The sequence below is a fragment of the Camelus ferus genome, chromosome 16, assembly GCF_009834535.1.
Source record: "Camelus ferus isolate YT-003-E chromosome 16, BCGSAC_Cfer_1.0, whole genome shotgun sequence".
Taxonomy (NCBI): Eukaryota; Metazoa; Chordata; class Mammalia; order Artiodactyla; family Camelidae; genus Camelus; species Camelus ferus.
This window is the reverse complement of record NC_045711.1, coordinates 47,425,213-47,486,160: the sequence shown is the minus strand read 5'-3', so window position 1 is coordinate 47,486,160 and position 60,948 is coordinate 47,425,213. Positions and strand designations below refer to the sequence as shown.

The 60,948-nt window shown below is 48.6% G+C and overlaps 2 protein-coding genes and 1 non-coding gene across 3 annotated transcripts; 2 read left to right on the top strand and 1 right to left on the bottom strand.

The window, feature by feature from the left end:
• The first annotated feature begins 2,746 nt into the window (after positions 1–2,746).
• KPNB1 (karyopherin subunit beta 1) lies at positions 2,747–26,469 on the top strand. The gene is made up of 22 exons (XM_032457864.1): positions 2,747–3,091; positions 3,196–3,254; positions 5,418–5,600; positions 7,965–8,165; positions 9,075–9,227; positions 10,687–10,746; positions 11,331–11,420; positions 11,763–11,873; positions 12,646–12,747; positions 13,979–14,203; positions 15,202–15,393; positions 16,181–16,311; positions 17,252–17,399; positions 17,807–17,878; positions 19,099–19,243; positions 20,423–20,505; positions 20,998–21,105; positions 21,532–21,675; positions 21,789–21,894; positions 22,552–22,666; positions 23,332–23,493; positions 24,214–26,469. Coding segments are annotated over exons 1-22 (2,631 nt in total). The 5' UTR covers positions 2,747–3,051; the 3' UTR covers positions 24,215–26,469.
• Positions 26,470–29,473: 3,004 nt separating this feature from the next.
• Positions 29,474–29,545, bottom strand: TRNAV-GAC. Its single transcript has one exon. It is a non-coding gene; the product is annotated as a tRNA-Val (tRNA).
• A 4,581-nt stretch (positions 29,546–34,126) lies between these two features.
• On the top strand, positions 34,127–51,180 carry TBKBP1 (TBK1 binding protein 1). Its single transcript, XM_032457860.1, is given in 10 exon segments — positions 34,127–36,179; positions 36,600–36,722; positions 36,976–37,080; positions 38,091–38,271; positions 38,870–39,045; positions 39,239–39,300; positions 47,586–47,704; positions 47,935–48,539; positions 48,541–48,663; positions 49,629–51,180. Coding segments are annotated over 10 exon segments (1,998 nt in total). The 5' UTR covers positions 34,127–35,804; the 3' UTR covers positions 49,758–51,180.
• Positions 51,181–60,948: the final 9,768 nt, after the last annotated feature.

Here is a 60,948-nt window from a genome sequence, read left to right as displayed (position 1 = left end):
CTATTACTCCTATCCTTCTTCCTACAAGTATCATCTTGTGTCTGGATTACTGCAATGGCCTCCAAACTGGTCTCTTCGCATTGACTCTTCATTCTTTCCTGTGTAATCTCCATGTTACAACCAGCCTTTTTAAAACTTCTGAATATCTGCTCTTTGGTCTTAGGATATAGACAAAAGCATTTGCATGGCATGCAAGGGTTTTCCCTTATTCAACACTCTAGCTGTTTCTCAATCCCTTGTTCTGTGTTTTGGGGGTACTGGCTTTCTTGCAGTTCCTTATAATCCCCAAGCTCCCTCTCTCATCACTAAGCCTTTGCATATGCTGTTCTTCCTTTCTCCAGCTGAGTAACTCTCTTCCCTTTCTCAGGTAAGCTTTCCCTGAGCCCCGTGGCTGGGCCATTCTTTCCCATCTGTCAACTTTACATCTTTACATCTGTTTGTGAGATTAACTGATTAAAGGCTTTCTTCCCTAAATAGGCCAAGGACCAAGAACGACTTGCTTAGTACAAAATACATGCTAAATGGATAACAGCCAATATATACGCAACATATACAGTATGCCAGGCAGTGTTCCTAGCACTTAACGTTTATCAACTCACTAAAATCACCCAAAAGCCCTATGAGGCAGGTATAATTATTAGCCCCATTTTCCATATAAGCAACATAAATTACACAAGGTAAGAGGTGGGAGAGCTGGGAAATGAAATCAGGTAGTCAGTTTCTGGAGTCTGAGTGCTAAACACTCACATTATAGTGCCTCAGTAGCATCTGCTGAAGGCAGGATGGTATCCAGTGCTAAGGACTAGGCAGCACCATCAATAACCTTAGCTCAACTAAAACAATATTTCAGTTGGATCGTGGTAAGGATCTTATATTTATGATTGGAACTTCGCTGCAAAACATTTATCTTCCCAGCATTTTATTCCAGCTACTTTAAAAATCCATTTGCCCTCTGGTAGTATCAGGATGGATGTCGAGCAGGAGGTGGCGCAGCAAACTGATAAGACAGGAGAAAGTTGGCCTGGAGTGAGACAGAACTGTGGATCATCCGTGTTATGGATAATTCTCATAAAGACAATTCAAAGATTTTCATGGATGTCATCTCATTTAACTTTCATTGATTCCTTATAAAGTTACACACAGAGGGCAATTCTTTCTCAGCTCGTAGATGAAGCAAAAGGCTAAGGTTAGGAGGACTGCTAAGCCACAGGAAATCAACATAGTCACAGAATGGGTAAGGAATGGTGTCCCCACACTTCCAGCTTCAGAACTGCAGCTATTTCTGGCAGGAAAAGACCTCTTCTTCCTTTTTTGAGGCTTAAAGGTAGCTGGTCAACCTTTCCTAATTCTTGGTTGGAATTTCTCAGCGGAGGACTGAGTTGCCGTTAGGTTTTCCCAGTATGCCTAAAGCAGGGCAATTATTCCAGAAGCTCAAGCTATTTCGTAAAGAGCTCTATAAGTTAGCTACCCCAATTAGCCCTAGGTCAGTACGGTGGAAAATGTAATAAATCAGGAAATTCTTCACCTGGAGCCCACGTACCAATGTTAGGAGAAATCAAGAAATTGTACACACATTTTCTTTATGTGTATTTTGCTAAAGAAAGGCTTTCATTACTTTCTTTCAGGGCTTATAACTAAAAAGGGCTAAGAATCACAGTCCTTTAAGCCTGTACACACATTCTTTCCAGTTTACAGTTGTGCCTTTATAAAAGGGGCACCTTCGCAGGATGAAACATTTACTCCAAACACCTGATAGTTGCGGGTGGGGGTCTAAGAGGAATCCAAATGCCCACCCTACATGAGCTAGACCTTCTAACAGCACAGGCCTTAAACTATAGATAGGTCTAAAGGGACTGTATTAGCATTCACCTCGTTGGAGGAGTTGCCTGTAAGGCCAAGCGCAGTCAGGAGAGCTTGAGTCCAGTCCCAACCAGGCCACTAAACGGCTGAGTAACCTTGGACAAGTTGCATACCCTCTCTGGGCTTCAGTTTCCACATCTGCAAATTGGAAGTTGAACCGCAGTGTCTTCAAGGTCCTTCCCAGCCGAGAGCTTGGTACCAAGTAGGCCTAGTCACTAAAGCAGCTTCCTGTGGGGGCGGTGCACGGCTTTAACGGTTCCCCCTCCCCCGCTCGAGCCCGCGAAACCCTCTTCAACACGCCCCTCAGAGTGACAGCGCCTTCCCAACCGCAGCCTCGACACAGCTCCGCCCCCCTCCCGGGGGCGTCCCATCGTGCCCCGCGCCGGACTCCTAAAGCGGCGGGGCGCCTCCCGCCTTTCTACGGCCGGGACCCCGAACTCCTCTCCCCAGTACTCTCGGGCGCCCTATCCTATCAACGTCTAGTATCCCAGCCAATCACGCGGGCCCGGAGTCTTACCTTCCGTCCACCCTCCTCCCAGCGCGCAGCCGGTCTGAGCTCAAGGCCTTTACTAGGCCAATCCAATCAGAGTCCGGCTCTCGCCTGCCCCACCCCAGCCTCCCTCCCCTCGGCCAATCCACGCGCCCCATTTCACTGCCCGCCCAGCCAACCCGGGCCTTGAAACCAGCGGGCGAATGGGCGTAGGGCGGCCCTTCAACGCTAACCATCTGGCCAATTGCGGATTCCGCGTGGCCACGGAGGCAGCCAATCGACATGGAGCGCGGTGCCGCCGCGGAGAGGTCCGGCCCGAATATCCCTCCGCCTTCCTCCCTCCCTCTCTCTCCCTCCCTGCGAGCCGCCGTTCACTTACCGCCTCCCTTCCTTCTTGCTCCCTCCGCCACCCGAGCACCAGCCGCGCTCTGAGCTGCCCCTGGGGTCCCTCCCCCGCCGTCAGAGAAGCAGCTGCCGCCGCCCGCCAGCAGCAAATTAGGAGGCAGGAAGGAAGGAAAGGAGGAAGGAGGCGAGCTGGAGCGACTACTAAGAGGGAGCCGGTGAATGGGCTTGTGGTGACCCCCGCCCCCCACCCCACCCTCCCTTCCCACCCGACCCCCCAACCCCCATCCCCAGTTAGAACCGCCGCCCGAGAGGCCGGACCGTCGTCTTAAGGAGGAGTCTCCGCCACCACCTCCGCCATGGAGCTGATCACCATCCTCGAGAAGACCGTGTCTCCCGGTAGGGCGCGGGGGCCGGGGGGTCGGGCTGAGGTGATTGGGTAGGGGGAGGGGAAGCCCTGGCCCCTCTGACCCTGTCCCCTTTCCCACTTTCCTTCCCCCCAGATCGGCTGGAACTGGAAGCGGCGCAGAAGTTCCTGGAGCGTGCAGCCGTGGAGAACCTGGTGCGTGCCACCCCGCCGTCCCCCATCCTGCCGTCTCCCATCCTCTGCGTGCGGGCCTTCCCGCCCTCCCGGAGGCCCAGGCCTCGGGAACCCACCCCGCCCCATCCCGTCCCCCTCCCCCCCGGTCCAACCTAACCCCGCCGTCGGGAAGCCGGTGGGTGTGTCCCGCCCCAGGCCCCGGCAGCTGGCCAATGGCGCGGCGCGCCGGGGTGACTGCCGCCCAATCGCTGAGCGGCCTGAGGGCGGCGGTGCAGCAGGAGGGAGAAAGAGGGAGGGAAGGGAAGTTAGGTTGCGCGGCGCTGCGTGTTCAGCAAGGGTGGGGGTGGGGGAGCCGGGCCTAGGGGCCATGTGGAAGCTCCGAGCCCCGCTGCACGCCCTGTTCGGACCGGGGCCGGCTTCTCCTTCCTGTCCCTTGGCTCTTGTGATTCTCTGCACCTACTTCCCAGAGCTCTACCCTTTCCAATCTCCGTTGATCTGTGCTCATGGCCAGGCCTGCACCCGAATACCTCTTAACCCATTCCGGCAGTATTTCTTCTTTTCTTGATTGGTTATTCCTCTCCCGGCCCCCCCCCCCCCCCCGGATGAGTGAGACTTAATCTGCACCCAGATAACTGGCTGAGGCTCATCCTTGAGATCAGGCCTGTTTCCGTAGGAAATCAGAGGAAAGTTCCTCGTTTTACATATTTTCAAATTAAGGGGTACAGAGAAAATGAATACTCAGTCCACTAGAGACTGGACCTCTGTATAAAATTGTGAGATTAATTGGTTGAAACAACCTATGTGCCAGTAATGTTTCCCCTTGGATTCCCTCCAGTTGGGGGGTGGGGAGCAGAGAGAAGAGTGGATGATACTAGACATCTTTTTTAAAGGTAATCGCTCTAAATAACACTGTAACCAAATGTATTCCTTAGTTTATCTAGGCAAAATAATGTAAACCAAAAAAAGTGACAGGACATATTTTCATTTCATACAAATTGCCTTTTGAATGGTTTTGGTTGAGGAGTTGTTTGGTTTTTGTCCTTACATGTGCTAGTTTTTACTACTAACTTTTTATCCTTGACTTCCTGTAGAAAAGATTTTTATCCACTAGTGTAGACTGATAATTTTTACATTTGATGTATATTCCTATTTCTGCTTTTTTGCTATTTGCAAGAAGCCTTTTATCTTACTTCTAACATTTGATCTTATTCCTAACATTCCAAACATTCTTTAGTGGTACATAATTAATAAAATTTTTAAGAATTATCTTCTGCTGTGATTGCGGAATTCGTTAGTGGTAAGAAACTATTTGCTTTTGGTTTTTCCCGTTAACTTTTCCATTGGAGAGAGCTTTTTGTGGGGAAGAGGAATGTGTGTTAAAATTTTTAAACAAAAGGAGTAGTTTTGGGGGTCTATACAGTACAAAAGATTGAGTATGCTTTTCAAGAATTCACTGTTTAGTGAACAACTCAAGACCAAAATGAGTAAGAACTTTTAATATGTTAACTGTTAAACATAAAGTCAGTTTCCTTGACATTTTTATCTTTTTAACTTCCCCCAATTTCTAAATATTTGTTACCACTTTTTCCTTATAAACCTGCTTTTTTTCATTGTTCCCCTCTTGCTGGACACATAAAAGTATAATAGAGGACTAGGCTCCTAGGTTTGTGTTTTAGGTTTAGAAGTATTTCCCTCTCTTAAACAAGATTACTTGCTTCCATGAGATCATGAGCAACCCTGAGTATCATTCTTTTTGGACTAAAATTTTTTTTTTCATTTAGAAAAACAATTTTACTTTCTACCTTCTCATAACATATTCATTTAACAAAATTTTCCGAGTACCTGGTACTATTCTAGGTATGGCAGAAGAATCTGACTACCAGATTGTCAAACTTGCTGTAATCCTGGGGGATCTACTATGAAAATTTAAACACTAAGAATGATGTTGATAGGAAAACCTGTAACTCCTTGTTAAATGCTTAGGCTGTGTGAGAAGATGGATGACTTCCTTATGTACCAAGTAACATTTTTATAGGAGTCTTGAAGTAGATGTTTTGGTGTTTTTCTGAGACGTAATGATATGTCCTGAAAATGTTAGGCTTTCGCCAGTGTTTTGATGCTGTCCTCTATTGGTAAAATTCCTAAGAGGTATTTGCATTCACAAATGTTATCTTCTCTTAACAGCCCACTTTCCTTGTGGAACTGTCCAGAGTGCTGGCAAATCCAGGAAACAGTCAGGTTGCCAGAGTTGCAGCTGGCCTACAAATCAAGAACTCTTTAACATCTAAAGATCCAGATATCAAGGCTCAGTATCAACAGAGGTGGCTTGCTATTGATGCTAATGCTCGACGGGAAGTCAAGAATTATGTAAGTCACTTGCATCTCCTTTTGGTCATACTAGCCTAGGAAATGTCAGTTCTTTTGTCATTTACGTGGGATAGGGCTGACAGTGTAAGTTTAGATTTCTGGAATCTAAACTTTACTTGAAGATAAAAATTGTATTTGATTTAAATCTTCTTTCTCAAACTGTCTTTTCTCAAGTGATTCTTTCATAGTTAACTAGCACCTAGCTCTTGTTGAACTTCTTTTGTAGGTAATTCTCGTTGTTTGGTGATTTAGGCATGGCATCATGTGGAGTCAGAAGGGGAATTAAATGATCTTGTGGGCCTTTCAAGCCCAAAGAGTTTGTGAAATAAGATTATGACATTAATCATGCTTTTATCTACTTAGCAAATTAAAAGAAACTTTTTAAGAAACATTTGGCTTTTTATCAAAGTGTTTAAATGATGAGCTGGAGGGTGGGAATAGCTCAGTGGTAGAGTGCATGCTTAGCATGCACAAGGTCCTGGGTTCAATCCCCAGTGCCTCCAGTGAAAAAAAAATAAACAGACACAATTGTCTTTGTTTAAAAAAAAGAAGAGTAAGCTGATGGGTGGAGTTTTTGTTTGTTTGGGGGGTTTTCGTTTGTTTATTTGTTTTGAGGAAAATTGAATGTCCCTGTTGCTCTGCATTATGGAGTTCTTGTAACTTTCTTGTTGAATTAGAAATCCATTAATTCTCACTCCAGCAAAGGAATCAGAATATATGGACAGATACACTTTTAAAAAAAAAGGTTTTTTTAGTGCCCTGTCTTACGTAGATAAGGCATAAAGGGTAGTAAGTCAAATATCTGTGCAGTCATCAGTTGGTCCTTGATATTTGAGGGGAAACCAATGAGGGGATTTCCACGTGTGTATTTGTGTTGGTCATGGTTGTGCATATCATACTTGCTATTTCCTGGTTCTGGGTGTCAGCATTAGGTAAATTAGTGCCCCTTATGACAGTACCTTCTCTTTCTAATTATGAACCTCTTTCCCTCTCCAGTCTTGCATGAAGGGACTCATGACAGAAAACTAGGTTATAAAAGCCAACTTATTTTGAATCTTCTTTGGAATATGTAGAGCTATTTCCATCCGCGTTGGGTCTGCTTATGTAATAACATTTTAATCCTCACCCCAGTAATTTGATATAATTGAAGTTTATTCCGTCAATCACTGGAAATCTTGATACTTATGGAACCCATTCAATTTCTCATTTTCTTTAAAGTACACAATAGTAAATGAGAGAAGACATGATTGGAACTATCATTGACTTTCTTTTAGGCCACACCAAAATTTTTTTTTTCAATTTGAGTAAGGATTTATATAGGCATTATTGAACTTTTGTGCATGAAAAAAAAATTAGTCATTATCTTGGATTTTTTCCCCCTTCGTAGCACATCTGGTAATACTTTCTCAGTGCTGGTGGTTATTTCTTTTTAGTACTCAGGAGTTTATAGTCTCTAAATCACCTCAAGTAATATTAATTAAGGGTCTTCTAGAAGCAATTTAAAGGAGAAAAGAATGGGATTCAGTATGCTCCACATATGTACTAGGAGATGGTTCAGTATAGTATGAAGATACTCTGGACTGGAACTCTTAGTTGGACTTGAATTAATACCTGTTCATCCCCTGCCCTTTTGGACAGTTCATCTCATCTCTGCTCCCCGCCACCCTCCCCAAACGTTTTTGACATACAGTTGTTGTTAAAGGCCAGTCTAGCTCTGATGGCCCTAAGGAGCAAGACCTCCATTTAGGATCAGTCAGAACTGTTACTGGGTAGAGCTGTTGGGAGTGTGGTGGGCAGGGATGATTGATATACTGTATAAGGGGGAAAGATGGGGAGTTCATTATTATTAGCTACAAAGCAGGATACTGAGTGACCTGACTCAGTCAGCAGAGCTGGCCTGAATATCTGGCAGCTACTCTTTGTCCTGTGTTCATGCCAGGAACAGTTAACTGACTTTTGAGTGGACTGGTGATTCTTAGTGAGTTCACTGACTGAATTAGCTGATGATGGTAATGATTAACCTTGGGTCATTTGTGGTTTCATCCTTTATTTGTACATGTGCCTTTACTACCTATTTGTGTTGAACGTTGAGGTGAGGCATCTGACTTTAGAGAATTCCATTTGGAAGTAGGGGGTGGTTGGTTTTGTTTCTCAGCTCTGAGGCAGTGTTGATTGTGCTCATGTTGGTACTGAGGCTGGCTTTTTTTCTGAAAGTTGGCCTACACTGTATATACCTTTTTCTACTTTTCTGTATTAACAGAAAATTCAGAAACTGATATAAGAGGTGTGCTGGTAGGTAAAATGTGTTCAAATTATATTAGAAATTGATTTATTTTGTCTTTTTGTGTATGTACCTGCATACAGGTTTTGCAGACTTTGGGCACAGAAACTTACCGGCCTAGTTCTGCCTCACAGTGTGTGGCTGGTATTGCTTGTGCAGAGATCCCAGTGAACCAGTGGCCGGAACTCATTCCTCAGCTGGTGGCCAATGTCACAAACCCCAACAGCACAGAGCACATGAAAGAGTCAACATTGGAGGCTATTGGTTACATTTGCCAAGATATAGTAAGTGCTGTATCTAACTTCTATACTTCTGATTCCCTCTAGTTGTAATATGCATGTTATTAGGGTTATTCTTTATCACCATGAAGAAAACCAAGCTACTACAAAGTGTTTTGAAATATGACTGCTTTGTTAATTTAGACTTCAATACTTGGATAGTTAATTTATCCTCATATTGCTAATCGTACCTTAAAGGAAAGAGATTTGAGGGTCACAACTCAAGATGGAAATCCCTGTTGGAAGAGGCATAGATACTCTCTCCTCTCCTAGAGCATCCTCTACCTGGTCCCTTTCTGAAGATCCTCAGTGTACCATGGATGCTGTATTGTTTTCTCAATGACTATTTTCCTGAAACAGTTTGCCAGCTTTTGCTGTAGTTGGTTTAGCCACTGGAGCCACAACACAGTATGTTGAATGCAGCCCTTCTAAGACTGTTGCTGCTGCTGAGGTTTCCACTCTTGGTGTCTCTTTTGATACACAGATTTGATGAAGCAAAAGAAGTCCACAGCATTTGACCTGAACTTAGACTCCATAGATGTGCCCAGGTGTTGATCCTTGGTCCTCAGAGGGTTCTGAAACTTTACCTCACTTGGTACAGATGGCCTTGAAAAAACAACAGACTGCCATCTCCATTTGCACAGAAAGGGCAGCGGGGTGTGGGGGAAGCCAGCGTTAACTCATGCCCAAATTCATGCTAAGAAGTCAGAGATGAAGTTGATGAGTTTAACTTGTTTCAGTTGAATTTTGAACTACCAGACCCTGGGCTATTTTGCAGGTGGTTTGTCCCTAAATGGAAATGTGTGGGAAAGGACTGAAGTCATAATACTCTCGAGTGGATTTTACAGTTAAAAGGATTGCTGATTAGTCATGAGTTCAATTATTATATTCACTGCACTTCTCTGCTTATTTCAGGACCCAGAGCAGCTACAGGATAAATCCAATGAGATTCTGACTGCCATAATCCAGGGGATGAGGAAAGAAGAGCCTAGTAACAATGTGAAGCTGGCGGCTACTAATGCACTCCTGAACTCACTGGAGTTCACCAAAGCAAACTTTGACAAAGAGGTGAGTGTCTTTTGATTAAAAGGTGTAGGTTCAGAGAGTGAGGTGTGAGAGTTAAATGAAAGTGTTGTTAAGTTGATGATTTAGAAAGTACCATCTTGTTTCCATTCTAGGTAAGATTTGTATTATGTGAAACATGGCCATGGAGTAGGTGTTTGCCATTTCTCATCAGGCTTTTGGGAGTAATGTGGTCTAAAATGTCTCTAGACTTAGGTTTTCCCTTTTGCAGTCCAAAGTGTGAGTATGCTTTGGGTTTTTTTTTTTTTTTTTTTTAATTAAGGAAATTGGGCTGTTTCATACTTTCTTAGGAAGGTGCTTTTGAAAATGTATAAACTAAGTTTATTTTGCCTGAAAGTACTTCCTCCATTACTTATTTTTAGTTGTGTTAAAATGTACAATAACATAAAGTTTACCATCTTACCATTTTGAAACATAAACTTAAGTATATGCACATTATTGTGCAACCAGTCTCGAACTTTTTTCATCTTGCAAAACTGAAACCATATCGTTGACTCCACATTTCCCCTTCCCAGACCCTGCCAGCCACTTTTCTACTTTCTGTTTCTGAATTTGTTTACTGTAGATACTTTATATAAATAAAATCATACAGTAACAAATTTGTCTTTTTGTGACTGACGTATTTTACTTAGCATAATGTCTTGGGTTCATGAATGTCACAGCGTGTATCAGAATTTCCTTTTTAAGGTTGAATAATATTCCACAGTAAGTGTATACCACATTTTGTTACCTATCTGTTTGTCAGTGGGCATTTGGGTTGCTTCCTTCTATCTTCTGACTATATATCTTTGAGAACTTGTTTTTAGTTCTTTTGGATATATATCCAGAAGTGGAACTGCTGGATGTTGTGATCTGAAAGCATTTTTGTGTATGTTTGTTGACACTTTAGTTGGGGTTTTTTCCATTTCTTGGCATTAGAGTGAACAAAGTAGAGAGATCTAAGAAACCAAAGAAAACTGCAATTCTAATTGGTTAGAAAATTTCCTTTTAGATTTCAGAAGACTTAGGATGGTAGCAAATAAAGTTCATTACTCTCCTGTATCTTACCACATCTGATGTGGGTTTGTTTGAATTCTCTCAAATTTTAAATACAAGGAAATGGACTTTCCTAATGCAGGGATTTTTGTTGTTGTTGTTTTCACCACCTTTATTTAAACTCTGTGACCTACATTTTCCTATATACTTCCTCCCTGAAGTCTTTTCAGTGAAGGTCGCTTTGGGGATTAAAAGATTAGGGACCTCCTTACAGGGCTGGCTGTATGGTAGACACTGGGGGCACATTCTCCATAGCCTCATAGTGCCATCACTGTGTCAAGGAAAACCCACTTGATTAGTCCCGGGTTGTGTAGGTCCCTGAGGGAGTGGGAAGTTTTCATTGAAAGGATAGTCTAGTATTCTTCATGTATTGTTTATATTCTTATAATTCTCTTTATTCTTCCTGCAGTCCGAAAGGCACTTTATTATGCAGGTGGTCTGTGAAGCCACACAGTGTCCAGATACAAGGGTAAGTGTGAGGTCATGTGAAAACTCAGTCTCCTATCTTTTGTAGGAAATGCTAACTCTAGCATATTGTGTGACTTCAGAAGTAAGGTTTGACTAATACTGTTGCTAATAAGAATTTTTCTTCAATGTATTGGAGAAGAAGGAAGACTAATACTTGGAACGTTAATACAGTGGAAGTTGCCATGTTCTTTAAAACAAAGTTTAAGGGAGAAATAGTTTTTGATCAGCCTTGCTGTTTAATTGCTGTAGATTTTTCAAGTGATTTTTTTCCATTGTAGCCATTGACATAGCTTTACTATTCAGTAACCTAAACTTTGACCCATGAAGCAGGTGGGAGTAACATCCAGTCTGAGGGGCATTAGTGAGTTTAGTCCTGCTAGGCATTCCACAGACACCTTTAAAGTAAAAAAGGAAAGGAAAAACAAATAGGAAGGGGCAGTGAAAAAACTGAGGAAAGAGAGAAGAGATTGATTTGGGGGGAATAATTTTATCCAAATGACCCATGTGAGTGAAGTAGTTACTTACCTTTGTCAGATTACATTGTTATTAAACTAAATGGTAAACTATTTAATCTGTTTGCAAAAGGTACGAGTGGCTGCCTTACAGAATCTGGTGAAGATAATGTCCTTGTATTATCAGTACATGGAGACATATATGGGTCCTGCTCTTTTTGCAGTAAGTTTTTCTATTTTATGTGTTTGAACATGTAGCTAATTGGCCAAGCCCATTATTCTCAGTTGCTGTTCTGTCAGTTCTGTACTTTACTTAATATTGTGAAATCAAGGAAATTCCTTGAGTCTGAGTATTAGATTTAAGTTCATCAGCAGTGCGCCAAGAAAACTTGTGCTACCTTTGTGCTGATAAAAAGACTGTATTTTAAAAATCTGTTTCCTGTTCCTACCTTTCATTTCAGACCTAGCTTTCATAAAACTATGTTTTTGAAACTTGAGTATCGGAGGGGTGGAACTTGAACCAACACTTACTTGGGGCCTGGGGTGTCATGTTTTCTTTCTTAAGATCACAATTGAAGCAATGAAAAGTGACATTGATGAGGTGGCCCTGCAGGGGATAGAATTCTGGTCCAATGTCTGTGATGAGGAAATGGATTTGGCCATTGAGGCTTCAGAGGTGAGCCTGGGAGAGCTGTTCTTCTAACGGGGCTTTGGGACTTATCTCTTTTGTGTTTATTATTATCCTCCTTTGGGGAATCTTTATTCTAACTGGCCTTACAGGATATCTCCATTTGTAGAGATTTTGATTTTTCTGCTAGCCAAAGCCCCTCACGAGGGAGACAGATCAGTAATGAGACATCTCCTGTTTTTACCAGTCAGGGAGGATTTGTTGTAAATATTAGTACTGTGAACACAAGGGGGCAGCAGGCAGTTAGTTTAACGAGGTGACATCTGATGCTGATTTATTTCCTTTTGAAAGTCCTAATGCAGGCATGGAATGTATAACTGATAGCTTACTAACGCTAGTGAAGGAATTAGGTATGGAGAAATGAGTTAGTTCTGCACTTGCAAATTCTAATTCAAGTTTTGTTTCCCAGCTTGATTGCCTTATGTTTTTCAAAAAAACACAGTTTTATTTTTGGCATCCTTATGTAAACTTAGTACATCTCTTCATCCAAAGGTCACTTAGATGACATGTGCTTGTGAATTCAGCTTGTGAAAAAAGAGTGTAATTCTTTAGGTTGCCTTGGTCCTTTAAGGAAGATTATAGGTACAGCCTAAAAGAATCTCATTGAAGTAGCCGAAATAAGAGCACCTTCAAAGCTCACTCACAGTGCATGTTACCCTTTACTGCATATATTTCTGTACAGACCATGGGCAGCGCTGAATGTATGCCTTTGGTATCCACGTTTGCTGCCGTGCAGAATTTGCTTTATGTTTCTCTTCAGGCAGCAGAACAAGGACGGCCCCCTGAGCACACCAGCAAGTTTTATGCCAAGGGAGCACTGCAATACCTGGTTCCAATCCTCACACAGACACTAACTAAACAGGTAAGTTATCTTCCAGATCATGTCAGGTAAGCTATGAAATCTTGTTCAGGGTTGGTTTGCTGTGAACAGTTGCCATGAAGGAACTCAGCAGCTATTTAGCTAGTTAATATTCTGAATTTTCATCTATAAATGAATCAGGAAGAGCTGAGATGGATCTGTAAGATCCTCTAGGCTCTGAATAGTTTGTGACAAAATTAACAAGACTTCATGAAGATGTGGGTTTAATGAGTAAATATAGAAATTGTTTTATAAGAAGTGTATCTTGGCTGCCATTGTTCCCTTTTGACTTTATGTATCACAGTTTTTCTTGGTGTGATGTCTGGAAAGATTCTTTCTGTCACCTCATCTCTGGTGCATGTGAAATATTACCAAAGAGCTGGCAGTGCTCTGAGGAAACAATGCTGTAACTTAGAGCACTGCAGAATTTCTTTGTACGCAGGAATGTAATTTGTTTTTAGGGGAGTACATGACTCTTTCAATATAGTAATCAAAAGATAAGTAGAGGTGTATTTACTTTGAAATGGACTAGGTGTTCTCTTAAGTTTTCATCTCATCTTTCAGTTTCACAGTTGCTGTTTTTTGCCTTTTGACCCTTAGTATTTTCTCTTTTGTATATTTTTGTTATGCTTTCCTCATTTGAAAACAAATCATTCTTTAGGTATGTAATTTTCTAAATCTGCGTAGGCAACCTGCCTTAAATTACTCTGGTGTGAATGGCCACAATAATGAGAATATACTTTGAATTCTAGTTTCATGTGAGATCTCAATGGAATCTTTCTTTTTGTTTGACTTTTTATTAAAATACAGTCATTACTAGCACACCAGGAAACACCCTCCCTCTCATGTCTTGTTACTGGTCATTAACTCCTCCCTCACTTTTGACTCCATAGATTAATTTTGACTGACGTTGAACTTTATATAAACTGGAATCATATAGCGTATAGTCTCTGTGCTGCTTTTATTCTGTGTTCGAGATTCATCCTTACTGTGTGTAGTTGAATTTGTTCATCTCATTGTATAGTACTAATAAGGATCGTCCTTCCATCTGCATCTTTTTTAACAAAGGCTGTGCTGGGATGTATCTTTGTGGAAGAGATTAAGATATAAAGGTTTTATATTTTATTTACTTCCCCAAAGCTTAAGTTGTAATGATACTTGGGAGTAGTCAAAAGGACCTTTTGAGTTACAGTGATTCTTTGAAAACTTAACTATTGCCACATTCTTTTACCAGGATGAAAATGATGATGATGATGACTGGAACCCCTGCAAAGCAGCAGGGGTATGCCTCATGCTTCTGGCCACCTGCTGTGAAGATGACATTGTCCCACACGTCCTCCCCTTCATTAAAGAACACATCAAGAACCCTGATTGGCGGTACCGGGATGCGGCTGTGCTGGCTTTCGGCTCTATCTTGGAAGGACCAGAGCCCAATCAGCTCAAACCACTAGTTATACAGGTGAAGCTGAGGGAATTTGGGGGTGGAAAGTGGGATATTTATTGTTTATGTAAACTTCGCTTGAAAGTATGCCTTTATTTTAAAAACAAAGTTGAAAATAGTCATCCACAAAGGTTACTTTAGCTGTTTGCTGTCAATGAAGTATAAAATAGATCTTTATAAACTTTTTTAAAAATTACAAAAATCATATGACTTGATTTTATTTTATTTTTCTTTTAAATTTTTTAGGGGGAAGGTAATTAGGTTTGCTTATTTATTTAATTTTTAGAGGAGGTACTGGGGATTGAACCCAGGGCCTCATGCACACTAAGCATGCACTCTACCATTTGAGCTACACCCTCCCCCCCTAAAAATCATATGACTTGAAAAATTCAGAAAAGGCCAAAAAGAAAAAGGCACCTTTATCCCACTGACCAGGGATAACATTCATAACTTTTGGTATTTATCCTTGAAGATTTTTTTCTGTGTGCGTGTATGTGCAACAGGATGGTGATCTTACTGTGCAAATAGTCTTATGACTTGTTTTTTCACTAAATACTATATCATAAACATTTCCCTTGAGTTTTTAATGATGTGATTATTCTGTCCTTAGAACAAATTGACATTTATGTAATGAAAAGTCTTATGGAAGTGTTGTATTAATTTTGCTATTATAAGTAATACAAGAGTGCATTATAATTGAGTTTAGTGCATATAGAACTCAGCCTTTCAAGAATAGCCAAATGTTGTCACAGCTGCATCGTGGGATCTCTGCCTGAGTAATTCAGTAAAGATTGCTGGAAGTATTCATATCGAACTCTTAATAAAACTCTGTACTGAGGTTGGTGAAGAGAGGAGGACTTTTTCACTTTTCACTTCACTTAATTTTATTATATTGTTGGATATTTGATAAGCATGTCTTATAAAATGACAAACCATCAGTATTTCCTCTTTTGAGGTATCAGTCAATGGGAACTTTAATCTTTGCTTTACTTTGCTAATAACTGTTGTATTTTCAGGCTATGCCCACCTTAGTAGAATTAATGAAAGACCCCAGTGTAGTTGTTCGAGATACAACTGCGTGGACTGTGGGCAGAATCTGTGAACTGCTCCCTGAAGCTGCCATCAATGATGTCTACTTGACTCCCCTGCTGCAGTGTCTGATTGAGGGCCTCAGTGCTGAACCCAGAGTGGCTTCAAATGTGTGCTGGGTGAGGCATTTTCTTCCTAGTGAGATGAGGAGCTTGGCCAAGCCATTGGCAAGGAAGTAGGAGGTGTGGGAGAGAAATGGGTCTACCTCACTTGAAGGCTTTTTCTGAATAGCATCTCCTTTGTAATTTCTTCAATTAAAATGTGGGAGAGATGTGAGCTGCATGACCCAGTGGGAGCTGTTGACTCATGGTGACTGGTTCCTGAACCATTTAGAACAGTCATGCTAACCCAGTGGGAAAACTATCTGGACTTGTTTTTTCTTTTTTTCTGAAGTTGCTTGGGGACAAGAAATTTTGATTAAGGTAGAGAGTTGCTGGCTACAAAAAGTATTATTGCTGAGAAGGGGGCAAGAGGGAAGGAAGGTAGGCGGCCCAAGTGCTGCGTCAGTATAGGCTGAATGTAGTTCATTAGGTACCTTTGGGGGTGTGAGGGAGGAAGTTCAAATAAGGAAGAAGGAGTGGGGTGAATGGAAAGAGAAGAAATGAAGTGACAGGCATTTGTGGTAGGTGAAAATACTCTGCTGCTTAGAGTTGTGAGCAGATTATTAGGCAGGAGAAACAGTATATATAAAAATACATACATGCCTACATTTATTTAATTTTAAGGATACCTGTAGATGTTTTGAGACGACCCTGATAGGAAAAACTGAGGATTCACTACCATTGGTTTATTCTTAGATCAGTTGGAAAGGAGCACTGCCTGAGGTAACTTAAAGAAACATGAAGTAATCATGGACTAGGGTTCTTTTCAGAACTAATTAATATTAACTCTGTCTGGGTTTTTAAGGCTTTCTCCAGTCTGGCTGAAGCTGCTTACGAAGCTGCAGACGTAGCTGATGATCAGGAAGAACCAGCTACCTATTGCTTATCATCTTCTTTTGAACTCATAGTTCAGAAGCTCCTGGAGACCACAGACAGGTAACTGATACCACACAGAAATGAGTAGTATCTTTGGATTCAACTCCCTTTGCCCTCTGTGTGGGTGCTGTCTAACCAAATCACAGAAACATTACGGTAAGAGAAATTAAAAGAATCCTATCATAGATTGTTTAAATGAGAGAGAAAAGAAAGAAGTGAAACTTTGTCTACCTTAGAATGTACACTTTACAATTAAAGTCAGAAAATAGCCTCATTTCTCTACTTACAGAGCATAATCAATCTAGAGAGGTCCCTTCATTTTGTAGTGTCTGCAGTTAATGGGAATATTTGATTATGGTATAAGAGAAATATTAGCTCTCATAAATTTAGTTGCCACGTGAGATTATTAACCACCCTTTGTGATATTAGATGAAGAACTTGGAATTAAGTACAGTTGTTTTATAAATGAGCTTTGGAAATACGGTTTTAAGAGGTTATTAGTTGGGGACAACCTTTAATTATTTTGGTTTTGTGTAATCTGTACCTAAAGCCATGCTCAAAAGAAACCATTAGGAAGAGGGCTGGGTATAAATTCCTCCTTGCTTAACTAGTTCATTTCCATCTCTATTCAAGATTGTGTATAAAGGCAGCTCTTGCCGATACATGAAGAAAATTGAGGTAGTTTTTTCATAGCTATAAGTGTATCCTCTCCAGTTGTCCACATCGGTTCTTCAGCATTTAAAATTTTTTTTTTCCTGTATAATTTCCACCCATTTCTAAAAGGGCAGTTCCAAAGTTTAACCTGGAAACCATAATGAACATAATCATTGGCTCAGAGATTGAAAATTGGTTCCTGGCTGTATTGTGTTTGCCAGATGCAAATCAGGTTGGCAACTGTATATCTGTTTCTGGGTTATTTTCAGTGAGACAGTGTCTACTTTATAACAACTTCTGTCCTTTCTCAGTTAAGGCTGTAAGAATTTTACTGTGTTCCTTACAGACCTGATGGACACCAGAACAACCTGAGGAGTTCTGCATATGAATCTCTAATGGAAATTGTGAAAAACAGTGCCAAGGATTGTTATCCTGCAGTTCAGAAAACGACTCTGGTCATCATGGAACGACTGCAGCAGGTGCTGCAGATGGAGGTGAGACTGAGGGCATTCCTGGCCATTGGTGGGAAGGGTGTGAGTACTTCTAACACAGAGCTCTATTTTCAAGGCTGTTCTTTTTCTTTTCTTTTCTTTTCTCTCTCTTTTTTTTTTTTTTTTTTTTTTTTTTTGGTGTTTACATATATATGTTCTCGGAAAGATACAAGACTTATACAAAAAAATGTTGCAACTTAAAATTGTATTGCTTGATACAGTTTACTCATACATGTATTACACATGTATGTATACAGTAAACATGTATAAGTTTCTTACTTACTTTCTACATTAGCATCAATAAAGATTATTTAATAGTCCTTTCAAATCCAGCAAAAATGGAAGAACTGAGGGAGTTTAGAGCCCTTTCAGAAGGTGTTCATTCAGATTATGATCTTCTTTCCTTGTAGTCTCACATCCAGAGCACATCAGATAGGATCCAGTTCAACGACCTTCAGTCTTTACTTTGCGCAACTCTTCAGGTATGATGGTGCCTTATCGTTTAATAGCTCCAGGGAAGAGACTCATCTTGGGATGACAAGTTCATGTACACACAGAACTGTGAAGATGATGGTACAGTTGTTGATGGTCTTAAGCTTTCTCAAAAGGTCTTGGTCCGATTGATTAAGAGAGTAATTTCCCATTTTCCATTCTTGTCTGTCCATAAAAGTTCCAATTTGTCTTTTGCACAATGTAGAGAAGGAAACTACTGCATTTGTGATGGTCCTCCCAGCTATGCAGCTGTTTTGTGTCGGTGACTTTTAGTCTTTGGTTTTTATTAGGTTGTCTGAGTGTAGCGCAGTCAGATTTAGTTCCTGGCTTTGGTTCACTTGGCTAACAATATAGCCTTGTGTTTTTACCATCATCTTTTGAAGCAATTGCTGTTGGATGCTTGATTATAATTTACATCATTTATAGTACCTGGTGTCCACAATAGATTTTTCAGAGGAGAGACTGGGAAAATTAAAGTAAATGTTACTCCTCACTCATGACTAGAGTCATCATATGGCTGAGGAGCAATTCCCTTTTTTACCCAAGAACAGGAAAATCTGGTAACTTGTCTATCAGTTAGATGGGTACTAGATTTTAGAACTGAGTGATGCAAACTAGGTTATCTTACCTATGACTCCCTTCTCTTTTTCACTGTAAACTTAAATTTTAAAATATTTGAAAGGTCTTTTTTAATTCATCAGAGAAAATATAGGAATGATCCAGTAATATTGGTTGAAACAAATTAAAAGGGTTGGGAAAAGTCAGGTTGGCTTCAGTTTATCAAGATTTTTTCTTGACCATCATCTGTAAATGGGTTAAGCTATAGGAAGGGTTGCTTTTTTTGTTTAAAGTAAGAACTCTGGTATGACATGTCCTTTAAAGCTAACGTAATTTAACTGCCATCCCAGAATGACTAGAATATGAAGGCTACTGATGGGGATTCGTCAGACATATATGAAATGCAGAGGAGATGACTTTCTGCACCATGGAAGATGATCTCGTGTCTATTCTGAATTGGGAAGTAGATGGGATATTCAGATGTATGTTTTGTTGCAGATGATTTGCATTGTCAAAGCTTTTGAGCAGAAAAAAGCCTTTTCAAAAAAAATTCTAGGGACTTATAGTTGATTGAAAAAAAAAAAAAAGAGGTATGGTATTCTAATTGGAGTGTTTGGAATCAACAGATTCTGAACTCTTATTCATTTCACAGAATGTTCTCCGGAAAGTGCAACATCAAGATGCTTTGCAGATTTCTGATGTGGTCATGGCCTCCCTGTTAAGGATGTTCCAAAGCACAGCTGGGTCTGGAGGAGTGCAAGAGGATGCCCTCATGGCAGTTAGCACACTGGTGGAAGGTCAGTGAGCTGATATTGGGCAGGGAATGTCTTTAGAATGCAAGAATATCAATGGCCATGAAGAATTTTTGACTGCAGAAAGCTTAGCCCTATCATCTCATTTGTTGGCATAGTGAGTCTGTTCAGAGTTGGATTGAACATAGTGTAAATTTGTGTATAACTGCCTTGCCACTCTCCTTGATGTGAATGGGGAACCAATTTGCAGCGCAGATTGGCAGCCCTTTTGGGAAGGGGGGTACTGTTATCTACCTCATATTCATCAGGTTCCTTTTTTCCCTAAAGTCTACTTGCTTTATTGAGGCTTGGCTCCTATAAAGGTTGGAGGAAGCAATGGTTTTCTTTTCTTTTCTGGCACTTGGTACCTTCTGGTTTGGATTGTAATACTTTGGATTCAGGTAGACACATTACAGTGCCTTGACATGGAATGTAATGAAACATTGAGTGAATTCTAGGAATAAATTGATTTCTGGTTATTACATGTCTGTTTATGCAAAATTGCTTTGGGGAAGCTGTATGTGACTTAAGACTCCTTGAAAGGCCATTAAAAGCATATTAAAGAGCACTTCAGAAACCCAGAATGCTTCAGTAGTAGTCTGTGGGGTGTATTATTAAGGCCATTACCTGAGGACCAGACCCATTTCTAGCATAAAGAGCATATATCCAACTGGTCTGGCAACATGTGATCATCCTGGCAGGGCACAGAAGTTGATTTTGGTTCCTGGAGTGGCTGATTGGGATATGAAACCCAGACAGCTGTTCTTGACTGCTTTGTTAAGTAAGTCCTTGATGGAATTGCCTGGAGACCCTGTTTTAAAGCTGGCTTCCAGAGAGGACATATAGTCAGACGAAGAGGTAGACAAGAGGCAATATTGCTAGCTCAGCCAATTCATATTAACCATGACATTCTTTGAGGGCCATACCACTTGGTAGTTTCAGCCAGAGTGAAATCCCACTCTGGAGATTTGGCAGTATCTCTAGGGTATGAGTTGGGCCCCTCCAGCAGTTGTGATTTTGGCTTATCTAAGGCAGTCATAATATCTTCGTGATAGAATCAGTAATTAATTCACTCTACCCAACCTCTTGAGTGGAGTGCGTGCATTTTTGGGAGGGAGAGCTAGGGTGGTTATTTTTGCTCACTTCTGTGATATCCAGTGGTGCTAATAGTTTGTTTCTTTACAGTGTTGGGTGGTGAATTCCTAAAGTATATGGAGGCCTTTAAACCCTTTCTGGGCATTGGATTGAAAAATTATGCTGAGTACCAGGTAGGCTGTGCTTTTCAAAATAATACATTTATATTCCCATTTATATCTTGTAGTCATTGTAGTACAAAAGTCAGGAAGGATCCTGTAGCCTAAGTAATTCTTCACTATGTTATCATCCCAAGGGTTGAGCTACTTTCTTTGTTGCCCTGACTGTCTGAGAAGCAGTCAGTGGAAAAACAGGGTATTAGATGCACCAGACTAGCACCCTAAGAAGAGTTTTTTTGTTTTATTTTATTTTCAGTAAACCACCCTTCCACCACCATCCCTAGTGAATATTCTTTTCTGTCTTTTCTTACTAAGGATATTTTAGATAGTCCTAGTTCTCTTCCTGCCATTTTGGTTGTTAAAATGAACTAATCTCAGAGAGGAAGAGTCTTTTCTTCTGTGACACTAAATTCAAGTGGTAAAGGACCAGCAGCTAGGTAAAAATCATGCTTTACCCCTGCAGGGAGCCTTTTCTGCTTGAGAGATCATTTCTTTGATTCTCTGCAGGTTTGTTTGGCAGCTGTGGGCTTAGTTGGAGACTTATGCCGTGCCCTGCAATCTAACATCTTACCTTTCTGTGATGAGGTGATGCAGCTCCTACTGGAGAACTTGGGGGTGAGTGTCTATACACACAATCTAATTTACCAGTATTTGAAGAAATCATTAGTTGAAAAGATGGTTAAACATCAAGATCTGTGACAGGGACCTGTAAGTTCCAGAATGTTGGCTGTGAGCTTATGAAGGGAATTGTTCATTTTCACAAGATGATTCTAACCTAAAGATGTAGAGTTAATTAAAGGAATGCATGCTCGAAGCATGGAAGTTGAAGAGGGCAGGTTGGGGACCAGTAAAGTACAAAGGAAAAGTAAATACATAATCCTTCTATCTAAAGATAACTACTGCTAATTTTTGTGTATGTCCTTAAGGTCTACAAACTACTAAGCATATGAGTAGTTGCTTATTGTTAAAAATGCTTTTTGACTCTTTGTACAGAACTAATTTTGACTTATTAATTTGCTTTTCCCCCTTTTTCCTTATTAGAATGAAAATGTCCACAGGTCTGTGAAGCCGCAGATTCTGTCAGTGTTTGGTGACATTGCCCTTGCTATTGGTGGAGAGTTTAAAAAATACCTAGAAGTTGTATTGAATACACTTCAGCAGGCCTCCCAGGCCCAGGTGGACAAGGTAAGCTCAAAGCTGTCTTTTAAGTCCAGCCCTGATTAGAGGACAGGACTTTTGACAAACATACAACTAAAGGCAATCAATATGATGGAGGTTCTATTCTTTGTCTCTTATAGTCGGACTATGACATGGTGGATTATCTGAACGAGCTTCGGGAAGGCTGCTTGGAAGCCTATACTGGAATTGTCCAGGGATTGAAGGGAGACCAGGAGAACGTACACCGTTGAGTATACAACCCAGTTGACTTAGTCCAGTGTGCACTTAGCCAAATGGGCTGTGTGTTTCAGTAAACCAGCACCTGTGGCTTAAAAGAGGGGGGGAAGGAGGAATGGTGTCCTAATGAAGGGAGTAGCTTTGGGGGAGGATATAGACTTCATTATTTCTGCTCCCCACTTCCTCAGCTACCTTGTCTCACATTTTTTGAGCATTGCAAGAGATGGGATCTAGCAAGGCTGTTGGTGCTGGTTGCATCTGTACCAACCCTGAGTAAAGCCAGTGCCGCCACGCCACTGCCCTCCCGCCCCCAACTAGTGTATCTGAATTAAATGATTGGGGGACCAGATTTCCTCTGTCACCTTATGTTTCTGTTACTGATTGGGGAAATGTTTGTACTTCACCCCTTTGGTAACAGGCTTAGAGGAAAGGTTTCATTTGTTCCTTCTTAGTATGTATGCTTGTAAGAAGAGGAATATCTGCCTCTTCTGTTGACTTGAAGAATGACATCTTAATCTGATGAAGAATAATTTGATATAACTACGTGGAACTAGTTCTCCAGCCTGAAGCCTGCCTGATGGGGATAAAGTATTTGGAAATTTTGAAACAGGATGTATTCCTGCCAACTGTGGGACAACTTCATCAGACCTTCTCTTTCTTTTATAGCGGATGTGATGCTGGTACAACCCAGAGTAGAATTTATTCTGTCTTTCATTGACCACATTGCTGGAGATGAGGATCATACAGATGGAGTAGTAGCTTGTGCTGCTGGACTGATAGGGTAGGTTATACCTTGCTTCCAATAGCTGAGTAGAACTTCTCATGGACAGTGAGAAGACATGTAAAGAATTTTGAGAGTGGCCTGGGTGGTAATTACCCACCTCTTTGGCACAGAAGGGATTTCTTTCTTTAATAGAACCCATGATATCCTATTTTGAGTTCTCAGATGAGAATTCATTCCAGACTTTAGCTCTAATCTCATTCGAGACCCTCCAGGTTTCTAATTTCTCCCCATCAAACTATGAAGAGAGCTCTCAGGGATTAGAAACAGCATCAGATCTATGTCCATCCCATATTTCGATGTTGGTCAACAAATTGCCTGTTTAGCTGAGGTTCTCTACTGAGGGTTTCTGAGGCATCGTTAGAAGACAGAACATTGCTCTTGAGGAGCTTAAAGACGTGGATTCTAGTTCTCTTTTTACCATGAATTAGCTGGGGAACCTTGGGTAAATCATTCTACTTCTTTAGATTTCTTTTTCTTTTTTTTTTTTCCCATCTGTTGAGGGTAGATGTTAGATTTACTTATCTTTAAAATCTCTTCCAGCTTTTAAAAAGTAGGTGAGTACTAAAAAACCTATAGCTATCTTAGCACTGGCTTGGAAGATTCAAAACATGATCTTGGTTTAGGGCCAGGAGCTCATTTTCAGGTGTGTTTATTTTGCACAGGGACTTGTGTACAGCATTTGGGAAGGATGTACTGAAATTAGTAGAAGCTAGGCCAATGATCCATGAACTGTTAACTGAAGGACGGAGATCGAAGACTAACAAAGCAAAAACCCTTGCTACATGGGCAACAAAAGAACTGAGGAAACTGAAGAACCAAGCTTGGTAAGAGCTTGTCTCCACTGCCCTCTTTCTTCTACTTTCTTGGGGAGGAGGTACATTGTCTTTAGACTGTTCTGACAAGGGCTTTCTTTTGGTGTTTTGTCTGGTATACTTCCCCGTGTAAGTGCTTCTGAGCCAGGCCTTTGTTCCTCAGCCTTGTATTTGTGGAAGGGTCAGGCAACCAATCTTGGAGCCAAGTATTTGGCTCCTCATGGTGATGAAGAACAGAACTTACATAACTAGAATTCCCTGGAGTCCCCAAATCATTTTGGGCTCTTAATAAAATCATCAATAATGGTATTTTCCCATAATTCTCTTCCTGCTTTCCACTTCCTTCTTCATGTTCTTTTCTTTCTTTGCTGCAGTGCTTTTAGACATTGCCTTGCTCTACAGAAGATAGCCAGAGTCAGAGCTGTCTGGCCTCTGCTTTGAAATTTAATTTTAGTTTATTTTCCTGTTAACACACCCAGTTACCTTCTACCACTGATCTCAGTAAAACTGGCTGTTTTGAGTTTTATCTTTTTAGTTTCCCTCCCACCCTTCTGTAGGTGCTAATGAGAGCAAGTAGATGGCACATAGGAAAAGAAGAAAAATAATCAGCCCTTAAAAAGTTGACCACTTCAGTTCAGGCCTGTGAGCACTTAGTGTAGGAATCAGAGAGGTGTTTGGCTCTACTGGCTACATGGAATCTCAAAGATTGACCTTTTTTCCATCTGTTTTTAGATCTGTTACCATTGGGATGATAACCTGAGACCCCCACTGGAAATCTCCAATCTTTTGAAAAACCCGGAAGTGAGGAGTGTGCACGGATGCTGAATGTTTGGGAATGAGAGGATGAGTGAGTGAGGCTTGAAAACACACCACATTGAAAATCCTGCCACAGCAGCAGCTGCAGCGCCAACAGCAGTGCTGTTAGTGAGCTAAGTAAGCACTGACTTCGTAGAAAACCATAACGTCGGCCATCTTGGAAAAGAGAAAAATGGTGGATTTACTTGCTTAAAAAAAGAAAGCTATCTCTTCCCAGGAGAGGCTAGAACTAGCTTTTCTGTCTTTTGGCCGGTGCAGAGTGGAATGTCTAGTTTGGGAGAGGAGGAGGGACTGGGTTCAGCTGTGGTGCTTTGTTGTAAAAGGCAGCCTGGCCTTTGCTACTGATGAGAAAGTTGGAGCCTGGGTCTCAAGCCCACCTTTGGTGTACCTTTACCACACGGTACTGTATGCGTGCCGGCTAGAAGGAGGGTGAGGGATTCCTTACAGTCTGAGAATGAATGTGTGTGAGTGAGGCGGTATCCACATTCTCAACTTCAAGTCATTGCAGTTTCTTTTTCCCAGAAAAAAAGGGGTTAGACATTGCATTTCATAAAACTAACTGAAGTTCTGTCTACTGATGCAGCACAAGAGTTGTAAGAAGAAAAAAAAAAGGAAAGACGCTCTTTAGGTTTTGTTTTTTGGGGTTTTTTTCTTTTTCTTTTTTTTTTTTTTTTTCTTTTTTTTAATTCTAGGGAAAACACTGACGAATGGTCAGAGCTCCCATCCTGATCTTTTCATCAAGGCGCCTTTCCTCATAATATGGTTCAACTGTGAATGTAGAAGTGGGGGGGAGGGGGGAGAAAAAGAAAACTCTGGAGTTAGAGGATATAGAAAAAATAAAAATACAATTGTTACAAATAAAGAATGCAGACTTCAAAAACAAAGAAAGCCACAGCCCAAACAAACCAAAATTTAAATGCTCAGAATTGGCAGCACAAAAGAAAAGTTCTCTCCTGACATGTATCGTGGCAGTCTGAACGCCCCCAGAAAATTGTGCCAAAGAGTTTAGGAAACAAACATACAATAAAAAGTAAACAGACAAACAACAAACTTCAGGTAACTATTTTGGATTGCAAACAAGGATAAATTTAATGTTTAAACAATCTGATAAAAATAACCATTTGGAAACTGCTTGGCCTTCTGTTCTCTTTTATTTGATTGATTACAATGCGGTAATGGTCTCTTGCTGCACCTCAAAACCAACTAATCAAATCAAAAAGAAAAGAATATGTATGTGTGTATATATATACATTTATATACACACATATATATATGCTAGAACTCTTGTGATGAAAATGGCACTTGAAAAAGGTTATATTTTTCCACTGAAGTTGAAGATTAATAAAATGGTGTCAAAACATTCCCCCAGTCACACGCTTTAATATATTTTTTTAAAGTGTGATGTGCTGTGATAACAATAAATCAGACTTAATTATTTTCCCTTTTACAAGGGAATAGGGCACTCTGAATTTTGGTTTTAGAATCTTTCAGCAATAAGGAGGGATGTTGGTGAGCTTTGTTCCCCTTTTGGTTTTGCAGTTACTAGGAGTTTTTGCTGGCATTTTGAATATGCTGCTTTCAAAAGCACCAAGGAAGATTTTATATTGCTTCCTGGTATTTGGAGGTTTAAAAAACAAGACCTTAAATTCCCATTTTCATTTCCATTCTAGCAAAAAAAAATGGGCTTACATTTTTCTCCTTGCCAACTCCCTGTTCAAGCCTTCCATTCATAAATGGGATTGGCTCAGTTTTGCCCATCCATATGGCAGCATCTCTAATAGCTCTTGTACAGGGTATCAGATATTGTGCCTTTTGGTGCCAGGTTCAAAGTCAAGTGCCGATCTATGAACCAGTGTACAAAAAAAAAAAAAATCCAGGTGTTTGAAGGAAAGACGCTCCATTGTGAATAAAAAGCTCACACCAGCTCCTAAGCCCTGTGAAGAAACCCGGCCCTGTAATGCCTTGTGTTTAAATTTTGGTTGTTCATTGAGGGAGAGGTTGATACACGAACCATTCCTGATAGGGGTTGGACAGGGCTTACGGAGGGGGCAGGAATATTGGGGAGAAAAAAAATCTGATCATTCCTCAGTGCTACCCATTTCTGTCCTGTGTGGGCTGCTTAGCTAGACAGCAGGAGAATAAAGTACACCGAGAACCATAATGCAAACAAAACCTTCCGTGTGTTTTGTCATGTTTTGTTCCAGGGAAGCAGTTGACAAGTGCTGTTATTAATGCTTTCTCCCAGATCCATTCAGTGATGGAGAGGAGGAGAATGGGCTGGTTGGATTGTGGTCTTGGTGCCTCACAATTACTCTGCACTGGTTATGCATTTATTATCCTCCTCTTTTTCTAGTTACCTTTGACTAGTGGGTCTTTCCACTGGGTATTTGTCCTTAATCATTTGTACCACCTAAGGAAACCAGACGCAAAATGCATTCTGTCCACTCACTGGGCCTTCCTTTCCCTAGTCTTGGCACATTCCTTCAAGAATGTAGTTAACATCTGGGAAGATGTCAGTGCAAATGTGAAGAAAATCGGCATCGGACTAGGCTTTGGTTTGCCACAAGTGGCAGCTGCCTTTATCAGTTACACTTAATTTTGCTTTTCATTTTCCCAGTTCCCCTCAGTTCCCCTCTGAAATGGTGAGATTTTGGCTGTCAGAGGCAACTATAACATTGCCTTAGGGACTTGTGAAGGAGGGGAATTGCTCAGTGTAGTGTTTTCATTTTCAGAACCAAGTAATCTAGTCACTCATATTTGAGAAATGTGTTAGTCTGACTTTAAGAGAAATCCAGACTCCATCAGCTTTTGATAGCATCTTGGTTTCTGAAACAACTTCAGTTTGTAATTGGCATTCAGAATGCCCTTGGCATGCCAGTCTGTGATGGCAGTGAAAGACCTGTTCAAACACTTGAGCCCGACTTTATTAACCAAAACTGATACCACCACCTTTATCTTCTAAATAAAGTCCGCTTTATTTTTATTTTCAACATTTTGCCGCTTCATTTTTGGTTCCAGATGGTGTCACCTCCTTGTAGGTGAAGTGAGTGGCTTGAAAGAAGCTGGAGCGTGTGGTGATAGATGTGTGTGTGACTTAGGGAGACGAAGGACACATCTGTCTTAAAAATGGACTCTATGTAGTATAGTGAGAAATGAATGGAAAACAATTTCCTACAAATGAGCTAGTGAAAAAGGACTACATGGAGGCGGTTTCCTGTCCAGAGAGTGATTCTGAAACTGCTGGAGGTTGTCCTCTGTCTTGTGCATATTTTTCAGGCTAATGATCTGGTCTGTTTAATGGCTCATCCAAAGGTTGGCTTTTTACTTAGTTTGCAGCGTGTATTTAATTTCTACATCCACTTTTTTTTTCCCCTAGAAACTTGGAGAGGAAAGAACACTAACTTGGGATTTAAGAAACTGAGTCCTTTCCTTCACCCTGCTGTTTGTTAGTACAGTGACGCCTGCAGGCTACTTTATGAGAAATGCACTTTCTTAGTTTATGTTGGGCAAGTAAAATGAGGGCTGACCTTCATTTTCCTACCTTAGCCTCCATGTGGCCTTTCACCGTTTATGACTGCAAATCCCTGTCAGTAAGAAAGTTTTGATCATGCATACCCCCATGTGTTGATAAATTATATACCTGTACTTCTGTACCCATATATTGTGTAATCAAGACACAAAAATAGATATTAAAAAGTGACTATATGAAAAATAAATATAAATAGGAGTTCTAATATTTTATTTCTGTACCCAACTTTGGAGATTCCTGGGTCATACAGGGTAACTTGTAATTCTTACTAGACTGCATTAAATTTTGAGCGATGGCAACATTTCTCCATTGGGTATATACTTGGAGGAAAGAATGGAATCAATTCATTATCAAATGGTAAGGAGGAACTGCTCCTAAGAATTTTTTTTTTCTTTTTTAACAGTTCTGTAGGTAATTCCCCATTCCCATATACCCCTCTCCCCAACACACACTGAAAAAGAATACAGCACAAGGTTACAGTTCCACCTGGCCTCATCAAGGACTCCAGCTTGACCTGCCTGATGTGAAAAACAGTCAACACTGAGATTTTATGTTTGATTTCATCTTAATTCTCAGAACCACCTTGTCACTATTCCCATTTTACTGATGAGGAATGAGGGGCAGAAAGATTGATTTGCCAACTCAGGTCACATGGGAGCTTGAATTCAAACCAAGGTCTATTAGATTCCAAAATTCAAGCTTTTCTCACATTTATCCTAGACAGCTGCTGTCAGTATCTTAGCGATACAAAGCAAGGGTCCGTGCTGTACATATTCATGATACACCACCCATTACCGGCCCTTTGTGGCACTGTCTAAAAGCATGTTTGTTGCTTACTTATTGCCAGTTTTCCCAACTATAATGAAGGCTCCCAAATTTGGTGACCTTGACTGTCTTATTTTCTATTGTATCCCCAACCTAGAGCAGAGCCTGACATACAGTAGATCTTCAATAAATATTTGTTGAACTAATGACATGTCGGTACAGTTCAAGGAGTTTCTGAAATGGCATCACTTAGCCTTTGAAGGGCAGAGCATCCAGAAACCTGGGAATGACAGGGCCTCAAGAGATGGGCTCCTGGCTCTTACCCTCCTCATTTGCTGGATGACTTCAGGCTAGCCTCTTAAGCTTGGATTAATTGGAGGAATGAGAACAGGATTAGTCATATGATGCTGATTTTATGTACTAACCTGATGCCAGGCTTGTAATAAGCATCTTACGTATAGTTAATAAAAGTACCTCATCGATACTGTAACAAAGGCACCATTTTAGTCCTAGTTCACAGATGAGGAAAGAAGCACGTAAGGGCCAAGACCCTTGCCCAGAGTCCTGCAGGTTTCCAGAACAGTGCCGATTCCGCAGGCTTGCTTGTCCCACTGGGCTGTTGCAGGCTGTGTGGTATGCGGGTGAGAGGATGAACAGATGAGCCTCTGCTCCCAGCAAACTGACAGGTAACAAACAGGGAGAGCCCTAGGTGAAGGGTTTTGGAATTAAATGGCAAAGCCATTTTGCCTTAATTCTATAGTGAGCTCCATTGTTAACCTTTTGGCAACTATCGAGCACACACACACCCTTTTCTAAAGTTATTTATGTATGTATGTATGTATGTATGTATGTATGTATGTATGTATGTATGTATGTATTTAATGGAGGTATTTGGGATTGAACCCAAGACCTCGTGCATGTCAAGCATGTGCTCTACCACTGAGCTATACCCTCCCCCTCAAACTCTTAATTCAAGGATGGGGGTGACATATTTCCCTAAAGTCAACTTTTCCTCCCACCTGGGGTTTGAATCATCTCCCTGCACTTCTTCATTTTCCCTCTGAGCTAGAAGCTTTTGGGAACCAGGGCTGGGAGGCAGGGTGGACATTGGTGCCTAGCGGCCCGAAAGGCCACAGGCTGCTGAGTAAGCTCCACATTTGAATTACCCCAGCACAGTCAGCTGATCCTGGGCAGTGCAGTGCAGGCAGGAGGCCTGAGCTGTTCCCTCTCCTGGGCTGTAACATAAGTTCCTGAGCTGAGTTCTCCATGTGAAATGTACCTTCTTGTCTGAAAGCAAAGTACACCTGAGCTCTGGCACCCAGTCTGAGCTCTGGATGCAGAGGGGCAGCCTGTCACCACCCTGAGGAAAAGAATTAAAAAATGGCTTTGTTTGAATAAGCTCTCCAAAGCAATGAGCAATGCCTGCTGTTTTCTGAGCACTGCCCTTCAAAATAGAATTCTAATTCTATAGAATGTGACCTTGTGCAAATTCTTCAACTTTTCTGATTATCAGATTCCTCATTTACAAAATAGGGATCCCAAGGAGGGAAGGTATAGCTCAATTGGTAGAGCACATGCTTAGCAAGCATGAGGTCCTGGGTTCAATCCCCAGCATCTCCTCTAAAAATAAATAAATAAATAAACCCAATTACCTCCCCCCACCAAAAGCAAGCAAGCAAATAAATACAAAATATGGATCCCAGTGGGAAAAAATGTGTATAAAGTTCTTAGCACAGGACCTCACAAGTGCATTAATTAGTTGATCAACAACTATTACTGAGTACGTGCCAGGCACCGTTGAAGGTACTGGGGATACAGCAGTGAATGAAGCAAATAAAACCTCATGGAGCTCAGAGCTGATGGTTAGCACATAATAATTATTCAAAAATTCAGTACAGGCACACGTCAGAGATACTGCGGGTTTACTTTCAGACCACCACAATAAAGCAAATATCTCAATAAAAAGAGTCACACAAATTTTCTGGTCTCCCCGTGCATAGAAAAGTTATATTTACAGTATAATCTGTTAAGTGTGCAATAGTAATATGTCTAAAATAACAACGTACATACCTTAATTAAAAAATAATGCTGTTGGAAAAATGGCGCAAACCGACTCGCTCAACACAGGGTTGCCACAGACCTTCAGTTTGTAAAAACTGCAGTATCTGCGAAGCGCAGTAAAGTGAAGCGTAGTAAAATCAGGTGTGGCTGTGTACTTTTAATTGGGAGACAGCAGAAATGAAGTTGGTTGTGCAGAATATGAAGCACAAATAGTTATAAACCTTTCTACCCAAACTTCACTAATTTGGAGGATGTACATAAACTCCACAGGAATGGGGGGATTTGGTGAAGGAATGAGTCCACCACTGCCCAAACCTCTGATCTGATGGAAGACCAGTAGCTACAGTTGGAGTCCCAGGATGGTTCTGCAGCAAACCCTAATTTTCTAGAGTCTAGAACTGGAGGGCTAAGGGTGGCACCCGGGTCCTGCACTGTCATGTGTGTCTAATCAATTTTTCAGCCTGTCTGGTTCTCTTTGAGTCATCAGCGTTTTATTTTGATTCAATCTTCTTGCCAGTTGCTAACGCCACCTCCTCCTACTCTTTTCAGGCAAGAATGGGACAGGAGAGAGAGTTTCTCTCTAGAGCAGGAGTCCTGGGAGTGGAAGACAGATTCCCTGATAGTTTCCAAGAAAGAAATATGCAGGGGTGACTTGGGCCTTGCTTTTGCATGGTCTCTCCTACCAGTAACTACTGGAAGTGGGTCCTCTCTCACAGTGCCTGTGAACACCATTTAGAGATATCTTACAACTAGAGACAGAACTGTCCACCGTGTTCCCTCTTCTCCTCTCACATCCTCCTACCTCTCTTCCCCTTCACCAAGCCCTTGGATGTTACCTTTTTCTGTCTCTACCATGATAAGCCCTGATACTATCATGGGTTCTTAGGAGGAATTCAAATCAATATCCAGTTTTCTCAGATGAAGAAACAGGCCTAGATAGGTGAAGTAAATAATCCAAAGTCATACAGCATCAATCACTTGTTCATTCAACAAGGAACACTCCTTCCTCTTTAAGATTTTAGCTTAAATGTCACCTCATCAGAGAGACCTGCTCTGACTACTTTATCTAAAGCAGATCCCACCCCTTCCATTCTTCTCTCTCTCTCTCTCTCTCTATATATATATATTTTTTTTTTTTGGTCTGACTCTTCTAGTAGAATATAAGCTCCAAAGAGGGCAAAAGAGATGTTTGCCCTTCAGAGACATGGTCATCACTGTATTCTCAACATCCAGCACATAATAGGTGTTCAGGAAATCTTTGTTGAATAAATAAGTGCAGGTACTACCAGGGCACCTGGGGATATGAAGATGAATGGGATATGGTCCCTGCTATCAGAACTGTTTGATATGAGCAACAGAACCAAAAACAGGGAGAATGCAATGAGAACAGGTTCAGATTTGAGGGAGGTATTTTGGGGGTACTTGAACTAGGCATAATCTCTATTGGCCTTTTGCCATCAACTGCCTAGAATCCAGGATAAATCATTGGGCTGTGCCCTGCTGGGTGACTCAGGCCTGTACCCTGAGCAGCTCAGCAGCATCAGGAACTGACAACTCATCCCATCGAGTGTGTGCTCAGATGGTACCTGGACCTATTAACACTTTCCAGTGAGGGAAGGCTTGCCAGTCAGTTTCAGGTCCAGTTGGTTGCCAAGTCCATGCTCACTGAGGCCCCAGAAACAACCCCACACCTTTAAGCCCAGCCTCTGATCTTTTGCCTGGTCTTCTAAGAGCTTTGGACGAGAATCTGTGCAGTATTAAGGAAGATGACACCTGCCTAGCCCTCGGGATTAGTGGGGTGACAGATGTCCCAGTTGAGTAACCTTCATATCCAGAGGGCAGGTGGGTTGTCCCACATGGCTCAGAGAAAGCTAGTGTTCTGGACTGTAAAAGGGAGCAGAAACTAGCAGGAAGGACTCGAAGGGAACCCAGTAGGAGAGGAAGGAAGGGAGCCAATGAGAATCCCTTTCTTTGAAGAGAAAGAGTACGCAGCCTCTGCTGGCTCTCCTGGGAGAAGCTCACCCCTCAGTCCAATCTTCTCCCTAGAGCAGGGCAAGATGGGAGCTGCTGCTAAATTTCAAAGCTCACAGCAAGAAACCTATTCTCCAGCCTCTTCCAGCTTCACCATCCCCACCCCCCAGGAGTCAAAAAGGTAGGCTCAGGTTCACAGCAGCCTGAACCCTGCCTCCAGACCAGAGGCTTCACAGCTAAATGCTGAGCCTACCAAAAGCCCCCTCTTCAGCCTATACCCTGCTTCCAGGGTTGGCTTGTCAGGGGTTAGCCAGAGTCCTCCAGAGTTTCCCCTGATCATTCCCTACCTGCAGCAAGGCTGACCATGCCTCTGCCCACGTTTTTTAACCCATCAGGGAATAACGAAAATGACTCATTAACACCCCCTGAGGATTCATAGAGCACCTTTAGTTCTAATCCTCATTTTTCTCCCACAGTTGCCCAGGTCAGGAATTATCTCCAGTTTAATTCAGAGAGGTTAACTAACTTGCCCAAGGTCACACAGTGGGAAAGTGGCAAAAACTTGTGTCTCCTGCTCAGCAGTTTGGCAGGTGCTCTAATAATCTATGTGGAAAGGGTGAAATCTGTTGTTTGTTCATTTCGCTGGCCTGTGGATGCTTCTGCGTGTTGGGGGAAGGGATAGTGTGTGGGAGAGGAAAGCTGTCCCCCTCCCTAAATGAACCTTTGGTTTTCTCAGTTGACTCTCACTTCCGAAGAAGTTACTGATTTAACTCTAATCTCTCCGGCTAGATCCCTACGATCGTTGTTATTTATTGTTAGAGCAATGCCCCCTCCCCCAAGAGGAATGAAGAGTAGGTCTGATATTTTCCTTCTCAAAAGAGCAAAGACCAAAACAATCCAAATAGCGAGCCTCACTTTCCCCAAACTGTACAGCCCCAAAGCAAATCCCAAAGCATCACCGGAGCCCTTGCGCCGTCCGCAGACGCCCCCACACACCCCGCCACGCCACACTGCGTTGGGAGGCGTCGGGGAGGGGGCGCGGAGCGCGGGCCCGCGCGGCAGGGAGCAGGTGGGCGCCGGGCGCGCTGCCAGGCCCCGCCGCACCGCGGGGGCCGGCTGCCCCTCGCCACGTGGTGGTGGCCGCGGCGGGGTCCAGGGCGCCATCCCAGCTGGAGAAACCCGGAGCAGCCAGGGAGGAGGAGGAGGAGGAGGCGGCGGCGGCGGCGGCGGCGGAGGAGGAGCGGGGCGGGAGCGAGGGAGGGGGGCTGGGAGAAGGGGTGGGGGGTGGGGAGAGACCCGGCGGCGGCGACAGGGCGAGAGCAGAGCGCGGTGCCAGGGGGGTGGGGGCACTGGTGCCCGTCTGGGGAGGGAGCAGGCAGAGGGGGTAAGCTGCGATTACCAGCAGGAACCGGCAGCAGCTGTGAGTCCCGGCTGGGCTGGGCGAGGGGAGGGGAGCGGCGACTGGGGCTGGACCCCGGGGGTCGCGGGGTGGGCGGGAGGAGGGGACGGGAGGTCGGCTCGCAGTTGGCCCAGGGTGGCGGGGAGGGGAAGGGTCCGGCGTTGACCGCCGGCATTCTCCCCTTCCCTCTCCTCCGCCTCTCCTCAGGCCGCACCGCCTCAGGAGCCCCTTTCCCGGCTCGCGGACGGCCGACTCGGGGCCCGGGGCTCGGCCGCCAGTGGGGGAGGGGGCTGCCTGGTCTCGGCCCCCGAGAGGGGAGGGGCGACAATTTCTGTCGGCCGAGCTAAAGGGGTTTAAAGGGCGGCTCTTAAAGGGGCCGCAGAAGGGGCCCGGGGACGAGGAGGCATCCCCTCCCCATCCGCCTGCCGTCGCTCTCTTGGGGGGCCGCTGGGCCGAGGAGAGAATGTGGAGGAAGCAAACACTGGTCGGGGCGGCCCAGGGGACAGAGCTGTTGGGGTTGGGCCCGAGGTGGAGGGCCGGGGGGCCGGGGGGTCGGGGGGTGTGATGAGCACTGGCTAGCGGAGTTGGGGGGAGAGGGGATGGGCCTGGGGAGGAGAGGGTTAAAGGTGGGGCCAGTCCTACAAACACGCGTTTACTCAGACCCGGTCACCCGCGTTTCCCTGGCTCTGAATTGGGGACAGTGTAGGGGCCTAGGCCTGAGCTCTCTCCACCCCAGGCTCCTGCTGCCTGGCTTTGGGAGGTCGCGGACCCCACTGTCTCAACTCACACCTCGGGAGCCCCCTCTCATACGCACACACACGCTCTGGCGCGCGCGCACACACTTCGGACATTCCCATAGTGCCTCACGTGACACACGGCCCCGAACGTGCCCACCCTTCACACACGCTCACGCACGCGTGCACACACACAAACACACACGGCCTCCAGGCCACTTCTCCACTCCATCCGACCCCCGCTCGCAGCCCCGCAAAGGCACTCATTGACTGTGACACACCTACACCCATTCACAGACACACACACTCCCCCCACACATGCCAGCCACAGACACACATTCATAAACAGGGCCAGAAGTATACACGCACCCCTTCGCCTACTCTTTCGGGAGCCCTGAGTCATTCCTGCCCCCTCCCAGGGCTCCCCATTTTCCTGTATGCAGGCACACAGGCTTAGGAATTCTTTGTCAGCTTTTCTTCACCTATGCTCAGGCCTTTCCCAGAGCCCCCTTCCCCTCTGTGTACCCTCAGACACTTAGCAGAAGACTTCCTGTGGGTCCCAGGTCAGGGGTGAGGAGAACCTGGAGGGCTGCCACAACCTCAGTGTGACTGGGGGAGGCACTTCCTTTTTCTGAACTCTGGGATCCTGCAGGAGGAAGCTGGGAAGTTGGGCGGGGGCCCAGCAGAGGATGTACTGGCAGTGGTGGGGCTGACCCTCCCAGAAGCACTGGGCCTTCCTAAGAGAGGCCTGGCATGAGGAGCTTGGCAAAGAGGTATTTGGGGAAGTGAGGCCTGGGGTGGAGAAGGGGCTGAGAAGTGAGAGACAAGGCAGGCCCCTTCTGGGCCCCTGTGCTGGGAAGGCAGCCCTTTCCTGTCCACAGGTCTCCCTGAGTTCTGGAAGGGGCCCTTCCCTCCTGCTGGCCTCACTTACTTGTCTCTACTTGTCACCCCCCTGCCAGCCCTGAAAGTCTTCACCTGGTCCCAGTCCCTTCCCCCAAAGGCAGCAGAGAAGAGATGAGGCTTAGTAGTCTGGGAGGGGGCTGTGGATATGAAGGCAGGACCAGGCTGCATCTCAGCTGGCCGCAGGGCTCCTCGGGCCAGGACGAGGGGTGTCAGGGACAAGCTCTGGGCCACCCTCTCCACGGTTGCTCCTGCTCTCCCAGGAGGCCCAGGGCAGGCCGTGGCCCAGGCCCTTGCTATGGAGTCCATGTTTGAGGATGACATCAGCATCCTGACCCAGGAGGCCCTGGGGCCCAGTGAGGTGTGGCTGGATGCCCCTGGAGACCCCTCGCTGGGGGGGGACATGTGTTCTGCCTCCCACTTTGCCCTGATCACGGCCTATGGAGACATCAAGGAGCGGTTGGGAGGCCTGGAGAGGGAGAATGCCACCCTCCGCCGCCGCCTCAAAGTCTACGAAATCAAGGTCAGAATCTGGAGATGATGGGCCGGCTTTGTGTAGGGGTTGGGGAGGGCTGGGTGGCAGGAACTCAGGATCCAGCAGAGATTCCACGGAACCAAAAGAGGGGTCAGGGTACAGACTCAGGAACTTGAGGGGCCCCCATGAAGGATGTGGCTGCTCTGGATGGGAACTCTGGAGAGCCCAGTGCCAATCAGGAGGGGATCAGGAGGGATCTGCTTTGGAGCACTGGACCTTGGATCTAAAAAAGATCTGGTTGGTGGGAGACACCTACAGGCCCGTGGAAACTGGGATGTGTAGATCTCTCTGGAGAGGGAAGGGAGAGGCAAGGACTCTGAGGCAGGTTGTGGGACGGGGACACAGCTAGGCTAAAGCCTGGGCTAGGGGCCGGGCACCGGCTCTCCTAAGGGCCTGTCCCATCCACAGTACCCACTGATCAGTGACTTTGGAGAGGAGCATGGCTTCTCTCTGTATGAAATCAAGGATGGCTCCCTGCTGGAAGTGGAGAAGGTCAGCCTGCAGCAACGGCTCAACCAGTTCCAGCATGAGGTAAGCCCTCCCTGAGCTCCTGGCTCCAATCCATTTCCGAAACCTGTCACCCCCACCCCCACCCCTCCAGCCTCTGGCCTTCTGTTTCCTTGATCAGATGGCCATGGTCCTCCCTATAACCAGCTGCAGCTCCTTCTGCCCCTCCACTGGCTGCTGGGAGTGGGGGTGGGAGGCACAGGATGCTGCTCTGGTACCCCAAGTCAAGGATGGGCCTGACTATGGCTGCACCCTACCCTCTCTGGGCCCCATCCAGCTGCAGAAGAATAAGGAGCAGGAAGAACAGCTCGGGGAGATGATCCAGGCTTACGAGAAGCTCTGCGTGGAGAAGAATGACCTGGAGACAGAGCTGGGGGAGATGGTGAGGTCCAGGGAGCCCGGGTGCTTGTGGGTGTGACCCTGGATGGTGTGCTCGTGATATGTACCCAGCTGTGGTGGTGTCTGTTGGTGAGTGCCTGTTTGGCCTTGTGAGTGAGCTTGTGCGTGTCATACAGGTTGTTAGTGACTCTGTGTATCTCCTGGCCGTGCAGTGACGGGAGGTAACTATATGAGTGACCCTGTAGGACACTGTTTCTCTGTGTGTGTTTGGGTCTCTTGCTGGGTTGACCCTAGCACTGAACTAGAAAGCTGTATAAGTGAGGGCAGAGGTGACCAGAAGTGTTTGTGGCTGTTGGGACGGGCCTTGGCCTGAGTGTGATTCTGAGTCAGGGTGTGGCCATGTGTGTGAGTAGGTGGGCAGATATCAGAGTCAGGAGACATAGTACAGACAACCCCTAACTGACCTAGGTCAAGACACTTAGCCTCTGTCCTGCCTCTGAAAAGTGGGGCAAGTAATAACAATCTTGCTGAGCTGTTGTGGGGCATTTGTGTAAAAATGCTTTGCCGTAATAGTCACAAACATTTACATGGCACTTACTGTATGCCAGGCATCATTCTCATCTCTTTACATATATTTACTCATTTTAATGCTTGCAACAAATCTTAAGTTAACCCCGTGTTGTGGGTAAGATAGATGAAGCCCATAGTGTTTAAGTCACATATGCAAATGGAAGTTATGCTCCTGAGGGGGTGGCGGTGTCTGGACAGGAGGCTGAATGTTCTTATAAGTGTCTCTGCATGTTAGTGACAGGGAAGAGGCATTACCTCTGACTTTGCAAGGGGCAATAGCCAGAGACATCTGCATTGCAGTTGCTGAGAGAGGAGACCTCTCACTCATGGCCTCTTGGAGACTGGGGCTGGGATGTGTGACCTGGGACCTCTGCTCAGTTTGGGAGATAATGGATACCCAGACATGGGGAGGTCCTTGTTTGGGGGGCCCACAGGGGTGACCTGGCCTGGTGCAGACCCTTACCCCTTTGTCTCCCCCCATAGCGGGCTCTGGTGGAGACCCACCTGCGGCAGATCTGTGGTTTGGAGCAGCAGCTGCGGCAGCAACAAGGCCTCCGGGACGCAGCCTTCCCCAGCCTGAGCCCCCCGCCTGTCCCTGCCCCGCCCTGTGCTGATCTGGACCTGCACTACTTGGCACTGAGAGGCGGATCTGGCTTGAATCACGGTAAGATCTCAGCAACCCCTGACTTCCGTACTCCAAAGGCCCCAAGCCAACCCCCAATTTCAGCACCGCTGGACACCTCCAGCATCTCAGATTGATAGTCATCACCCCATCGTAATGTTTTAATTTCTCCCATAATCACCCCATCCCTCCTTACCAACAGTCCCCACACCTCAGTCACTATTACCCCAGTTTCTGACACTGACATCCCCCCTTTTATCTCGCCCATTCCGAGGTTACCCTCATGCAATCCCTGTATGTGCCAGCAGAGGGCGTCCCCACCCATAGTCCCCTTGCCTGTCAGGTTGTGATTAGCAGAGGGCCCTAGGATGCTTGGAGACTTGAGTCTGGCCAGGGAAGCCCTTCCAGAGCCCATCTTATTTTCCCTCTGCCTCCAGGAAGATTAGGAAAAGCAGCTCAGCCCATCGTTCCCATTTCCCTCAGGAGAGGTCTCTCTCATCCTGGGATAGCTGCCCTCTGGCTGTCTCTCTTGGATCCCTCATGCTGCAGCTCTCGCCCACTTCACCTTGTGCTGATTTGGGAGTTGGTGAAGGGTGCCCGGCAGCTGGACCCAGCCTGACATTTTCCTCTTCCCTCGCAGCAGGCTGGCCAGGCACCACACCAAGTCTGGGTGAGCTGGAACGGCGACGGCTAGAGGAGGCTCTGGAGGCCGCCCAGGGAGAGGCCCGGGGTGCTCAGCTCCGGGAGGAGCAGCTCCAGGCTGAGTGCGAGCGGCTGCAGGGGGAGCTGAAGCAGCTGCAGGAGACCCGGGCCCAGGTAAAAGGTGGGGGGTGCTGCCTGGGGCCCCTGCCCCAGCCCCTCTAGAGCTTCCTGGAGGTCTGGGGGCTGCTGGAAACAACCCTTAAATGTCTAGGGCTTTCCCATGAGTCCAGACGAGCCCTGGGGGTAGTAAAGAAGGGAAGTCCAGGCAAGGTGAGCTTGGGGTCTCACCTCTCAATCTTTCTCTTAGGACCTGGCCTCCAACCAGTCGGAGCGGGACATGGCATGGGTGAAAAGAGTTGGGGATGATCAGTAAGTCACTCTGTAATCCTCTTCCTCTTAAACTCTATACCCTGGGGGGTGCCATTTCCCAGGTTCCCCCTTTGGTTCACTCCTTACCCTCTACATTTTTGGGGCCTCTCTTTTAGGCTGTCAGGATTGTGGGGTTTGGGTTGCTTGTGTGGCTCTGCACCCTTCAGAGGAAGGAGGCGAGGTCCTGGAGATACACAGGTTCTGGGACATTCCCTTTGTTTTCCTCTGGTACCCAGGCCTATGTCTTCTTGAGGTGTCAGGGGTGGAGAGAGACTTCCTCAGCAGCTTTGCTGCTGTGTTCTGTGTCCCCTGGTGAGTTTTGGAACCTCTGGGGCCCATTTTCTATCCCAGTGACAAGGCCCAGCCAGTTGGGTTAACCCTCCCCTCCCCAACGAGGAGGAAGGAGATGATCTCTTTCAGGATTTGTGGTGCCTCCTCTCCTTTCTCAGGAGAGAGAAAGCTGAGTCTTAGAGGAGGATGGGCTTCCTTGAGTTTATACAGTAGCATGCAGGGAATTAGAACATATTCTGCTGGGGTGTCCCTTGGGAATCCTGCCAATAAAGAGGGGCAACAGGAAGTGGGGAGGGAGCAGTGTCAGTGGGACCCCAGTAGTGGGGCCTTGGGGCAGCCTCAGGCAGACAGGGAGAGAGTGAGCACAGCCTGGCGGCTGTGAGCCTGGTGCCTCTCACATCCGCACCCGAACTCATCCTCTCCCACTTTCTGAGAAATAGAGCACAAACCTCCTTCCGCCTAAGCCTTCTCCTCTAAGACGAGGTGTGTGGCACAGACTCCCTCCTTTTATTGGAGGGGAAGACTGAGGGCTGGAGAGGAGCAGGAGCTCGCCCTCTACCATGCCACACACCCAGCTACAGGACCTCTGGCTCCCTCTCTCAGCAGGCCTCCTCCTCACCTTTTTCCCAGCTGCTGGCCAGTTGGGGATACCCCTCACCTCCCTCTGCACCCTGGGGTGATGGCCTGGGTGGAGCTGTGATAGCTGGGGGGGTGAGAACCCCATTTGTGGGACTAATGGGTGGGACCCCTCAGCTGTTAGGGGCCTCTGTGGAAAGGGTCCACCCTAAATTGTGGCTGGGGCTTAGGGCACATCCTAGTCCGTGTGCCCAGACCCGGAACACACATACACACAGATGTTCTAGAATCCTAGCTTGCCCCTAAAGTCACAGTGTAGGGTCCTTTATGGCTCACTGAGTCCAACTCCCTCTTAGAAGAGCTGAGTGAAGCCTCCTCTAACTGGTTGAACCCAGAGAGAGGATTTTTTTTGGCAGGGCTAGAGTCTGAACAGCCAGGCTTTGAATCCCAGGGACCCTTCCTGGGATGCTGAGTGGCTTAGCTTGGCCGAATTCATCTCTCTGGCCCCAGGTTTCCTTCACGGGCTCAGAGGTCCATCGCTGCTGAGAGGTTCTGAGTGGAAGGTGATGTGGGTGAGGCAGAGAAGGGGTGGTGGGTCTCAAGGGGCCAAGGCTATAAGTGAATGAGTGGAAGAGAATGCCTCCCATAAGGTGCTTTTGGAGGTCGTATCATCCCTGTCAATGATTTTGGCCAGAACAGCCCCTATCCGTTCTCACCTCAAGGCACCTGCCCCGCCCTGTCCCTTTGGCCAGAGGGAGCTGGGCTCTGCTCCGAGGCTGGTCCTACCAGAGATGACCTCCTGCTCTTCCCCTCTGTCTCCACGGTTCGGGCTCTGCCTCAAGGCCTCCTGGACATCTGCCCCTGGAGCCAGCCAGGCCCTGCCTGCCAAGCCTCACAGTTCCTTTCAGGCCAAGCATCTCCGGACAGCCCCAGCTTGGCAAGAGTTAATTCTCAGAGGAAGTCCTCACTCCCCCGGTAGTTTTATTTTCTTATAAACTCAGCTCCTTTTAGTAATAAGCCGCTTCCCGAGTGCTCTCTCCCCTGTCCTCCCACCTGAGGAGGCCTCAGTCACCTGCTCTCAGCTCCTTTCCCCCACCAGCCCCTCTTCTTCCTTCTGCTTCTACCTGACCCTCCGGGCCAGTGGGAATTTTACATGTGGGCCTTCCATGGAGAAGAACGCAGGGGCTGAATTATCCAGATGGAGGTGCGATGGCTGAAGAGGGGGCACAGAGGTTCCTGGGTTCAGCCGACTCCTCTGTGGGAACCCTGTGTACCCCCGAAGGGTGCTCGTCTGTCCCAGTGTGGACACCTCCAGGGTGGCCAGTTTTACTGTGGGAGTCCTGGCTGTTAAAATTCCCTCCCTCATACAGCTCCTGCCTCTATTAATTCCCCTCCATAGGTCTTCCCTGTGCTGAGGGGGGCAGGCCGGGGAGGTAGCTCCCGCTCTAAGGTTTTCAGTCCCTTCCTGCCCAGTGCCCAGAACAGACCAGACTGCCCACCTCAGGTCCGACCTGCAGGCAAGATTACTCTGCCGTCTGGTCAGCCCAGCATCTGGTGGTTGGTACCAGGGGGACAAGTTGCCCCAGTGGCAGAGCTGCTGGGGTGACTCAGGGGCCAAAGGCAATAATGAGGAAGGAGATGGGAGTGGAGACGACCTGCTCCTGAGGATGCACAGGGATCTTAGGACCCCAGGAGGGTCCCAGCCAAGGGAGAGGCACAGAGCCCACGACTCCTGCCCCTCTGGGCCAGCACAGAGTCATAGGTCTGAGCACGGCCTTCCTGAGGGTGTGACTAGCCCTGAGGGTGGAGGGGAAATTGTGGAGAGGGGGCTCCTTGCGGGGGCTCAGTGAGGGGAATGAGGGCCAGTGAGGGAGGGGGCTCGTGAGGGAGGGGGCTCATCCGTGAGGGGAGCTCCCCTTGAGAGGATGGGGGTTCAGTACGAATGATGAGGAGGGAAACTATAGGCCTTTTTTCCCAACGTGGGGGGCTCAGTGTTGCAGCCTGGGCCCTTTTCCGCCCACCTCCCCACACCCGCCCCTCTCTCCGCCCACAAGCCTCTGCGTGGGCTGCGGTTAGTGGTGGGGGAGAAGTGTGAACTCGGAGAGAGAGGATGGAAACTCTGCACAGAGGTCAAGGGCAGTGTGGGGTGGGTCAGGACGGAAGTCGGAGACCCCCGTGTACCCAGAGCTTAGTCTCATGCCCCAGAACCAGCAGGCCCAGGGCCTCCCCTTTCACGCTTCTCACCCTCCCTACTTCCTTTCTCTCAAATCTCTTTCAGCCCTGGCGCCCAGCCCACAGGACTTGCAGCCTCCGGGCTCCCCAAGGGTGGGGAGGGGTTCTGAAGTTGGGGCCCACCACGCCCTCCTAATTGTGGTCTGAGGGATTGGTGGGCTTTGAACCGTCTCTGACCCTTTCCCTGCCAGGGAGGCAGAGAGCAGCTCTTACCCATGTGCTCTCCCTAGATGGGGAACTCCACATCTTCCCCTCATTCAAACCAAAGTCACTGAGCTGGTGTCTTCAAAAAGGAGATCACAGCTGGTTCCCCGCTTTCCCTACCTGTTTCCTGGGCACTTCCCTGAATCCTCATCCAAACCATCTACAAAATCTTACTTGATTCTCACACCAAAGAATGTGTGATAGCATTGTCCCCTTTTACAGCTGAGCCAACTGAGGTACAAAGAAGTTAAGTAATCAGAGAAGTTAAGTGCAAATACCAAGCAGGTCCTGAGCAGCTGGGGTGAATGTACCTCTGTGGTGTTTTTCTGGTTCATGTTCTTCTCCATGTTGGAGGCCCTAACATGAGGGGCAGCCAGCCAGGTGATTCGTTGTCCAAACCTGAACACTTTTGAAAGTGAAAGGGGGCACTATTAATAATTATGCCAGGCAACTGCTGTGAACCTGGACAGCCCTGGGGAAATTAGGATGCATGGCCCTCTCCCCAGCCTAAATGGGGACTCTGGTTTCCAGCCCTGCTGTGAGCTCCCCAGCTGGGGAAGGCTTTCTAGACATAGTGACCATCTGGCTGAGCTGGAAGCATGGCAGGGGCTGCCACGAAGAGCCAGGCTCTGTGGACCACAAGTCATAGCTGGTCGAGGAGAGTGAAGGGGCTCAAGGCGCCTGAAAGGAAGTGGTGGAGCGCTGGGTTGTTGCAAGCGACTTCCTCCTCCCCACGGCCCGCAACCTCAAGTCCGCTCCACGGCCCGGTGCCTGTGGTCCCCTCCCTGAGGGTCGGGTCGGGCGGGAAGACTAATGCTGGGTGTGCCTGTGGGTGATGGAAAGTTTGGTCCCTAAATTCCCCCACAGGGGTGATGTGGCCGGGGGCAGCTGTGGGCAAGGATGGAGGGGCTGGGAATGCTGGATTTGTTTTCCTCCTGATTTGGTCAGCTGGGGACTCTGACCACATGACCAGCTCTGATCCTGACCCCAATCCTAACCCTAATACTGATCCCATCCCTGCCTGTAACCCTGTCCCTCATCCTGACTCAACTCCATCCACAAGCCTGAAAATGAACTAATCTGCCCCCAACCTCAGCCTTAATCCTGACCTTGAGCCCATCCCTAGTTCTAATCCCATGACCCAACACTGGCCTGAATTTCTGCCCGCTGGATCCGCATCTGCATTCACATCCGTATCCTCACAGAGGCTCCAGGGCAGCACCGGGCACCCTGTGAACTTCCTCAGGGAAAATGCTACACTCGGAAGCCCGCGTGCCTCCCAGCTGGTTTAGGGCAGAAAGAGGCCTTTTACAGAGGAGGATGCTTAGGTCTCTAACCTTTCTTATCTCAGTTGCTTTATCAATGACATTAAAGATTATTGTTTCCAGATAAATTTTTGAGATCCCTGAATTATTCATGGAAAGAATGAATGAAAGGATAAGTCAATAAACAATGGAAAGGTTTGCAGTGGAGGGAGCTCTCCTTCCAGCCAGCACTGCCATTTGCACTCCAGCTCCTCCAAAGGTGCCAGCTCAGCAGGCTGAGGTGCCAATAGCCTGTTTGAATCCCTACACTGTGCCACCACTGCTCTGGGACCTTGAGCCAGCCAGTTTCACATGTCCAGCATCTTCCTCTCCCCTCCCAGGGCAGGATTTGTGATGCTCAGGACTCCCAGGCCACTTTGGAGGTCCCCATTCTCTTCCTCCTCATCTCTCCTTTCTGCTTTCTTCCCATCTCTCCTCCTGCCCCGCTTTCCTGATTGTTTTGGAAGGCAGTACATAGTTGTGTGGTCAGTATCCTCAACTTTGGAGTCCAGGAGGCCAGAGCTCCCATTCCAGCAACTCCACTATTATTAGGCTTTATGACTTTGGGCAAGTGACTTAACCTCTGTAAGCCTCAGTTTTTTCATCCATTAAGTGGAGATAATGAGTGGCAACACTGTAGGTTTGTCGTGAAGATTAAGTTCTTAGCACAGAGTCTGGCCCATGATAAGGGCTCTTACAGATTATTTATGATATTCTCCCTGGGTCCCTCTCAGTTTCTGAGAGACTCAGACAGAACTCCCCCCACCCCATAATTTAAGCAATAAAGAAGCACCCAAACACAGCTATCTGCTACTGTTCACCTGACCCATCCTTCCCAAACAGTGGTGATGGTGGAAAATAGCACTCAGGTGTGGGCCAGGAAACCAGGAAGCGGAATGTGTATTCAGGTGCACGTGTGTGACTCTTGGTTGTGTTGTGAAGTTGAGGTATTTTTCCACTGAATTGGCAGTGTTTTCTAATGTGAGTCATTCAGATGGTTAGCATATTTAGCAGCCGTGCCTGTGCATCTTGAGGTGGGAAGAGATGCCAGATGAAAGGGGGGGTCCCACGGGCCATGGGACATTGGGAAGTCAGGTCCCCCTACCTTGCCCAGGGTCGCAGAGGTCTTTGCAAGGGCTGCCTGGAGCCCCAGGAGGACACAGGGTCAGAGCTGGGAGAAGGGCTAGACATTCGGGGCTGGGCCTTCTCCTTTCCATTTCCTGCTGCCCTGTCTATTTTGCAGTGAGGATGGTGCCAGGAGCTGGGCCGTGGAAACTGGGGTAGCTCCTGACAAGGGGAGGAAGGCAAGCAGGGGAGAGATAGGGGCCTGGGAACTGAGTGTGGCAGGTGAGATCTCCAAGGCAGGGTGTGAAGGCAACGACCTGTATCTGTCACCTGAGATACAGCAGTGAAGGCAGACTGGGAGAGAAACTGTAGCTGCTTGGTCAGAGGGGATGTTCCATCAGTGCCCTGCCCAGAGCCCCCTCCTGCCCCCACCACTGAGGGGTGGCGTGATCCTCTCTGAAAGCCCCCAGTCTGATGGGAGAGACACAGCTCCTGCCCTCAAATTCTCTTGGACTAAACTGGGGAGTCTTCTGTTGGGAAGTCCCTAATTTAAAGTGGGACACAGATGGGTCTCCCAGTCGGATGAGCGTGATGCCATTTCTTCCCACAGATCCATGTGAAGAGGGTCGGGGAACATCATAGAGCTGAGATGTGATGGGTTGAGGGCTGCAGCACCTCGGCAAGGGTTCCCGGCAGGACTGCTTCCTCCCATCCCTGTCCACCATCAGATTGGTAGAGGGAACCCTCCCTCCCTAAGGAATGGGTTTGTCCCCCAGAATCCTAGCCTATTTGCAATAATTTGGCTTTGGCCCAAATGGGTTAAAAATAGTTTTGTTGTGGGAGGGGTTGCTGTCTCCCCCTCCAGCCAGCTCTGCCCTAGGATTAGTAAGAGAGAGGAGCCAGCAAGGAGGGTAAAGGAGTTCAGTCATCATCTTCCCTCTGAAGTCCTAACCTCATGACTTCCCCTCCTCTTCTCTGGGGTCAGGCACACACACTCACACTGTTCCTCACACTCATCACATTGGTCTCACACCTCCCTTCACTCCCTCCTGTCCACATACATCCTCTCTCATGTCCATTACCATGGGATGGAGACCCTCAGGGTCTAGAGAACTACCCCCATCCACCTCTCCTTCCTGCCCAGGGCCCTATAGCTCCCGGGGCAAGAGAGCCTCCCCTATGAGGAAATCCTTTCTAGGGTGGCTGAGCGCTGCCTGCCACTTCCCTCCAACCCCAACTTCCACAAAATTCCAGAGTTCCTTCTGGATTGGGGAGGGAGGTGAGATCTGAGGAAACAAAACATCCTGCCTCACAGGCTCTGTCCAAGCCCAGATCAGAGATGAAAGCAGCGACCCAAGGCCATGGCAGAGCCTCACGTGAAGTCAGTACGGGCACCCTGAAGGTGTGCAGGCCACGGTGGGAGAGAGGGGAGGGTCAGTGCTGAGAGTGATAACCTAGGTGGTTCTGGGTCAGAGTGACCCAAAGAGAAAGGAAGAGGAAAGGAAGTGGTTGAAGTCTTTCCTGAGTCTGTTCCAGCTCTGTGAGGGCAGGTAAGCGGGAGGCCTGAGCAGAAAGTGGGAGGGAAAAAGGGAAGAAGAGAGAAAAATAGAGAGGCTCAATTCAGTATTCACTTACTGAACAGCTACTGGGTACCAGACCCTAGACAAGGTGCTGAAAATATGAGCACAGTGATAAAATCCCCACCTTCGAGGAACTCTCAGTGAAGTTCCAGAACAAGGCAACTTTTAAGTGCTTAACATGAGTGGTGCCCCCTGGAGGTGTGCAGTGCACAACAGCTGTTCACAAAGCTCTCCATGTAAAGGGCTCCCTGGTGATCCTGGGAGTTGCAAGGCTGAAGGAGCTCAGAGGCAGCCCTGAGGTGGAAGCAAGAGGAGTGGACCTGGAACTGGGCAGACTTGGGTTCAAGTTTATCAGTTGGCACCACTGCCAAGCCAGGAGGCTATGTCTTCACTCATGAAATAGGGCTTTTCATAAGCTGTGCAACAGTGGTCCCTGATCTTTCAAAGGTGAGGACTCCTCATGCACCCCCTGCCCCCAAAGCACAGATTGCGCTTACACTGTTAGTAGGAGCTCTGTGAGAAAATTCAGTGACAAAAGCTACTATAAACTCAGCGCAGCTTTTTGATGAATCTATGTTTTATTTGTCACCACAGCTTCTGCACAGATTAGAAAAACATTCACACATACCTGTAGGAGATGTATTCAGGCCACTGACAAGCTCAGTGATCACACAGATTCAGGGATCCCTTGAAATCACTGAGCTTCCCAGCCCCCAGGCCATAGTCTGGGAACCACTGCCCTAACCCCAGGTAAGGTTCGCTGGGAGGAGGGGGAGGCTCCCTGGAAGAGGTTCTCTTTTGAGGTGGGCCTTATAGCCGAAGAGAATTTCTGCAGGTGGGGGTAGGAGGGCCCTGGAGGGGAGGGCGGGGCAGATGCTGGGGCAGATGCTGGGGCAGAGCCAGTCCTTCGCAGTCCGTCCGCTGCTGTGATAGTTAACCCACTTCCCTTCTCTTCTCCACACCCTGCCCTCTGACCTCAGGGTCAGGGCAGGCTGGGGTCAAGCCTTGATCTGGGTGACTGGCTGTCCTTCAGGGTGAATTTGGCGCTTGCTTACACGGAGCTGACAGAGGAGCTGGGCCGGCTTCGGGAGTTGAGTTCCCTGCAGGGGAGGATCTTGAGGACTCTGCTGCAGGAGCAGGCTCGGAGTGGCGGTGAGATGGGGCAGGGGAGGCCGGGAGCTGGACCCAAAGGGAGGGGCTAGCTATGGCCAACGTCCTGCGTCCTGGGGCCACCCTCGACTACTTTCCCGGTGCCTGGGCCTTTTTCACTTACGTTCGGAGGAAACTGGGTGGACACTGGTCGCCCGCAAGGCCTTGGCTCCCCAGTTCTGACGCCTTCTTTCCCCACCGCTGTTTCTCGACCCGTCCTGCTTCTCCTGCAGGCCAGAGACACTCGCCGCTGTCGCAGCGCCACTCCCCAGCCCCCCAGTGCCCCTCACACTCCCCGCCGGCCCGAGCGGCGCCCCCATGCCCCCCGTGCCAGTCCCCCGTCCCTCAGCGCCGCTCTCCGGGGCCCCCGTGCCCCTCGCCCCAGCAGCGCCGCTCGCCGGCCTCGCCCTCCTGCCCGTCGCCCGTCCCGCAGCGCCGCTCGCCGGTGCCGCCGCCGTGCCAGTCCCCCAGCCCGCAGCGCCGCTCCCCGGGGCCCCCAGCCTGCCCGGCCCCGCAGCCCCGGCCCCCGCCGCCCCCGCCGCCGGGGGAGAGGACGCTGGCCGAGCGCGCCTACGCTAAGCCGCCCAGCCACCACGTGAAGGCCGGCTTCCAGGGCCGACGCAGCTACTCGGAGATGGCAGAGGGCGCGAGCTACGCGGGCGCCTCCTCGCCCTGGCTGCAGGCCGAGGCGGCCACGCTGCCCAAGCCGCGGGCCTACGGCGGCGAGCTCTACGGCCCCGGCCGGCCCCTCAGTCCACGGCGCGCCTTCGAGGGCATTCGCCTGCGCTTCGAGAAGCAGCCGTCGGAGGAGGAGGAGTGGGCCGTACCCTCCAGCCCGTCCCAGCCCAGAGGCCGGCGCCATCCGCTGCGCCTCGTTCTGCGCGGGCTTCCCCGTCCCCGAATCGCCCACCGCCGCCGCCTACGCCCACGCCGAGCACGCGCAGTCCTGGCCGTCCATCAACGTGAGTGGGCACGTGCGCACTGGCTTGAGCCACAGGGAGCCCCGCCCTCCGCTTCGCGCCTGATTGGTGGGCGGGGCTCCTTTCCTTTGAAGCCACCCTCCCTGGATCGCAGCAGCTCACTCCCTTGGCCTTTTGTTGGCGTGAATTGGGGCCCTGCACTATTAAAACTTGTTCAGTCCCGCAGTGAAAGGCACTGTCTTCAGAGTGGCAGTCCTGGCTTTGATTCTGGACTCCACCAGTTACTGTCTGTGGGACCGTGGACAAGTTACTTTTCTGACCCTCAGTTTTCTCATCTGCAAAATGAGGGCGATGGTTTATTATCTCATTCCATTAGAGAGTTCTTGAGAGGGATGCAGTGAGCCCAAAGCACTCTGCACAGTGCCTGGCTCAGTATTAAACTTACAATATTACTTGCTAATGGAAGCCATGCCTGCTCATCCAGTTGGCCCCATCAGGCCTCAGAGCCCCTGCTCTTTTTTGTCTGTCCTAGAAAACAACCCTATCTCAGGGCTGTATCATTTCACTGAAATAATGAGTTTCTTGAATGTCAGAGCCAACCCTTGCCACCTGGAAGGACCGAAATACTTTCCAAAACCAGACAGGCTGTACATTGTTTGGGATTATCCATTGCTTTGCGTTATCTGGGAGCTGTGTCTTAGTCATGCAGAGGGCATGTCTGGGTCTTGGCTTCTCTCATTACCCAGATGCCCTGGCAGGTTGAGCAGACCCACCTCCCCATTAACACCTCCTGGGGACCCTACGCCCAGGGCCAGGGGAATGGAAGCTGAACTGGTAGAAGGAGGGCAGGGAGGGGGAGGAACAGGTGGTGCAGGAGAAAGGGGGGCCCAGACCTCTTCTGCATGCTCTAGCCCTCCCTGCCTTGGGTCCCCGAAAAGGACAGGCTGGGATGTGGGGACTATGTGGGAGGGTTGTGGACCATAAATGACTTCCTTCTCTCCCCACAGCTGCTGATGGAGACAGTGGGCTCTGATATCCGCAGCTGCCCCCTCTGCCAGCTGGGTTTCCCTGTTGGGTATCCAGATGATGCCCTCATCAAACACATTGACTCCCACCTGGAGAACAGCAAGATCTAGGGTGCCTCCCCCACCCACTGGCTGTTTCTCCGCCTTCTCCCATCACCCTCAAACACTCACTCACTTTGAATGCTGCATGACTCTCGTGGGGGGCCTCTGCCCCTTGCGACCCCCAGATACCTCCACTAGCTACCAAGTCAACGTGTGCGCCGTCTTCCCTGGTCCAGGCACCACTCAGCCCTGGCTCTTCCTGGGAAGTCAGCTAAGGCTCTCCCCAGCTTCTGGGCTTCTGCTGTGGAGGTGGGGATCAGGGCTGGGATGGGAAGGGGCATATCACCCCACCCAGCCTTTCCCTCTGCCTTTCTGTTCTCAAGCAGGTGGATCCCAGAAGGTGTCTAGTGCTTGGGCCTGGGGGAGGGGAAGGGTATCAGAAGACTCCAGGAACTTCCTCAGCCCCTCCCCAGATGTCCATCTTTCTCAGGCTGTGCTCTGTCCAGGGAGCACCTCCCTGTGGGGTCCCAGAGCCTGCCCTGCACATTGATGCCAGTTCCTCCATCTCATGGCTAGGTCAGGGCTCATGGCATGGGCCCCCACTGGGGGAAGGAGGCATCTTGATTCTTGCCATTCCCTGCAGGCCAACCCTTTTCTCCCCCTCTGCCCACCCTGGGGAATAGGGAGGGTGGGAGAGGAGAGGGAGGAACTGGAGGGCTGGGAGCGTCCAGCCTAAAGAGGCTGCCCTGAGGCCCCATGACCCTCATGCCAGGTAACAATCTGTGCCAGCCTCCTGGGCCCATGCCCTCCTCCTGGAGCCCCCAGCTCCAAGGCACAGATCACTAAGGCAGATGCTCTCCTCCACCCTGATTCCACTCAAGCCCCGACACCACAGGTGCCCTGGAGCCCGTGTGTGACTCAGCCTCTGTTAGCTGGGTGGGTGTCATCAGCCCTGCCTCCCAGGCCAGAACCTGAGGATGGGCCCCGGGTGCTGTGGAGACCAACTTCAAAAGAGCTAACCCCCTTCCCACACCCAGCGACCCACATTCCCTCTGTGAAATCTACCTCAGAGTTGTACCCTCAGAAGGACGGGTAAGCAGGAGGCCAGGGGGTCCCCAGGGCTGAGGTGGGGAGCTTCCTATGGCAGGAGCCTGCCGCCCCACAATGAATCCAACCCCCTCCACTGTGAGCCTCTCCTGGGCCTCTGCCCAGGCTGGGGGGCAGTGGACGCTACTGTCAGTGCATGTACCATTCTGATCCAACTCTTCCAGGTCCCCCACCTCTTCACACCTCTCCCCTCCTCCTCAGTGCAGGGGAGTGAGGGGGTGTGTTGGGCGGGGATGGGGCCAAAGACTCCAGAGACACAGGGCATCGTACCTTGAGTGTTCCCCAGGGAGGGGAAATGGGGAAGGGGAACTGGAGAGGGGAGGTGGGGCTCCTGAGCTCTCTGAACAAGTTGAAAGTCCAAATAAAACTTACCTGTTCCATCTGCGCTCGGTCTGTGCCCTCTGTGGCTGGGATGGAGAGAGGACCCTTGTAGCACGAGGTCTTAGAAACTGTCTGAGGAACTACAACTGTGGGAGAGTGGCCACTGGGCAAATAGGTGATGCATGGGGCAGCCACGTGCTGAGGAGATTCTGGAGAAGTGGGCGTTCAAATGGCTATAGGTGACCTGTGACGTGAATTTATTTGGAACAGATAGGGAGCAGGACAAAGCGTCTTCAAGACCAGCCCTGAGCAGATATCAGGAACTCATGAATTTTCCCTTCCAACAGGTCTGGCACCCTGAGAATTCGTTGATCAGTACCACTGTTTTTTCATCAAATGATTTCTTGTGCCAGGAACCAGGCTGGGGCCTCAAAGAGGTAGAACATCTGGGTTCCATGTTCTTATGGGTCAGAGAGCAGAGGGTGGGGACTGGGCTCCAGGCTCAGCAGCTGCCTTGTAAAGTCCCACAGCCTGGAAGGTCAGAGTCAGGTCATGAACCCATGACTTCTGCCCCAGCTGGGGCTGTGCCCTGTGTCAGCAGAGCTACTTACTCATCAACTCTGAGTGCCTTTTATTTCCACCTGACTCTTTTGGCCAGAGATTCACTGAAAAACAAAAAGCAGGGGCAATTGTTTATTGAAGGCTGGAGGTTCAGCTCCAAACCCAGGGTGAACATCTTTCCCCGTTCAGTGCCAAGGTCTAGACCCCCATGGGGAGACTTCCCAGCATCCCCTGCTCCTCTGTTGCAGTTGACAACTATGGCTGACCTCTAAAGGCTTACCCAACCTTGATTTCATCTGCAGGCAAGTCCTGAGTGTGAGGAAGGGTGAGAACAGCCATCCCTGTGGGACACAGCCTCTCACAAGCTCTGGGAAAGAAGGTTCTGGAACCTTTGGCACATGGGTTTCCCTGGTTCTCCTATACCTCAGTCAACTCCCACAGAGGAAGGCAGCACCCAGGTTTCTGGGTCTGGGTCTTGTTTGGCTCTCTGGAAACCCTTGCTAGAAGGGCATGAGTAAACTAGGGGTGGTACTGGGACACAAGGCAAAGAGAAATCCTAGCCGTTGAGAAAAAGGGCAAAGGATGACCTGGAAAGGAGGTACAGGTGGGGGGCATGACCTGGGGAACCAGGTCTGGCCCTTGAGCTCATCTGAAGAGGGGAGGGAACCCAGGTATCCCACCACCTGGACATTCCCCCTGTCACCCAGGTGAGGGGAGCATGGCGACACAGAGTGCAGCTTGTCTTCTTGATTTCTGGGGACCCGGGAAAGGGCTCAGAGGCAGGGAGGGAAGCGGGAGAAGGTGAAAATTAGCTGGTCTTTTACTTAATGCCTTTAACTTAATGCCCCCGCAAAGAAGATGACATTGAGGGTGAGGAAGCTGGAAGAGGGGCTGGGGGCCCTGCCAACACTCACTCTTTTCCAAACCAGGGCTGTGGTCAGAAGAAGGACACTGGCCACTCATTACTCTGTGGGAGTAATTCGGCAGCAAAGGGCCTGAGAGAGTGTGGGGCAAGGGAGTCTGGATCTCTGGGTTCCTGGAAAAGTGAGGGGGTTGAGACAACTTGCATGGGAGCAAAGTGGCAGGAAGATCTTGTTGAGGCTGGAGGAGACACACCCGGGAGCCACTCACACCAGCACAGACCCAGAGCGGGAAGTGACCGGGGTCAGGGAGGATTCACAGGTGCCAAGCCATCCATGGACTTATCTCCAAGTGCCCAACGAAAGTCCAACACCTGGGCTCGGGCCCCACTGCCCTCAGTCTCTCCGTTAACCACCAGCGGGCCCTCAGGCCTCCCTGCCTCATCTCTGGGGATCCAGTAGCCCTGGCCCACTCCCCCCAGGATTTCCGCAGAGCTACCAGGCCATGGCAACCCCTGCCCCTCTGGTCCCTGTAGAGGCTGTGCCAGGGATCAGCTAAGGAGAGCAACAGCTCCTTTGAGAAGCTGCTGGTGGGGGGGTGGGGGTGGGCAGCTGATCTCGCACAGAAGGGAGGAGTGTGTGGGTGAGTCAGCCGTGTTAATGAGAAACACCACACCTGCTGATTAGGACTAATGAAGAAGAGCAGAAAGGGTGAGAGTTTCAGTCAGGGATATGTTTGTAGGGTAGAGGGGTGCAGAACAGCTGCCCCAGTCCCATTTCTCCCTTAGTAAGGACAAGAATGGAGCAACTTTGGCTACTGCAGGCAGAATGGAGGTTAGACGCAAGGATGAACCGTCCAGGGCGAGGGGGCTCTAACTGGGAAGGGGTAGAAACAGGCATCTGAGCAGATACCATACATGGGGGGAACCCTTGTGAGATTCTGTAGCCCCGCCCCTATTCCTGCCCTTCCCCTAATTTCTCTATGTTGACCCCAGAGAAATCCTTGGCACTCAGAGCTGTGCTCCTTGCCCCCCTCAACCCCCCACCCCACCCCACCCCCGTTGCCTAAGTGCCTTTTGAAATATAAGGGACATCTGCAGAGGGCCCTGATTGAGAGGTGCTGTTGAGAAGGCTCCAGCCTGAAGGGGAGCCTCTGGTTCTGGGCACTGACTGACTATGCAGATAATGACCCAGGGAGGCCTGGCAAGGCTGAGGGCAGGAGGGGCTGGGGCAGGGGAAGGACTGGGCATCCGCTGGAGCCTCTCTTGGTGGGTGTCCTGTCCTTGTGGCAGAGGCAGGAGCCCCTGAGAACCTGCGGCATCACCCACCCTCCACGCCAACTCAGCCCAGGGCAAAGGCAGCAGGCGCGCCTTGCAGATGCTGCAGTCCGCTGTATGTGTGTGGGCACGGGGGAGGGGGGAGGCTGGGAGGGGGGACAGGATGGGTGTCGGCCAGCACCTCCAACACCTCCTAATTTGCATTACCACTGACACCCTTCTTGACCAAGAAAATGGAGCCAGAAATAACAAGATGGGGAGGTGATTCCCTGGGGGCCCTTTGAGGCTCTTTTCCTTGCCTCCAACACTCCCAGTGCTGGGGGGCAGGAGGACAGATCCACAGCCGGCCCCTAGCTGGGGAAAGGCACCTACTAGCGCTCCTCCCTCCTCGGATTGGGCAGATACGCCATCCCGGCCTCCCACTTCCCTTCGCCCCAAACACCCCAGCCCTGCCCCTTCCCTTTTTTGGAGCCTACTCCACCCACACTTCCCTCCTCTGGGAACCCTCTCCCTGGAGCCCCTCTCGCAGCTGTGAGCACCCCAGCTCTGCCCAGCTGGGGAACTGTTCCCTTCAGTCCATCCTGCTTCCCCCCGTCAGATTGGGCATTTCCCAGGACAGGGCCAGAACGGCCCCTGTCAACCTGGGAGCCGCTCAAGGGAACATTCTGCATGAGAAATAATCCAAACAATAGCAGGAGAGCTTGTGAGTAGATTCTAGAAATGGCATGTGTAAGACCCTGACCCTAGGGCTATAGGGTGAGCGAGAGAAGGGACTCCCTGCTCAGTTAGAAGACTCTGTCCACCTTACTTGGAAGTATTGCCAAGTGTCAGGCCTCTCCCTTGTGAGATCCTTGGAGAAAAGGACCAGGACCGCTCCATTTTGACACATTTCTCCTCTGCCCCAGTGACCATCTTACAGACCTCTCCAAATACATTTGGTGCTCAATTTATGTGCATTGAATTCACTCCTGTCCCGAAGAGGGCAGGGAATGATGTGGCAGCCGCAGCTGGGAGATGGGAAATGGTGAAGGAGAGAGGGGGGCTCCCTTTCTGCCAGAGGGGTCCTGGGACCTAGAAGAGCAAATGGTGAGGATGGAGGCAGAGCAGAAGGGGCCTGGCAGGGAAACCAGGTCACGAGAGACAGTGGAGGGAGCTGTGAACAAACTGTGGGAAGGAGCGAAGAATGAGCTGAGAACTTCCCCTACTCCCCCCTCCAGAGATGCTATTTTGGAGGGAGAGAATATATGCAGTGCAGGGGTTGGGGGGAGTATGCCAGCTTCCACAGGGGTCAGCGGAACCACCTGCTGCCTCCACTCTCCCAGCCAGACATCCTCACTGGCCCGGGAACCACCCCACCCCCAGCACTTCCCTCCCTACTGGGAAAATCTTGCTCTCTTGAGCACAGGAGGAGAAAGAAGGGGCTTGAAGATTTGCAGTTGGCCTCTTGGCACCTGCTTGTGGGTCCCCTGGGTCCTCAGACCTAGGAAGAAGCCTCTATTTCCATTACTTCCTTGGAATGAAAATGTAGAGGGTACTGTGGGGTGTGGGGGGAGGCTGGCACCGAATACAGCACAGGGGGCCTGAGCACTTTTGCCCTCAACTCCATACATAGGCATTCCACATGGATTCCTCCCTGTGGCATCACATATAGGGAGCAAATTTTGTGTTAAAAGGGGCCAGAGCGGAAGGCGCTTTCGGGGCCAGCTGGCCTCACCCACAGGAAGTCCAGCACCTCCGAGTGGAAGCCCATCTTGCCCCTTTGGGCCAAGGAGGCTGGACAGAGGTTGGTGTCAAGTAGAGCATTGCTTGGCATGAAGGGAAATTCCTGTGCCCCAGCTCAACCCCCCTGAGGGGCCCTGACTCATTTTGGGATGAAGGCTCCAATGCCCTGCGGGTTTCTGTGGCGGCTGGGGGCAGGGGGCGGGCAGGGCATGCAGAGAGCGCTGGGGACTAGGGGAGACTTTTGTTTTCGTTTTTGGAGCTTGGCTCCTTGTCTGCCTGAGAGCCCAGCTTCCTCTGAAGGAGTAAGGTTGGCTGAGATGGGAAGAAGCTGCTGGGCGCGGCTGCCGTAGAAGGAACGTTAGGTGAGACTTTAGGAAGAACTTCCTGTGAAGACACTGGGGCACATTTCCCAGATAAGCCGAGGGATCCGGTTCCCTGGATGTTTTCCATAGCAGATGCTTCCCTCCCTCTAAGACTGGGAGTTTGGGCTGGCACAGGGGCAGCACAGACCAGAGGCAGACAGATGAGCAGAATGACCTGCTGCAGGTGGTGGGGGTCTGAAGGCTCCAGGGAGGAAGGATGAGAGTGGGTTCAGACATCAGAAGACATCTGTCCCCACACGAGATGTGGGTAAGGGATTGGAGGGAAGACCGCAGGTGAGAAAGCCTGTCTCTCATCTCAGTCCCTCTTCCACTGTCCTATCAACATGCCTTTCTTCTTCTGGCCTTATAGACCCGGGAGGGAAGGAGAAGAGGAGAAAACAGCCATGGTGAAGGGAAGACTAGCTCCTTTTGCTATGCCTAGAGCAAGAGGACCGCAGGACTTCTTGGCCAGGGAAACAGGGTGGAGGAGCCAAGTTCCCTGGGGCAGAGGAGCTGGGGGTGGTCAGCAGAGGGACAGAAGGATATAGGGAGCGCGGGTTATTCCGGCCAGGCCCTCTGCTCCAAAGGGACACCCAGCCCAGGCTTTTAGCCCACAGATGAGTAGGTAGATGGGACCGATTGAATGATGATCCTGTCCCCCCCCTCTCTTCCTGGGGCCTGTGGCCTTGTGGGTGTTGCAGGAGCTGAACTCTCCCATCCCTCCCCCAGACAGCACAAGCCATCTGTGGATGGGAGGGGAGGGGAGGATCAAGAGATGGTGTGAAGGAGATAGGTCACCCAGAAGCATGGGTGAGGGGCAGGCAAGAGGACAGTGCCCCCTGGTGCTGGCCTTTATGGTGTGCCCAGCAAACGCAGAGAACTTACCTGGGGGATCAGAGAGCCCCTTGCCTGCCTTGGCATGCCACTCCCTCCAGGACTGGCAGGTGGTTAAGCCTGAGGACTGAGGAGGGACAGAACAGGACTTGGCACAGGGGGTCTCAGAGCTCAGGGGTTTGTGTGTCTGGTGGCAGGCACAGCCCTAGTCCCCTGCAGTGGGCACGTGTGGGTCTCTTCCCCTCAGTCCCCCAGATTTGTTATGTCACGCATAGCCCCAGATGTACAAAGCAAACACAACCCCTTCCAAAGTCCAGGTTGTGCACGTACACACACCCTTCCTCAGTTACCAGGCTCCCAGTGACACCCACCTACAGAGACACACTCCTCCCAACATGCATTGCATACACGCAGTCTCACACAACCAGGAGCACAGTGCCACACTGTATGTTCCAGGTGCCACGGGGACATGGGCATGCATTGCCATGCATTCACACATGGCCCCGCGTGGACCACAGAAACAGTGCACATCAACACATGCGTGAAGTCCCAGGTGCACATGCTCCTGGCTTTAAAGCTGACCCCATTAACCAGTGGTGTGCTAGTGAACGCTCAACAACTGGCTCTCCGATTTAAGCTGCCACTAAGATGGCACTGAACCTTGGGAAGAGACTCACCTAATCAGCTCTTACGAGCTGCTGTGAGCCAGCTCGGGCCCACCACTCCACTATCCTTTGTGGAAGTCACGTGATAAACCTTAACCACAGATGGACAGCCCCAGGAGGCCTGCACCTGCGCCACAGTGACTCATGAGGGCAACTTCTTACCCACTGGTGGGCCTCCCCTTCCCTAGCTTCTCTTGTTCCCGACTCCTGTCCAGACCCCACTTCCTGTCCCAGGTGTGGAGGGTCACAGGCCCAGTGCTAATTCAGGCGGGCTTCCAGGAGGAAGAGGATATGGACATGCTGCATATTTTCAGAAAAAATGCGAAACCTCTCTGTGCCTGGCTGCTGATTGTCCTGGATCTGCCCCCTTGTGCCTGGCCGGCCCCTTGTTTCCTGATTCTTCAACTTGGTCATCAGGACCGGGAGTCTGGTCAACATGGAGAGCCAAGAAAATCTGCACCTTGTGGGGCAGTGCAGGAAGGTGCTCAGAGCCTGTTCTGAGAGTGAGGACCTCTTGTTCTCACCAAGATCTGGGGACATTGCGTCACTCCTCAGAGCTTCTGCTCCTCAATGAGAAAAAAAAAAGAACAGGACTGGATCAGGTGGTTTTAATTTCCCTCTCTGACATTTTTGGCCTTCTATCTGTCTGAGATTCTTCTAAAATCTACTCCCTTATTGCTAATCCGGGTCTTTTCCCAGCTTACAAGGGAGGTGAACAGGTGTAGTTTGGGGACTGTGGGGCAGTGAGTGCTGCAGCCGGAGTTGCAGGAGGCTGGGCCTGGGCGTCTGGGGGGTTTGGGTTTGGGCCCTGATAGGCCATGTTCATTTGGGGGATCTTCCAGTAGCTTCTGTTCTCTTCACTGTGGCTCCTGAATTATTTCTGCCATACACACACATTATAGGAGAAGGGAAGAGGCAGGAAAGAAAGGAAGGAGGGAGGGAAGAAGGAAGGCAGGAAGAAAGAGAAAGAAAGAAAGGAAAGGAAAGAAAGGAAAGAAAAACAAAATGAAACAAAAAAGGAAAGAAAAGAAAAGGGTTCACCCTGGATCCAGGAAGCAGCCAGCCTAGCCAGTAAAGTCACAGGGGGACATGGAGAAGATGGGGAGAGAGGTGTTCCTAGCTGTTACAAACCCTTCCATGTGAATGGGGGGGCAGTTCTTGGCCTTCCTGAGCTTGGGTTGAGTTGCGCCAGGGCAGAGCCGAGTGCCCCCTCCCTGCCCCATCAGTGCCCCGGGCAGGGGCTGGGGTCCAGGAGGCAACCCACTCCTCTGCCCAGGGCCTCCTGCCGCTGCATTGCAGCTCCTTCTGAAAACAACTGAAACCACAAAATTGGCTTGTGGTTGGGTGAATATCAGTCACTGCTATTCAGCTTGGCTTCCTAGGATGACTAAGGGAGTTGGAAGCCCCTCCTATTAGCCCCCTAAATTTTCAGAGGAGTCAGAGGCAGACATGGAAAAGTGGTTTCTTTTGGAGGCTTTTGCTGGGATCTGAGCTCCCAGATGGTAGGGCTGCGGGCACTCTATCCCAGCATGTCTGTGGGACCAAAGGTTTGGGACGTCACCAAGGTGGGAGTCACATTATTCCTGGGTTACCTCACCCAGCAGCTTGGAGAAGGAAGGAACTGAGGATGAAGACAGGTAGGTTCCCAAAGAGTGTCCTTTCAATCTGCCTCTTCCAGCCCCAATTCTCAAGAGTCAAGCTGCTGCTGAGGGTGTGAGTGGACCCAGTGGGTCCCTGGGACATCCAGGGCCTGGGTATCAGCCTGGCAGCTCAACTGGTGCCTGGGCCTGGGTCCAGAGTCTCCTGTTGGAATTCCCCCACTTTCACCCAGGGGGCTGCGTGACCTGTAAACAGTCCCCTTCCCTCTCTGGGCCAAGTTCTGCTGGGGGTCTTTCTGGCAGGGGTGGTGTAGATAGGAGAAGCCAGGCTGAAATACGAATGCCCAGCCCCCAGTCAGTGTCACCTAGGGCCTACCTCTCCATCTTTCCCAGAGTCAGGAAGAGAACCCAGGTGATCCTGAGTTCTGGGTGGAGGTGGGGTGGGTAAGAGAGATGATTTTTTTTTTTTCCTTCTGGATGTTAACACGCTCTTGGCCCCTTTTCTGACCTTCTCTTTCCTGAGCATCAATGGTAGGGGGTGCCAAGGGAGGAGGTTGCATCCCCTCATTTCAATGTTATCTTATGTAAAGTGGGGTAAAAGCATCCTTTAGAAAGTTTTGCTATTTTTAATGATCTGTAACATCTCAAAGGAAGAAGTGCGCTTGCCATGCAAATACAGTCAAGACCAGTTTCCAGTCTCCTTCCCCCCTGCCACCCCCACCACCCCCCAGCCCCACCATAGAGAACGTGGGAAGTGCTGGCTGAGGCTGAACTTCCTGACTACCTGGTCCTCCTGAAACCGCTCTGGGCTTCAGAAAAAAAAAAAAAAAAAAAACGAGCGCAGTCTGGGAGACAAGAGGTTGAGTCCTTCCCGGCTCCGTTTTCCATGTTAGTGACTCTATCACTCAGCCTCAATTTCCCCTTCTTGAGAGGACGGACTTGCATTCTTTCAGCGCTGACCTTTTGCGCATCTCTGTTGCTACCGAAGAAAGGGAAAGGGCAACCCTTCCCTGGACTCCTGTTGCCCGCGCCCCCACCGCCGCGGCAGTCCTGCTCCCAGTGCCTGCCCCGCCCCAGTTCTGCCCTTCGATCTCTTTCTGACTGTCCATTGTCTCAGTTTCTCTCTAAGGCTTTCATTCTCTGCCGCTCCATCTCTCTTCCTGTTTCACTCCCTCCTTCCCCTCGCCCCGCCCCCAGGCTGGGGGTGGGCGCACGTGAGTTCTAGATTGCCGACTCAGGCCTTTCTAACCGCCCCCTCCCCAGGATTCAATTTCCCCAAACTCGCCTGCCCTTATCCAGGGTCCCGGAGTGGGGTTCATGGGGTTCACGCCTCTTTGAGGCTTTGAGCAGGTGGGAAGGTTGAGGATCTGCACGATCTATCCGTGACCTGCCCTGACCAGCTGAGGGCTACGGGTCCCCTGGTGGGAGGAAGAAGTGTCATTTTTCTGCGATGGGACATGCCTACCTCCTCCCTGATTCCTGAATCCCTTTACTTTTGGGGAGGCCCCAGATAGGGGGCTTCTCACTTAAGGAGAGGGAGGGAATCTGTTTAATGCTCCAGGCTGCAAAAAATGGGGTCCACGCCAACTAGGCTTGTGATTCTGGGAGGGATGGAGAGTGCATGTGGACAAGGAACATATGAAGAACACACATGTGGAAAAAACTTGTGTCACTCATAGTCACACCAGAGGCATGACATCTCCCCTCCTCCACCCCACTCTCACCCTTGAGGGTTAGGGGCCCACCCCCAATAACCGTACATGTGTGTTAAGCGCACACACACATCACGCTCCTGTGCTCAGGCGCGCACACATCCGATGAGCTGAAAGAACAGGATGGAGAGCTGGGCTGAATGAGGGGAGAGGGGGGAGGAACAGGAAGGCAGGGTAGCTCCACCCCCACCCCATACCCCATGCCCACCGTCCGCCTCCCCGTAACTGGCGAGGTCTCTGC

Bases quoted from the DNA above. Each gene is read 5' to 3' on its own strand.
- KPNB1 (XM_032457864.1), top strand. From the start codon at position 3,052: ATGGAGCTGATCACCATCCTCGAGAAGACCGTGTCTCCCG. The intron at 12,748-13,978 runs GTAAGTTATCTT...TTCTTTTACCAG, and splicing joins CACAGACACTAACTAAACAG to GATGAAAATGATGATGATGA. The intron at 17,879-19,098 runs GTATGATGGTGC...TTCATTTCACAG, and splicing joins TACTTTGCGCAACTCTTCAG to AATGTTCTCCGGAAAGTGCA.